This window comes from Mobula birostris, chromosome 28 (genome assembly GCF_030028105.1).
Source record: "Mobula birostris isolate sMobBir1 chromosome 28, sMobBir1.hap1, whole genome shotgun sequence".
Classification (NCBI taxonomy): Eukaryota; Metazoa; Chordata; class Chondrichthyes; order Myliobatiformes; family Myliobatidae; genus Mobula; species Mobula birostris.
Window position 1 is genome coordinate 2,862,678 of NC_092397.1, and position 72,089 is coordinate 2,934,766.

The following is a 72,089-nucleotide window of genomic DNA, read 5'->3' on the forward strand; positions in this document are numbered from 1 at the left end:
TATGCGGGATGGTTTTCTGAACCAACATGTTGAGGAACCAACTAGAGAGCAGGCCATTCTAGACTGGGTATTGAGCAATGAGGAAGGGTTAGTTAGCAACCTTGTCATGCGAGGAATTATAGACCGGTTAGCCTGAAATCGGTGGTGGGGAAAATGCTAGAGTCAGTTATCAAAGATGTGATAACAGCACATTTGGAAAGCGGTGAAATCATCCGACAAAGTCAGCATGGGATTTGTGAAAGGAAAATCATGTCTGATGAATCTTAGAGAATTTTTTGAGGGTGTAACTAGTAGAGTGGATAGGGGAGAACTAGTGGATGTGGTATATTTGGAATGACACTGGAAATGTTACCAAACGATGCACAGGTCTCCATGCACCACAGACAGTGTAGTGACGTCACGTACGTAACGAACAGAAGTGAAAGAAAAATAGAAAAACACTGATTAAAGTGAAAAATGAAGATCTTCTCCTTATCGTGTCCATGGACAGTCTATACGTGGCCCAGCCAGAATGGACACACTTTTGCGCCTTGTTGTTGTTGAATTCGGCAAGATCTCCAACAGTACAGGGATCCTCTAGCAATGGGCATTGCAGGAGATGTTGCATAATTTGTGGCTCAGTTCCACATTCCCAAGTTGTCGGGCTGGTTGTATATCACCATTTGCTCAGTGACACCTTGGAACAAACTACACCAGTCCTAAGTCTGTTAAGGCACTTCCAGGTTGCCCAGTTGCAATTAGCTCCTGGGGGAAGTCTTTCATTCAGTGGAATTTCCATAGTTGAGGGTCGTTTGAGACTGGCAAGCCGGTCTTTCCACAAGGCGATGTGGGCTTCAGATGGGGTTGATTGTAATGGAGCAACACTGTTCATGAAGCTCTTCCTTGACTTTAGGTGGCTGGGTGTAGGCGTGTGACCATGTGGAGGGTGCCCCTCATCTGATGTTTGACAGAGTCGTTCTTTCTTGCTGGCTACCATTGTTCTTATATCAGGGGGAGCTATACCCGCTGGATATATAGGCTGTTGGTGTTTGTTGGTTTTAAACAACCTGTGATAAGTTGGCAGCTTGCATTCAGAACGGCATCCATCTTCTCAGCATGAGTAGATCTTTCCCATGCAGGGCAGGCGTATTCGGCAGTGGAATAGCAAAGAGCAAGTGCACTGGCTGGCAATGTTTTCGAGCTTGCTGCCCATTTTGTGTTAGTGAGCTTATTCTGGCTGTTGTTTCGTGCATTCACTTTTGCCTTTGTCTTATTGATGTGATTCTTGAAAGTGAGGCATCTGTCAAGAGTCACTTGAAGTAGATAGATAGAAGATCTCGATTGTGTATTGAAAGAGTGGATGTGTTGGCCTGAATATTTGCTGCCTAATGGTAGACTGATCATGAAGCAAGCAAAGATCTGTCATAGCGGACTGAAAATTGAAGGTAATTGTTTCAAGTATTCAGCATTCAACAGTTTGAGGGACTGGGACTGTGTTGGCAACAAGCTCTTCGTAGTAAAACAGCTTTTCTATTCAACAACCTGTCCAACTTTTCAACATGTCCTCCCTTCAGAAGTCAGCTGTAAAACTCTTCAGCTGTTCAAGTGCTGTGAACAGAACTATGGAAATTCAAATATTCCTTCTTGAACGTCATAAGTTCTTGGAAAGACTTCAGGTGAAAAATGCATGTGATGTGACTATCCTTTCATATTATAGTTCTGTTAAAAGGCCTTCAGCCTGAAATTGAAGCAGCACACACAAAGCGCTGGAGGAACTCAGCAGGCCAGGCAGCATTGATGGAAATGAGTATAGTTGACTTTTTGGGCCCTTCATCATGAATAGAGGGAAAAAAATATGAGGTGTGTCCCTGTTGACTCAATATTTATCTATCAGTTATATTTTTTGGAGGCACAATGCGGAACTGGCCTTTCCTTCCCACCGAGCCGCACCGCTCAGCAACCCACCTGTTTAACAAGACAATTTACAATGACCAGCTCACCTGCTGTCCGGTACATCTTTGGACTGTGGTCATGGGGAAAACGTATACAAACTCCTTACAGACAGCGCTGGAATTGAATTCGGAACTCTGGAACACCCCGGGCTGTAATAGCATTGTGGCTACCATGACTCCTCATTGTACAGCTTGGTGCAACAACTGTTCTGCCCGTGACCGTGAGAAACTGCACACAGTCGTGGGCGCAGCTCAGCGCATCACGGAAACCAGCCTCCCCTGCATGGACTCTGTCTACACTTCTCACTGTCTCAGTAAAGCAGCCGGCAAAATCAAAGACACCACCCACCCCGGACATTGTCTCTTCTCCCCCCTCCCATCCGGCAGAAGATACAAAAACCTGAAAGCTCATACCACCAGTCCCAAGGACAGCTTCTACCCCGCTGTGATAAGAGTATTGAACCCTGAGATGATAAGATCAACTCTTGGCCTCACAATCTACCTTGTTAGATATACAAAACTCTGAGGGGTATAGATAGGGTGAATGCAAGCAGGCTTTTTCCACTGAGGTTGGGTGGGACTACAACTAGAAGTCATGGGTTAAGGGTGAAAGGTGAAAAGTTTAAGGGGAATAAGAGGGGAAACTTCTTTTGATGGCCGTGAAAGTGTGGAATGAGCTGGCAGTCCAAGTGATGCTTGCAAGCTTGATGTCAATGTTTAACAGAAGTTTCGATAGGTATGTGGATGGTAGGGGTACGGAGAGCTATGGTCCCAGCACAAGTCAATGGGAGTAGGCAGTTTGAATGGCTCAGCATGGACTAGATGGGCCAAAGGATCTGTTTCTGTGCTGTACTTTTCCATGAATCTATGACATTGCACCTTATTGTCTGCCTGCTGTGCACTTTCTCTGTAACGCTCTATTCTGCATTCTGTTACTGTTTTACCTGCTCTCCAATGTTTGTCCATCGTCAACGTTGATGAGGACCTCGACACCATTATGATGGTGTCGAGACTAGTGCGTGATTTGGATTTAAGTGAGGGAGAGTTGTGCACCGTTAGCCTCACACCCTCTTCCCAATTCCCATCTGGATCCAGTGGCAAGACAGAGTAGAGACGGCTGGAGATGGGACTAGGCGCAGTGGATGACCAGGACGTCTTCTGTGTCTAGTCCTGCTCTATACAGACCGAGAACCCCTTGTCCAAAATTCTAAAACCCAAAAGCCTCTGCAATCGGGGCATTCTTTTTAGCACTGACGTGATGTCACAAATGGAAAATTCCACACGGCACTGGGAAAGTTCCCAGGCAATGAGCAGGTCTCTGCGCACCGCAGACCTCACAAATGTAATGAACAGAAGTTCATGAAAAATAGCAGAGCAGAGCATGGGCTGACCACTACCTCTCGCTAGCTGCTGAGGGTTCCACATTGCAGGGATTGACTGGCAAGACTCGAGGTTTTGGGGACTTTGAGGTGAATGGTACATGTGTTACTGGATTCTGGTGACTTTTTTTGCTATTTTGGAGCAGTTTGACCAGGGTGATTGGTGAGGACTGGGGAGCTTCGGTGAAGCCTGGCTCTGTGGCCTACAGTCGGCTAGCGACACAGCACTGAACTGAACTAAACTGAATCCTCCTGGACCCCCGGTTTGATATTCTGTGTGTTGTTCGCTTGCTTTTTGCTGTTTGCGCCTTCTGTTCTTTTTCTGGTGTGATGAGTGTTTGATGTTTTTCATGGTGTTTCTTTGTTTTGTGACTGCCTGCAGGAGGATGTATCTCAAGGGTTATATTCTGTATATATACTTTGATAGTAGATGTACTTTGAACTTTTCTACCTCAGTGTACTGTGTAATGATTTCATCTGTCTGAACAGTATGCAAGACAACCTTTTCACCGTATCTTTGTACATGTGACAATAACCAACCAACTCCAATTCCATTTCCAAAGGTGTATTCAGCCTGAGGTGGGTTTAACACCCTGTTTCTGCAGTGATATTTATGCCTCTTGGAGCTGAATTTCTTCTTTCTTGGACCTCTTGATTTTATTTGCTCTTTGTTTTGCCCTGGAAAAAACAAAACACCTGTTCTTCAGTGATCAGAAACTGTATGTTCGTCACTTCATCACCTTCTCTAACACAGTGACCGTTCTTCACGTGAGAGCCCTGAGAAAGGATACCAAAGCCCCTTTCTCTCCAGACACCCAAAGAGTCATTTCATTTCTACCTCTGAGCCATTTTTGAATCCACCTTAGCAGCTCTCCTTGGATTTCATGGGACCTCACCTTCCAGGCCAGCCGACCATGCTGGACCTTTGACCACTGTTTTAGAATGTGTGGCAGTCTGTTCCCTTGTTTCAACATGAACCCCAAACCAATGCCTCAAGAAGGTGGCATCCATCATGAAGGAACCTCACCATCTGGAACATGCCCTAGACACTAGAATACTACAGCACAGTACAGGCCCTTCGGCCCTCGATATTGTGCCGACCCATATATTCCTTAAAAAGAAGTATTAAACCCACACTACTTCGAAACCCTCTATTTTTCTTTCATCCATGTGCCTGTCCAAGAGGCTCTTAAATACCCCTAATGTTTCAGCTTCCACCACCATCCCTGGCAAGTCATTCCAGGCACCCACAGCCCTCTGTGTAAAAAAACTTACCCCTGATGTCTCCCCTAAACTTCCCTCCCTTAACTTTGTACATGTGCCCTCTGGTGTTTGCTATTTGTGCCCTGGGCAACAGGTACTGGCTATCCACCCTATCTATGCCCCTCATAATCTTGTAGACCTCTATCAAGTTCCCTCTCATCCTTCTACGCTCCAAAGAGAAAAGTCCCAGCTCTGCTAACCTTGCCTCATAAGACTTATTTTCCAATCTAGGCAAAATCCTGGTAGATCTCCTCTGCACCCTCTCCATAGCTTCCACATTCTTCCTATAATGAGGTGACCAGAACTGAACACAATACTGTAAGTGTGGTCTCACCAGAGATTTGTAGAGTTGCAACATGACCTCTCTACTCTTGAACTCAATCCCCCTATTAATGAAGCCTGGCATCCCATAGGCCTTCTTAACTATCCTATCAACCTGTGCACCGACCTTGAGGGATGTATGAACTTGAACCCCAAAGTCCTTCTGTTCATCCACACTCTTAAATAATCGGCCATTAACCCTGTACTCAACCTTCTGGTTTGTCCTTCCAAAATGCATCACCTCACACTTAACTGGATTGAACTCCATCTGCCACTTTCCTGCCCAACTCTGTATCCTGTCTATATCCTCTTGTAACCTTTGACAACCTACAGCTCCATTCACAACTCCCCCAATCAGTGTGTCATCCGCAAACTTACTCACACATCCTTCCGCCTCTTCATCCTGCCCTCTTCTCATTACTACCATCAGAGATGAGGTACAGGAGCCTGAAGCAACACACTCACGATTTGGGAATAGCTTCCTCTCCACTGCGATCAGTTTTCTGAAGGGTCCATGAACACTACATCACTACTTTCTGAAAGGCCCATGAACACTATCTCACTGCTTTCTGAAGGGTCCATGAACACTATCTCACTACTTTTTGTGGGTCCATGAACACTATCTCACTATTTCTGAAGGGTCAATGAACACTATCTCACTATTTTCTGAAAGGCCCATGAACACCATCTCACTCTTTCCTGAAGGGCCCATGAACACTATCTCACTACTTTCTGAAGTCCCATGAACACTATTTCTCCTTTTTCTGAAGGGCCCATGAACACTATCTCACTACTTTCTGAAGGGCCCATGAACACTATCTAACTACTTTCTGAAGGGTCTCTGAACACTATCTCACCACTTTATGAAGGGCCCATGAACACTATCTCACTACTTTCTGAAGGGCCCATGAACACTATCTAACTACTTTCTGAAGGGCCCATGAACACTATCTCACTACTTTCTGAAGGGCCCATGAACACTATCTCACTACTTTCTGAAGTGCCCATGAACACTATCTCACTACTTTCTGAAGGGTCTCTGAACACTATCTCACTACTTTCTGAAGGGCCCATGAACACTATCTCGCTGCTTTCTGAAGGGCCCATGAACACTATCTCACTACTTTCTGAAGGGTCTCTGAACACTATCTAACTACTTTCTGAAGGGTCTCTGAACACTATCTCACTACTTTCTGAAGGGCCCATGAACACTATCTCACTGCTTTCTGAAGGGCCCATGAACACTATCTCACTGCTTTCTGAAGGGTCTCTGAACACTATCTCACTATTTTCTGAAGGGTCCATGGCCACTATCTCACTGCTTTCTGAAGGGCCCATGAACACTATCTCACTGCTGTCTGAAGGGCCCATGAACACTATCTCACTACTTTCTGAAGGGTCACTGAACACTATCTCACTACTTTCTGAAGGGTCCATGAACACTATCTCACTACTCTCTGAAGGGCCCATGAACACTATCTAACTACTTTCTGAAGGGCCCATGAACACTATCTCACTACTTTCTGAAGGGCCCATGAACACTATCTCACTACTTTCTGAAGTGCCCATGAACACTATCTCACTACTTTCTGAAGGGTCTCTGAACACTATCTCACTACTTTCTGAAGGGCCCATGAACACTATCTCACTGCTTTCTGAAGGGCCCATGAACAATATCTCACTGCTTTCTGAAGGGCCCATGAACACTATCTCACTACTTTCTGAAGGGTCTCTGAACACTATCTAACTACTTTCTGAAGGGCCCATGAACACTATCTCACTGCTTTCTGAAGGGCCCATGAACACTATCTCACTACTTTCTGAAGGGCCCATGAACACTATCTCACTACTTTCTGAAGGGCCCATGAACACTATCTCACTACTTTCTGAAGGGCCCATGAACACTATCTCACTACTTTCTGAAGGGCCCATGAACACTATCTCACTACTTTCTGAAGGGCCCATGAACACTATCTCACTGCTTTCTGAAGGGCCCATGAACACTATCTCACTGCTTTCTGAAGGGTCTCTGAACACTATCTCACTATTTTCTGAAGGGTCCATGGCCACTATCTCACTGCTTTCTGAAGGGCCCATGAACACTATCTCACTACTTTCTGAAGGGTCCATGAACACTATCGCACTGCTTTCTGAATGGACTATGAACACTATCTCACTATTTTGGTCTCTTTCTACACTACTAATTTTTCACTATTTCTTATTGTAACTTCTAATTTTTAAAAATGTAATTTATAGGAATTGCTATGCCTTACTGTACTGCTGCTGCAAAACATCAAATTTCACCACATACAGTATTGTGTGCAAGTCTTAGGCACATACAGTTTATACATAGCTAGGGTGCCTAAGAATTCTGCACAACACTGTATCGGTCAACATGGAACGGGGCAGTGGGTTTGTAAGTTTGGCGGGAGCAAAGGATGTTGGGAGTGGTGAGGGTGGTGTGCCATGGGAGGTGTGTGGGATGGGGCAGGGAAGGAGAGGAGTGGCGCTGGTGCAGACATGCCCAGCCCTGAGACACCAAGGTCATTTGATTCCAAACAATTGGTCATTGCAGAATGTCTCTCTGGTGCTTCCCCTCTTCCCCTTTTCCGAACCATGATTCCCCTCTCTCTGCCCCCTTCCCACTCTCAGTCCACAATAGAGACCGATATTAGAATCAGGTTTATCATCACTCACATATGTCATGAAATCTTTTTTTTTGTGGCAGCAGTACAGTGCAATAGATAAAAGTACCACAGTAATGTGCAAAGGTCTTAGATACTCTATCTCTATATAGATGTGCCGAAGAGTTTTTGCACAGTACTGCATATCAGTGGTAATAAGTGTGATTCTGACTCTGCTATCATGATGATACGTTCCCAATACCAACCTGCGTTCCACTTCCTGAATGGTGTCCGGTAAAGGAACATTCCGTGTCTCCAGCAGGGTAAAGACTGTGATCCCAGACACTATTGCCATTCCACCATATATGGTCATTGCCAAGAATGGTACATAGTCATCGATCAGCCTTATGATGGGCGAAATGATAGATCCTACCCGTGCCGTTATGAGCACTAATCCCAGTCCTGTCTGCCTGCAAGGGTGAGACAAAATAAATTTACCAGCAGATGTTTAAAAGTTGAACTGTATGGCAGGGAAATGGACCATTTAGCCCTACTCATTCATGCTAACCCTCCCATATTAATCCAGTGATCAACTTTATTTACCATATACACTCAGTGGTCCCTTTATTCTGTATATCTACACACCCGATGCTGGAAAGCAGCACCCACCATCAAAAATCCTCACCACCCAGGACATGCTCTTCATCAGGTAGAAGGTACAAGAACCTCAGGACTTGCACCACCAGGTTCAAGAACAATTTCTATTCTTCAACCATCAGGCTCTTGAACAAAAGGGATAACTATATTCACTTGCCCATCCATTGAGATGTTCCCACAACCAATTGCCTCACTTTATCTCATTATCTCATGTTCTCATTACTTATTGCTATTTATTTATATTTGCAGTTGCAGTTTGTTGTCTTCTGTACTCTGGTTGATCTTGCATTGATTCCGTTAGTGTAACTACTCTATTATGTATTCATTGAGTATGCCCACAGGAAAATTTATCTCAGGGTTGCATTGGGTGACATATATGTACTCTGATAATAACATTTACTTCGAGCTTTGATCTTTGATGATGGGTTGCAGCACAAGACAACTGCCTGACCAGCAGAGTTCCTCTAGCATTTTGCCTGAGTAGCTCCGGATTTCCAGCATCTGCAGAAATCCTTGCGTTTAGTATTATTACCTCTCAACCTTCAGGCTCTTGAACTGATGTGGATAACTTCATTCACACCAACACTGATTTGATTCCACAACCTGTGGACTCACTTCAAAAGTTTCTACCACTCGTTTTCTCGATATCTATTGCTTATTTATTTACTCGGGTTGCGGGGTGGAGATATGTCTGTACGAAAGGAGATGAAAGATGCTCCCTCCCTACGCTGGCCTGCAGGTCATTCTTGGGCACGGTTAGCCCCCGATCAGGGTCATGTGAAGCCATGGAAACAGGTAGTGGATGATGTATGAGCAGCCGGTGCAGATCACAAGTCCTGGTTATGCGACCACTGATGCCAGGCAGACAATCTCTGAACAGTATTGATAATGGCTGGGATCACCTGTCTTGTAAAGACATCGCCCAGAAGAAGGCAATGGCAAACCAGTTCTGTAGAATTTGCCATGAACATAATTGGTGGTGTGAAGACTGTGATCACCCATGTCGTACAACACGGCAAAGATTGTTGTTTGTTGTACCTCGGCTGTTTGTCCATCTCTTGTGTGCAGTTTTTCATTGAGTCTATTGTGTTTCTTTGCACCTATTTACTGTGAATGCCAGCAGGAAAATGAATCTCAGGGTTATATATGGCGAAATAAATGTACTTTGAGAATAAATTTTCTTTGAACCTTATCTGCCACTCTTCCTATTGTATTAAACATGCTGAGGAAGGTTCAGAGAACAGCGGGGACACCACACACCCCTCTGAGTTATGTCGCTGGGTCTCATTTATAGAATGTAACATCCTCCCACCACATTTCATTGGTTCTTTCAAACTATGTCGTGTTTAAACTTGGAAAAAATTAGAAGTGTTGTTTATGATCCCTCTATTAAATTGGAAAAGACTTGGAGGTCATTCATTCAACATTTTCATATGATGTAATTTGATCTTTTCCAAACTTATTCTATTTCTTTGTAATATATGTTGAGAGGAATGGAGTCGACAACACTAATGGTTCCTTTTTTTTAGGATGTTACATAACAGCCCATGTCTTTTTTTTCTTCTTAGTTTAGTTGATTAACACTGTTTAGGTTAGTTTTTTTTGGGGGGATATATATTTTTTTTCCTTTTTCATGATTTTGTTTTGTTTTATATTGTTCACCTGTATCCTGTATGATTGGGAGATCTAACACTCGTGTGTCAACTGGGCTTATATTTAACTCTGTTAATTACAACAATGTATTTCCAATAACTTTGTATCAGTATTATAGTATGTTCATTATTATGAAACTAATAAAAAGATTGAAAAAGAAAAAGAAAGAACGTAACGGGTACCCACCTGATGACTGTTGGATAGAGTTCAGTGGTGTGGAGGAACAAACAGGCGTATGCTGCCGAGACACTGCCCGTACCGACTGCAGCAAGTAGACTGCGTAAAGTCTGCATCTCTGTAACAGAGGCCGCACTGTAGACATTACTCTTATTAAAAAAAGGAAGCTTCAAGAGCGTTAGTCCATTGTACGTGGCCTATCAGCGGCGTCAAGAGTGTTTTACCAACAGGAATTTCTCGCAGGTCGGTGGCAGTTAATTAAAAAGGAAGCTTTGAGAGTGTTAGTCCATTGTACATGGCCTGTCAGTGGCCAGGAGCAGAGCACCAATCGTGACTTAAATAGCAGGGAAGGTTCAGGCATAAAAGGGAGACACTGCCTAGTGGAGTGGTCATCAAAGGAGTAATCTGAGGCAGAGTGCAGGGCTTTGGCTCATTTGGGCTTCAACGATAAAGGATCGAGGTGAGGTAAGTCACCTGTGAGGAAGTATGTGTATGAGGCTGGTGTTCTGTACTGGGTGTCAGATGTGGGAAATCCAGGAGTCTCCCAGCCTCCCGGACGGCAACATTTACGCTGGGTGCATCGAGCTGCAACTCCTTAGAGACCGTGTTAGGGAACTGGAGATGCAGCTCAATAACCTTCGTCTGTTCAGGGAGAGTGAGGAGGTGATAGAGAGAAGCTAGAGGCAGGTGGTCACACCGGGGCCTCGGCAGACAGATAAGGAGGTAACAGTCAGGAGGGGGAAGGGCAGGAGTCAGATACTGGAGAGTACTCTGTGGCTGTCCCCCTGAACAATAAGTACTCCTGTTTGAGTACTGTCGGGCGTGAAGGCCTACCTGGGGGAAGCAACAGTGGCTGTGCCTCTGGCACAGATTCTGGCCCTGTGGCTCAGAAGGGTAGGGAAAGGAGGAAGGCAGCAGTAATAGATAACTCTATAGTTAGAGGGTCAGACAGGCGATTCTGTGGACACAGGAAAGACACACAGATGGCAGTTTGTCTCCCAGGGACCAGGCCCCGGGATGTTTCTGATTGCGTGCACGATATCCTAAAGTGGGAAAGTTAACAGCCGGAGGTCACGGTACACATTGGTACCAATGACATAGGTAGGATAAGGAGGAGGTCCTGAAAACAGACGAGAAGGAGTTAGGAAGGAAGTTGAGAAGGAGGACCCTAAAGGTAGTAATCTCGGGCGACACTGCCAGCGACAGTGAGTAGAGGAATAGAGTGAGGTAGAGGATAAATGTGTGGATGAGAGATTGGAGCAGGGGCAGGGATTCAGATATCTGGATCATTGGGACCTCTTTTGGGCAGGTGTGACCTGTACAAAAAGGACGGGTTACACTTAAATCTGAGGGGGACCAATATCCTGGCAGGGAGGTTTGCTAAGGCTATTGGGGAGAGTTTAAACTAGAATACCTGGAGGATGGGAACTGAACTGAAGAGACAGAGGAAGGGGCAGTTGGCTCACAAATTGAGAAAGTTTGGAGACAGTGCAAGAGGAAGGATAGGCATGTGATAGAGAAGGGATATGCTCAGACCGATGGTTTGAGGTGTGTCTTTTAATGCAAGAAGCATCATGAACAAAGCAGGTGAGCTTAGAGTATGGATCAGTACTTGCAGCTATGATGTTGTGGCCATTACAGAGACTTGGATGGCTCAGGGGCAGGAATGGTTACTGAGAGTGCCAGGCTTTAGATGTTTCAGAAAGGACAGGGAGGGAGGCAGTAGAGGTGGGGCGTGGTACTGCTGATCAGAGATAGTGTCACAGCTACAGAAAAGGAGGAAGTCATGGGAGGGATGCCTCACTACAGGAAGGATGTGGAAACTATAGAAAGGGTGCAGAGGAGATTTACAATGATGTTGCCTGGTTTGGGGAGTATTCCTTATGAGAATAGGTTGAGTGAACTCGGCCTTTTCTCCTTGGAGTGACAGAGGATGAGAGGTGACCTGATAGAGGTGCATAAGATGATGAGGAGCATTGATTGTGTGGATGGTCAGAGGCTTTTTCCCAGGGCTGAGATGGCTAACATGAGAGGGCACAGTTTTAAGATGCTTGGAAGTAGGTACAGAGGAGATGACAGTTGTAAGTTTTTTACGCAGAGCGTGGTGAGTGCGTGGAATGGGCTGCCGGCGATAGTCGTGGAGGCGGATACGACAGGGTCTTTCAAGAGAGTCCTGGATAGGTACATGGAGCTTAGAAAAATTAAGAGTAACCCTAGGTAATTTCTAAAGTAAGGACATGTTTGGGACAGCTTTATGGGCCGAAGGACCTATCTTGTGCTGTAGGTTTTCTGTTTCTCTCTCTGGGCTTTCATTGAGTGGTCTCATGTCTCACACTGAGTCATAAGACCATAGGACATAGGAGCAGAATCAGGCTATTCAGCCCATCAAGTCTGCTTTACCATTCCATCATGGCTGATTTATTATCCCTCCCAATCCAATACTCTTGCCTTCTCCCCATAAGCTTTGACACCCTGACTAATCAAGAACCCATCAACTAAGTACACCCCAGTGACTTGAGCTCCACAGCCATGGGCAAGCGGAAAGTGGGGGGGGGGGAGGGAAAGATGTGCTTACCCCCCCCCCCCGGCTTTCCACAGGGATCGCTCCCTACGTGACTCCCTTGTCCATTCGTCCCCCCCCATCCCTCCCCACTTTGATGTGTGTGACTTGACTTCGACATTCACTGCCCTCTGGCTTAAGATATTCCTCCTCAACTCTGTCCTAAATGGACGTCTCTCTACTCTGAAGCTGTGCCCTCTGGTCCTACTTAGCAGTACAGTGTGCAATAGGCCCTTCTGGCTCCTCAATGCACTGATTTTAACCCTAGTCTAATCACGGGACAATTTACAATGACCAATTAACCTCCTAACTGGTACGGTTTTGGAATGTGGGAGGAAACTGGAGCACCCGGAGGAATCCCAGGAAGGAACCTACAATCTTTCTTTCAGAGGACGCTGGAATTGAACTCTGACAATCTGAGCTGTGATAGCTTCGCGCTAACCGCAACACTCATATCGGACAAGTAAAAACAAGTTGTAAATTTTATTCCTTACCTGTGGGGATGAAGGTATTTATTAATATAATGCTCCCGGCTAGGATGAGGGTGATGCTTTCTGTGAGGCATCGGCCAGGATATCTCATGAGGATGTAAGTGAAGAAGGTTGCGAGGATATCAATTACTCCAAAGATAACCTGGATCAGGTAGATGTTCATCTCAAACCGTTGCAGGTCAATTGCCAAGCCGTAGTATGAGAAGTTAGTTGAAAACCTGCCGAGAAAAGTTCGATTCCAAGCTTAATTATCCTGGACAACAAGTTTTCCGGAAGTGTTGCTTCCTTAGAATTTTTTTGTTTATGGTAGACTGCTTGAAACTGAGTGCAAATATACTTTCAGACTACTTGTATCACATAGGAATTTGGAGAAACAAGAAACTAACTTTTATTGAACATAATGCTTTGAAATAGATAATGGTGCTGACACCTCACAATAGTTCAACTAGACTAAAAATGTTTTGTTGATGATTTTCATTTGTACTCAGTGTCTGAGGCTTCTCGCTTATGTGTCCAGCAATATTCAGCCAGCATTTCCGGTTGCCCTGATACCGTTTCTCCATGACCGCAATGTCCTGATGAAACCTTTCACCGTGCTCGTCACTGACAGCGCCAAGATTTGCAGGGAAGAAGTCTAAATGGGAATGCAGAAAATGAATCTTTGGTGACATGTTGCACTTCATGGTTTTGTATGCTTGAAGCATGTTGTCAACCAGCTGCATGTAGTTTGGTACTCTGTAGTTGCTGAGAAAAATTTCAACAACATCCTTGAATGCCTCCCGTGTGATCTTCTTTGGTCCCACCAGAAGTCCTTCGAATTGCCTGTCATTGATGAGCTGTTTGATTTGTGGACCAACAAGAATGCCTTCCTTCATCTTGGCATGGTTATTCTGACTTGAATTGTGAATTCAAATAACCAATGTAGGCGATTTTTAAAAAATGGTGTGTGATAGGGAACTTTCATGGCGATTTTCATTATCAGCAGCCCATAATCAATAAGGTACACCCGGAAGTATTCAGGAAGCAAAATGTTTGTTGCTGGTGTTACCATTCAACCATACACAAAGACACTGACAAATTTTTAGAGATGTATCTTGGACAGCGTCCTAACTGGATGTATCACCCTCTGGGAACTACCGCAAAGGATTGAAGTATGCTGCAGAGAGTTGTAAACTCAGCCCCATGATGGGCAGCAGCCTCCGTAATATCCAAGACTTCTTCAAGGAGCAATGCCTCAATGATGGCCATCATTAAGGACCCCATCACCCAGGATATGCCCTCTTCTCATTGCTACCATCAGGGAGGAGGTACAGGAGCCTGAAGACACACACTCAGTGATTCAAGAACACCTCTGCCATCAAATTTCTGAATAGACATTGAACCCATGAACACTACCTCACTACTTTGTTATTTCTATTCCTGCATTACTTATTTAACTTAACTAATATATATATATTCTTAATAGTAATTCACCTTTTTTTCTCTATTATGATTCATTGCATTGTGCTGCTGCCTCAAAGACAACGAATGTCACGGAATATGCCGGTGATGTTAAACCTGACTCTGATTCACATGCATATGGAAACATCAAAGTATACCACTGAGCGAAATGCAGCGACTGGCGTAACATGCTGGGGGCAGCCCGCAAGTGTCACTGTGCTCCCGGCATCAATATAGCACGCCTGCAACTCACTAGCCCTAACCTGTACATCTTTGGAACGTGGCAGAAAACTGGACACTTCATGAAGTTTCAGTAACTCGCAGCTTACCAGACAAACATGGTACAGCAGGATATCTTGCGCATTCCAGGAGTCCGGAACAGATCAAGCATGCTGTAGGAACCTTTGCTGTTTGACAGGTCTTCTTCCATAGTTGATAGGAGAAGCTGCAAGTTACAGTGAATTCATACATCTGAGCTTCACAGGCCTTTTACTGACATGTTCCTAATAACACCCAGGAGCAAAAATCAAAGTGCAGGAGGATCTCCTGCATTTAAGGTTTTAAGGTGCTTGGAGTAGGTGCAAGGGGGATGTCAGGGGTAAATTTCTCACACAGGGAGTGGTGGGTGCATGGAATGTACTGCTAGCAGTGGTAGAGGTGGATGCAATAGGGTCTTTTAAGAGACTCTTAGGTACATAGAGCTTAGAAAAATAGAGAGCTGTGCGGTCGAGAAATTCTAGGCAATTTCTAGAGTAGGTTACGTGGTCAGCACCACATTGTGGGCTGAGGGGCCTGTAATGTGCTCTAGATTTCTTTGTTTTTATGTTTCTATGTAATGCAGCAGTTCAGGGCAGCCTCTGTGGGCAGGGAGGGTGTTGGTTGGGGAGTAGACAGTCAACACCTGGAGATTTTAAGATTTAAGATTAGCTTTAAATATCACTTGTACATTACCGAGATACCGAAGTGTTGGACTATGAACTGTAGTTCATGATGGGCTCTTGATTGAGATCTCCTTGGGGGAGGCTTTTGCTATTGCTTGCAATGTGGGGGGGAGGTGATGCTTTTGTTGTTGCAGGTGGTGTGGGGAAGAGGGTAGGGAGGGTCAATGCTTCTGCCACTGCTTGTGCATAGGAGGGGGGAGGTGGGGGCAGTTGGGTTCTGATGTTTCTATCATTCATTCTGTGGAGTTTCTTGTTTCGTGGATGTCTGTGAAGAGTAAGAATTTCAGGTGAATATTCAGTTACAGTGTCGAAAGATTAGTTTTATCCATTATGGGTAAAGCCCTTCCCACCACTGAGCACATCTACACAGGGCACTGTCTCAGGAAAGCAGCATCCATCATCAGGGACTCCCACCAACCAGGCCGTGCTCTGTTCATGGTGTTGCGATCAGGAGCCTCAGGGCCCACACCACCAGGTTCAGGAACAGTTATCACCCCTCGATCATCAGGCTTCTGAACCAACATGGATTACTTCATTCACCCCAATACTGAACTGTTCCTACAACCTGTGGACTCACTTTCAAGGACTCTTCATATCATGTTCAGGGTATTTGTTGGTTGTTACAAAAGATAATTGGTTATTGTATTCTGAGCAAATTGAACAGTATTTTGAAGCAAATGAAATAGCCAATGAATCAGTGTTGCTGAGTAAGTGAGTGGAAGAGCATACAGTTTGTTTAGAAGTTTAAACTGCTGCAACCAAATCAGACAAAATGTGCTTTGACGATATCGTGAAAGAAATGCAGGAACATTTAGAACTAAAACCATTGTTGATTGCAGAACACTTTAGGTTTCATAAGTGGAATCAAAAGGAAGGAGAGTCCATTTCAGTGTATGTGACTGAATTGATTGAGCAGTCAGTTCAGTGATGGACTTCATAATGTACTAAGAGATTGTTTAGTCTGTGGAATCTTACAAGAAAGCATTCAAAAATGGCTCCTAACTGAAGCAGAACTCACAGTTGAAATTGCTGTATCAATGGAAACAGTGGACAGAAATGAAATTGAGTTGGAACAGAAATTTGCCTGGTCGAACGGATTGTGTTACCGTTGTGGTAGGGGCTCACATACACCAGACCAATGCAGGTTTAAAGGCGAGGCTTGCAGAAAATGCAACAAACTAGGACATATGCAAAGAGCATGTTGGTCAGCCAAGAGAAGAGAAACAGATAAAAAGTCGAGTCATGCTGATGATGAAAAATCTGATAATGATGAGATTATGTATTGCATTGAACTGCTGCTGCTAAGTTAACAACTTTCATGACACATGCCGGTGATAATAAACCTGATTCTGAGTGACACAAGATTGGGTAGCCTTGAGATTTACATGTGAAAACTAACAATGGACACACGATATGGCTTACACCAGAAGTAAACGTCAAATTATTTCAAATGGAATTGGACACTGGCTTAGCTGTTTCAGTCATTCCACAAAAACGAGGTTGAATGGCTTTTCAAAGATACTGATTTGAAACCTGCAGATATCTGACTAAGAACTTATACTGGAGAAAAGATAACTCCTGTAGGAATGACATTCATCACAGTGAAATACAACAACCAACAGGCCATATTGGGCTTGTAGGTGGTAAAAACAGGAGGGTCGTCATGTGGGGACATGATTGACTAAGACAACTACAACTTGATTGGGGATCCATCCACCGTTTGCATACCACATCCTCTGAAATAGAATCAACAGAAAGTGAATTAAGGATGGTACTGGATGATATCACGGCAGTGTTCAAAGATGGCATTGGGAAACTCAAACATATCAAGGGTAAACTAGTGTTAACTGAAAATGCCAGGCTCGAGTTTTACAAAGCTAGCCCTTTCTCCATTATATGCCGTGTTGCATGATGTGGCGATCATGGTCTTTCCATGGCCATAATTGTTCTCAGTGGTTATTTTTTACAGAAATGGTTTGCCATTGCCTTCTTCTGGGCAGTATCTTTACAAGACGGATGACCCAGGCCATTGCCTGACTTCTGATATGCACCAGCTGCTCATACGACCATCTACCACCTGCTCCCATGGCTTCACATGACCCTGATTGAGGGGCTAAGCAGATGCTGCATCTTGCCCAAGAGTGACTTGTAGGCTAGCGGAGGGAAGGAACACCTTACACCTCCTTTGGTGAAGATATATCTCCACCCCGCCACCCAAGTTCCTTATATCATCTGTGATAACATAGCCAGTGAGCTAAATCACATGGAGGCTAGAGGGACTTACATTTGAGTGTTTGTTTTCAAACTCCTGTCCCTCCTCCTTGAGAAGAAGTTAATTATTGGGGGATGGGCATCCTTAATGATGAATGCCACCTTTTTTGAGACTTTGATTTTGGAGATGTCTTCGATGGTGGAGATGTCCATGATGGAGTTGGTTGAGTTTACAACTCTCTGCAGTGGCACGTCCAAACCAGATGATGATGTCATCGTGGCTATCTCTCGAGGTCAAGGATGATGGTCTTCATTCCATTGATCTATTTATGGGCTCTCAAGTGGCTTATGAGTCCAATCTTGGCTTTGAAAGTTCTTCTGCATTTAGGACAGGTAGTTCCAGATGGCAGATCGGGCTTTGGCTGTTGCTGCCTGTCTTTCCATTTTCTTCTCTTTTCTTCTAATTATGCACATCTGTTGGCTTCGAAAGTGGCTGTTCCTTCTCGGATGATGGCTTGCCAGAGTTTTCTGTCCTTGGCATTGGTTTCCTAATTGTTGATGTTGATGTTACATTTCTTCATGTTGGCTTTTAAGATGTCTTTGAATCTCTTCTGTTGTCCGCCTCTCTTACATTTGCCTTCTTTAAGCTGGGAGTAGAAGATTTGTTCCAGCAGACGTTTGTCTTTCATCCGAACAACATGACTGCTCCATCTTAGTTGATTCTTGATGATGTAGGCTTCAATGCTTGTTGTTTTTGCTTCATTTAGCACACTGACGTTGGTTCTTCTATCTTCCCAGCAGATATTTAAGATGTTTCGAAGACAGCGTTGATGGAACTTTTCAAGTGCCTTCAAATATCGTCGGTATGTTGTCCAGGTTCCTGATGCATACAGGAGCGTTGGGATCACCATTGCTTTGTACACTAACATTTTGGTGTCTGTTGGGATGTCACGATCATTAAAGACTCTTGTTTGGAGACGTCCAAAAGCTGTTCCAATGCATTTAAGACAATGTTGGATCTTGTCTTTAAGGTCGACATTGGAGGAGAGGTGACTTCCAAGATACGGAAAGTGGTCCACGTTTTCCAGGGTTGTTTTGCCAAGTTGAATTGATGGTTCTATCCATTTTGTCTCAGTTGGTGACGGTTGATAGATGATCTGAGTCTTCTTGGAATTGATGGTAAGTCCAAGTTTTGTGTATGCACGGTTGAAGGCAGTCAGAATCTGTTGTAGATGGGTTTCTGAAAGAGCTGCAACACTGTTGTCATCTGTGTATTGGCACTCAATGAGGGAACTCGTGGATGTCTTGTTTTTGGACTTGAGATGGGCAAGATTGAAAAGTCTGCCATCTGTTCTGTAGACAATTTTGGTTCCTGGGGGTAGGTCGTCCTTGATGATGTGGATGATTGTTGCAATGAAGGTGGTGAACAAAGTTGGGGCAGTCACACATCCTTGTTTTGTTCCTGATCTAACTTGAAAAGGCTCACAGTTACTGTTGCTGACCATGACTGTGGCAAGCATGCCATCGTGGAGGAGTCTCAGGATTCGAATGTACTTTTCAGGGCATCCATAGGTGGATAGGACATCCCATAGGAGTTCCCTTGATACCAAGTCAAAGGCTTTGGTGAGGTCAGTGAATGCCATGTACAAAGGTTGAAGTTGTTCACGACATTTTTCTTGTAGTTGTCGCATTGTGAAGATAATGTCGATTGCTCCATGTGATGGCCTAAAACCGGCTTGTGTCTCCGGAAGGATCTTCTCGGCTAAAAGCTTGGGCCGGTTGTTCATGACGTGGGTGAGGATCTTTCCTGCTGTTGCTAACAGGGAAATTCCACGATAGTTTCTGCATTCGGATCGATCACCTTTCCTTTTGTAGATGGTAACGATTGCTGAGTCTCTAAGGTTTTCTGGTACGTCTTCATTTATCCAGATCTTGATGAGAAGTTGATGCAGTTGATAATGAAGCAGATTATTCCCAATTTTGTAGACCTCGGCTGGTATTCCATTGAGTCCAACGGCATTGTTGTTTTTCAAGGTTTTGATGGCTTCCTTGACTCCTTCAAGTATTAGTATTTTGCTTGGGGAGTCGTCAATAGGCTGTTTTGGAATGTCGTTAATCACATTCCTGTCAAATGAGACTGTTTGATTTAGAAGGTCTTCAAAATGCTCCCTCCATCTAGAATTGATGTCAGCATTGCTCTTCAGGTTGGTTGAACCATCTTTGCTTTAGAGAGGGGCTTGACCGTGAGTGGATGGGCCAAAAATAGCTTTAGTTGTGTTGAAAAAGCCTCGAGTGTCGTTGGCGTCTGCTGGTTGTTGGATTTCCTGAGCTTTCTTCCTCCACCACTGGTTTTCCAGGTTTTGTGTGCTCTTCTGGACTGCAGCCTTGCATTCCTGATAGTGTTTCCTCTTGGTAGCTGATTGTTAGTCATTTTGTAAGGTGATGAAAGCTTTTCTCTTTTCGTTGATGAGTTATTAGAGTAGTTTGTCATTGTCATCAAACCAATCCTGATGTTTTCTCGTCTTAAACCCAATTGTTTCTTTGCAGGGGGTGACGAAAGTGTTCTTTAATTGATTCCAGTGTTCTTCTACAGATGGTGGGATTTGTTGAGGCAGCTGTTCTTGAAGATTTTGTTGGAACTTCTGTAGATGGTTGATGTCTTGAAGGATGTCAATGTTTAATTTCTTAATAGTGTTCTGATTTTGGTGTTTCCTTTTTGGCTGAAACTTCATTCTCATGGCGGACAAGATGAGTCGATGGTCTGTCCAGCACTCATCAGCACCAGTAACAGCTCTTGTTGCTCCCGAGATTGTATGATGAGGTAGTCAGTGAGGTGCCAGTGTTTGGAGCATGGATGCTGCCAGGAGATCTTGTGTCTGTTTTTCTGGTGAAATAGGGCGTTTGCAATCACCAGGTTGTGTTCAGCACATTTGGTTCCATTGGTGTTGACGTTGCCAACTCCTTCCTTGCTTATTATTCTAATCCAGACCTATGATCTTTCCCGACTCTAGCTTTGAAGTCTCCCAAGAGAATGACCTTGTCGTTGTTGGGAACAGAGGAAAGGACGTCATCAAGCTGGGCGTAGAAGTTCGCCTTTACTTCATCTTCAGCGTCCAGAGTTAGAGCATAGGCGCTGATGATGGTGACGTGTTGGTTCTTGACGAGCTGGATTCGCAGAGTCATGAAACGCTCGTTGATTCCCAGTGTCAGCTTCTGTTTCGGATGGCAAAACCTATTCCATGGATCCTCGTTGTAAAGGATCAAGTCTTTTCCAGAAAAAGGTGTATTGACCTTGCTCTTCCTTTAGTTGCCCTTCTCCAGCTCTGTGGGTCTCACTCAGAGCAACAATGTCAAAATTGAATTTTTGGAGCTCCTGGGCATCAAAGGCAGTTCTCCTCTCTGGTTGGTCTGCGTTTGGGTTATCCATCAGAGGTCGTATATTTCAGGTTCCAAATTTCATAGTTTCACTTCTCGATGTTTTTCGACCGCATGATGGTGATCCCTCTGGATGCGGCTTTTCAGACAGGATGGGGTGAAGCAGACTACTTTTAGGGCACCTTTTCTAGCCCCCTCCCAGTTCAAGGTGAGCAGAGTGGATCCTAAATAGGGCTACTCAGACATGGCAGATCACGTCTACGGGTGCACCTACCTCGGCGGTGATCTTTTCCCCTTCTGCCTCCTTGCCGTTTAGTTTTGCCACTTTCCGCAGCTGTTTGATGGCAGTGTTGGTCTTGTTGTTCATGAGAAGCCATCGAGCAGACTCGGGGATCCACCTGCAGGGAGAAGCACGATAATTCATCGATTCAGATTCAGATCCAGATCCATTCACTGAGATGAGATTAGCTTTATCAGTCACAGTCTTCGGTTCTGGTCGCCCCACTACAGGAAGCATTGTTGGAATTGGTTGTTTATTTAAAAAATACTTTTTAGTTGAATTAATGCAAGGCTAAAATTGTAGTTTTAATCGTACTTTCTTTCTTGCTGACATGATTTGTATTTTTAATGATCTGTATCTTTAACAAACTCATGTATGTGGTGATTCTTTCCCATCTGCCGGTGAGAACGCAGTATAACAGTTACAGAATGGTTTGCCTCCTTTTCGTTTTTAGTGGGCTAAGTGTTAGCACATTACCTATGTGTTATAACTGTGTAGCCTTTTGATTGGGTTTTCTTATCGAAGGAATTTCTGTTATCTGAACTATAGAGGTCATCGATGTTTCAAAAGTGCCATCCTTATTAACACTTTTGTCGTGTGTCTCATCTGCTTTATATCGCTGTTCTTTTTTTGTGTAGTATCTGTTCCTTCGTGTAAACTTTAAAATAAACAATGGTGAAGAATCAAAATTTCTCTCTCATTGAACTGGGGATCGAAAATTATCAAGAACAGGGTGCAGATGACGCTACAAAGAGATTTTTACTTCTCACTTATATAAAGGATGTAATTGATAAAGTCAAGTCAATTCAATTCAATAAGGTTCACCAGGATGCTGCCTGGATTAGAGAGCATGTGCTATAAAGGGAGGCTGTTTTCTCTGGAGGCTGAGGGAAAATCTGACAGAAGTTTATAAGATTTTGAGAGGCATAGATAGAGTAGACGGATAGTATATTTTTCCCAGGGTTGAAATGTCTAATACCAGAGAGCATGCAGTTAAGGTGAGAGGGGGTAATTTCAAAGGCAAGTGTTTTACACAGAGAATGGTGGGTGCCAGGAATGTGCTGCCTGGGTTGGTGGTAGAGGCAGGAACATTAGAGACTTTTAAGAGACAATTGTGAGGAAAATGGAAGGATGTGGACATTGTGTAGGCAGAAGGAATTAGTTCTGTTGGCCATTTGATTATTAATTTAATTGACAGTCAATTATTAATTTATTTGACTGTATATTGTAGGCCAAAGGGCCTGTTCCTGTGCTGCTCTATGTACAACAAAACATCACAATATACAGTTAAATGCTTGAATGACCAGCACAGTCCGAGGATGTGCTGGGGGCAGCCTGCAAGTGTCGCCATGCCTCTGGCGCCAACACAGCGTCTCCAGAACTTACTGACCCTGACCCAAATGACTTTGGACTGTGGGAAGAAACCGGAGCACCTGGAGGAAACCCACACAGTCACAGGGAGAATGTACAAACTCCTTACAGGCAGCGGGGTATCAAACCCTGATTTTTGGAGCTGGAAGGCATTGCACCACCTGCTACGCTACTGGGGCATCCCGAGGTATTACACAGCATGGAAACAGGCCTTTTGGCCCAGCCAACCTTGCCAACCCAAGATTTCCATCCAAGCTGGTCTGATTTGTCACACATTCCACTAATCTAAACCTTTACTGTCCATGTGAAAGTTCAAAATTGTTCAAAGTAAATTTATTATCAAGGTACATAGACGTCACCATATACAACTCAGCAATTCATTTTCTTGCAGGCATTCACATGAAGTGCAAAGAAACACAATTAAAGACTGCACCCAACAGGATGTTCAAACAGCCAGCGTGCAAAGGACAACAAATCCTGCAAGTGCAAACCTGAGATAAAAGAAATGATAAATATATACGCAACAAATCTCAAGATCATGAGTTGTAGAGTCTTTAAAAGCAAGTCCATGGGTTGTCCGTAGTTTGTGGGAACAGTTCGGCGATGGGGCAAGTGAAACTGAGTAATGTTATCCCTGATGGTTGAGGGGTAGTAACTGTTTCTGAACCTGGTGGTGTCGTACTGAAGGCCCCTGTACCTCCTTCCTGGTGGTAGCAGTGAGAAAAGAGCATGAATGTACCTGTCCAAATGTTTTTTAAACGTTGTTAATGTACCTGGCCCAACCACTTCCCCTGCAAGTTTGTTCCACCCTCTGGGTGAAGTAAGTTGCTCCCCATTTTCCAATGAAATACCGCCTAGGGGTAATTCCTTCACCCAGAGGGTAGATTTTCAACCAGGAACTGAGGGTTATCTTCTTCACCTGAGGGTGATTTCTCAATTGAGTAAAGGAGTCAGTGTGCAGGGCTCTTGATATCCTACATGGTGATGTTGGGCCATGGGGATACAAGAACATGGTTTCCTTAAAGTGGAGTCATTAGTGTACAACTGAGGGATGTAGCGAAACAGGTACATGGTTCCCTGAGCGTGGTAGACAGAGTGGTGAATAAGGTTTTTGGCACACTTACCTTCATCAGTCAAGGCAGTCAGTGCAGGAGTTGTGACATTATGTTGCAGTTCTTGGTTAGAACTCACCTGCAATTCAGGTAAGTGTGAGGTGTTGCATTTTGGGACGTCAAATCAGGGTCAGACTTTCACAGTGAACTGCAGAGTCCTGGGGACTGTTGTAGAACAGGGTGACATGGAGGACAGGCAAATGGTCCTCTGAAAGTGGTGTCACATGTAGACAGGGTGGTGAAGAAGCCGTTTAGCATGCTGGCCTTCATTAGCAATCCAGCTGTTGGGGCATTACATTGCAGTTGTACAAGACTTTGGTGTCACAACCAGGAGTCGTTTTTAAAAAAGAAAGATAAGTTTTTAAGTTAGTGTGTGGACTGTATTTTCTCAGTGTCCCGTGGATGTGCAGTGTTCCTTGTACTGTTTACCTTTTCTGTCTAATTGTTTATCTTTGGGCTAGCTCTGGGTTTTCAATTAATTTTGCAATTGTCTCATTTGTTGAACTTCTTTGTATTTGTCACTTTTATTCACTTTGGGATCATTTAACTAGTGCAGTATTTTCAGGGTTTTGTTTTGTAGCTGTCGTCTTTGGAGACTATTGTTTCATCTGGACAGCTACTGTATGGTCCTGAGCTCCTATGTGCTCCAGGGTGTATTTCCGGAGGTTATTCCAACCCCTCTTTACTGGGTCATTGTGCTTCCTTGTCTAGTGAAAGTCTTCTGTGTAACGTAAGTAATTTCACTTTGTCAGGATTCTGTATGGTTTGCCTGATGATCTTGTTAATTTCTGTAATAAATCTTTAGTTCTGTTTGAATTGCGGAAGTTCCTGTGATTCCGGCACCTGAGTTTGCTAGTGACCCTTACAGTTGGCAAGGCCACATTCTGAGTATGATGTTCAGTTCTGGTCACCTTTCCTATGTGGAAAGGTGGTATTGAGCTGGAAAAAGTTTCGATGTACATGTGACAAATCAGTCTAATCTGTGGAATTCATTGCCACAGATGGCTGTGGAGGCCAACTCATTGGGTATATTTAAAGCAGAGGTTGATAGGTCCTTGGTTAGCAGGGACGTCAAAACTTATAGAGAAAAGATTGAGGTTGAAAGGGATAATAAATCAGTCATGATGGAATGGCAAAGCAAGCTCGATGGGCTGAGTGGCCTGATTCTGCTCCAGTGTTTTATGCGCTTATGAATTTCTGATGTCTGAGTGGGTGGCGGAGTGGAGATATGTCTCTACCAAAGGACGTGTAAGGCTCTTCTTCCCTCCGCTAGCCTGCAGGTCACTCTTGGGCAAGGTGTAGCACCTGCTTAGCCCCCCTCCCTCCCCCCAGCAGTCAGGGTCATGGGAAGGTATGGCAGCAGGTGGTGGATGGTCGTATGAGCAGCCGGTGCATTTCACACGTCCTGGTAATGCGACCACACAACAGGCAGACAGCATCTGAAGAGTATTGATAATGGCTGGGGTCAGCCATCTTGTAAAGACACTGCCCAGAAGAGGTCAATGACAAAGCATTTCTGTAGGAAAAAAGTTGCAAAGAACAATCAGGGCGAGACCACGATTGCCCACGTCATACGACACAGAAGATAATGAACAAGCGAGTGGCCGAAGCCAGGATCGAACTGCGCGGTGTCTGGGAGAGGAGGTCTGTTACCATGAGTAGAGGAAGGTGACAACGAACGGGATGGAAACGGCCAACTGAAGCCAGCGCCAATCTTGGATCCAGAAGGCCATGCTGGCCAGTACTATCGAGCCCAGCGAATACGTGTAATTCATGGCCGTGATAACCAATTTGCTGATCCACTTTGGGATCCATTCAATGACTGCAGGAGAAAAGAAACAGCAATCAGAACTCCCAAAGAACTCCGGCATTGAACTTTCAACCGGATGTTCATGGAACACAACAGCACAGAAACAGGCCCTTCATCCCTTCTAGTCCCTGCCAAGTTAGTATTCTGCCTAGTCCCATCGACCTGATCCAACTTTCCTCTCAGCCCCGATCTCCTACCTTCTCCGTGCATCTCTTCATGCCCTGACCAGTCAAGATTCTATCAACCTCTGCCTTAAATATACATAAAGACTTGGCCTCCACAGCTGGGGCAATGAATTGCACAGATTCACCACTCTCCAGTTAAAGAAATTCCTCCTCTTTGCAGTTCTAAAAGGATGCCTCTCCATTCTGACGCTGTGTCTTCTGGTCTTGGACTCTCCCACCATAGGAAATGTCCTCTCTACATCTACTCCATGAGGTCACCCCTTATCCTTCTGAATTCCAGCAAATACAGGCCCAGAGCCATCATACGCTTTTCATATGACACGCCATTCAATCCTGAAACCATTTTTGTGAATATCCTTTGAACCCTCTCCAGTTTCAGCACATCCTTTCTCAGATAAGAGGCCGAAAACTGCACACAATACTCCAAGTGAGGCCTCACCAGTGATTTATATAGTCTCAACATTACATCATTGATGTAATATTTTGTAATGTGATGCAATGATTTGCGTTAATAGGCTGCACCGTCTGGGGATGTACCAGGGACAGCCTGCAAGTATCGCCATGCTTCTGGTGCCAACTTAGCATGTCCACGACTTACTGACCTTAACCTATTGGAGGAATGATAAATCAGCCACAGTAGAATGCCGGGCAGACTCGATGGTTATTATATTATGATTATGAGGACACGCAGTCCCCTTTTATTGTCGTTTAGTAATGCATACATTAAGAAATGATAAAAATGTTTTTCCAGAATGGTATCACGAAAACACATGACAAACTGACTTAAAAACTAACAAAAACCACATAATTATAACATATAGTTACAACAGTGCAAAGCAATACCATAATTTGATAGGAACAGACCACGGCACGGTAAAAGTCTCAAAGTCACTTGAAAGTCCCATCATCTCACGCAGACGGTGAACCTCCACCGCCGCCAACTTGCCGATGCAGCATCCCGGAAGCATCCTTTCTTTCTTTCTCTTTTTTTTAAAATCTTTTTATTGAATAATTATACAAAAAGGTAAGCCATATAGGCACTAATACACTATTAGAATATAATAAAATTACAGGAGATATTAATACAGAAAAAAAAAGTGATACAAACAATGTAATTTAAACATAACATACTAAGGTAACATAATAGTATACTAATTATATATGTATATATATCAATAGAGAAAAGGAACCCCCCCCCCAAAAAAAAACCCACCATGCAACTAACTAAAAGCAAAGCAAAGCAATGGGCTAACTTGGAACCAAGTAGAGTTAAAGAACTTAAAATCACGTCCTCAAACCCGACCTCATTAAAAACAGTAAAAAAAAACAAGGGTATATAAATATGGAGCAAAAAAGAGAAGAAAAAAAATTACATTAATTGAAAATATTGAATAAAAGATCTCCAGATCTGCTCAAATTTAAGTGAGGAATCATAAAGATTGCTTCTAATTTTCTCCAAATTCAAGCATAATATCATCTGAGAAAACCAAAAAAGGTGGTTGGAGCATTAAGCTCTTTCCAATGTTGTAAGATACATCTTTTCGCCATTAAAGTAAGAAATGCAATCATTCTACGGGCTGAAGGAGAAAGATTACTGGAAATTTTAGGTAGTCCAAAGATAGCAGTAATAGGGTGAGGAGAGATATCTATATTCAATACCTTTGAGATAATATTAAAAATGTCTCTCCAAAAAGTTTCCAGAGTAGGACAAGACCAAAACATATGAGTTAAAGAGGCTATCTGCCCCGGACATCTATCACAAAAAGGATTAATATGAGAATAAAAGCGAGCTAATTTATCTTTGGACATATGTGCTCTATGAACAACTTTAAATTGAATTAGGGAATGTTTAGCACAGATAGAGGAAGTATTGACTAATTGTAAAATCTGCCCCCAGTCATCCACGGAAATGATAGACCCCAATTCCTGTTCCCAATCTACCCTAATCTTATCAAATGGAGCTTTCCTAAGTTTCATAATAATATTATAAATCATAGCCGATGCACCTTTCTGACATGGATTAAGGTTAATTATAGTATCTAAAATGTATGTAGGAGGAAGCATCGGAAAAGAAGAAAGTATAGTACTTAGGAAATTTCTAACTTGTAGCTATCTAAAAAAATGTATTCTTGATAAATTATATTTATTAGATAATTGTTCAAAAGACATAAGGGAACCATCTAAAAATAAATCCAAAAACCGTGAAATACCCTTAGTCTTCCAAATTTGAAAAGCACGATCCGTAAAAGAGGGAGGAAAAAATATGTTACCTAAAATAGGAACCGCTAGCCCAAATTGGTTAAGATCAAAAAATTTTCTGAATTGAAACCAAATACGTAAGGTATATTTAACTACCAGGTTAGCTACCTGTTTGAGGCGTTTCAAATCAAAAGGAAGAGAGGAACCTAAAATAGAGCCAAGTGTATAACCCTGAACAGATTGTAATTCCAATGCTACCCTTTTAGGAATGGTTAGTATATCCTGGTCAAGTAACCAAAATTTCATATGTCGAATATTAATTGCCCAATAATAGAATCTAAAGTTAGGTAATGCTAAACCTCCATCTCTCTTAGCTTTCTGTAAATGTATTTTACCCAGTCTCGGGTTTTTATTTTGCCAAATAAATGAAGAAATTTTTGAGTCAACTTTATCAAAAAAAGATTTTGGAACAAAAATCGGTAATGCCTGAAATATATATAGAAATTTTGGCAGAAAAAACATTTTAACTGCATTAATATGACCAATCAAAGTTAAATATAAAGGGAACCATTTAGATGAAAGTTGAATAATATAGTCAATTAAGGGTAAAAAGTTAATCTTAAATAAATCTTTGTATTTACAAGTAATTTTAATACCAAGATATGAAAAATAATTATTAATCAATGTAAATGGAAAGTTATGATATAAGGGAAGTTGTTTATTAATCGGGAAAAGTTCACTCTTACTAAGATTTAATTTATAACCTGAAAAAAGACCAAATTGTGCTAATAACTCTAAAACAGCAGGGATGGATTTTTGAGGATTAGAAATATATAAAAGTAAGTCATCAGCATAGAGTGATATTTTATGGGACTTTAAGCCCCGAGTTATCCCAGTAATATTTGGAGATTCTCGAATGGCAATTGCAAGAGGTTCTAATGCAATATCAAATAATAAAGGACTAAGAGGACAACCTTGTCGAGTACCTCGAAAAAGAGGGAAAAAGGGTGAGCTTAGAGAGTTAGTACGGACCGAGGCCACAGGAGAATGATATAACAGTTTGATCCAGGATATAAATTTCAAGCTAAAATTAAACATTTCAAGCACCTTAAATAAGTAAGGCCATTCTACTCTATCAAAAGCTTTCTCAGCCTCCAGAGAGATAACACACTCAGGAACATTTTGTGAGGGGGTATAAACAATATTTAACAGTGTGCGAATGTTATAAAAAGAGTAACGACCTTTAATAAAACCCGTTTGGTCTTCCGAAATAATAAAAGGAAGTACTTTTTCTAATCTGTTTGCTAATAACTTAGAAAAAACTTTAGAATAAACATTTAATAAAGATATTGGTCTATAAGATGCACATTGAGCAGGATCTTTATCCTTCTTTAATATTAGAGAGATTGACGCTCTGTTGAAAGATTCGGGAAGTTTACCAAGTTTTAATGAAGCCTCGAAAACCCTACAGAACCAAGGGATTAATGAAGGTGCAAAACATTTATAAAATTCTACGGTAAACCCATCAGGGCCAGGAGCTTTCCCCAAGTTCATAGAGGAACTAACATTCTTAATCTCATCAGTGGTAATGGGAGTATCTAGCATAAAAGACATATCCTGTGAAATCTCAGGGAAGTCTAGGTTATCTAAAAAATCATTCATATATTTAGAGTCTCGAGGAGACTCTGATTGATATAAAGAAGAATAAAAATCAAAGAAGGTTTGATTAATCCCCGCATGATCAAGTATCAGTTGGTCATTTTGATTATAAATCTGATTAATTTGAGATTTAGCATAATTAGACTTTAATTGGTTAGCCAACGGTTTGCCAATTTTGTCACTGTGTACATAAAATTCACTTCTTGTTTTCTTTAATTGGTTTACAATCGAGGACGAAAGTAATAAACTGTGTTCCATTTGAAGTTCAGTTCTTTGTTTATATAACTCCTCAGAGGGAGCTGTAACATATTTCTTAGCAATTTCCCTAATCTTGTCCACAATTACCAACTCCTCCTACTTCAGCTTCTTCCTCAAAGCAGCAGAATACGAGATAATCTGACCACGAATATAAGCTTTAAAAGTATCCCAAAGAATGTTCACAGAAATATCTTCTGTACAGTTGATTGTAAAAAAAAGATCAATCTGTTCATTCATAAAGTTAACAAAGTCCGAGTCCTGAAGCAACAGCGAATTAAAACGCCATTGTCTATTATTTTGTGTATTGGCCTGAATTTTAATAGAAAGCTTAAGTGGAACATGATCCGAAATGGTTATAGAGTCATAATCACATTTAATCACTGAAGAAATAAGATGAGAGTCAATAAAGAAATAATCAATTCTTGAATAGGAATGGTGCACATGTGAAAAAAAAGAAAAATCTTTTTCCTGAAGATGCAAAAAATGCCAAATGTCCGTCGACCCAGAATCAGAGAGGAATGAATTAATCAAAGTTACAGATTTATTAGGTAAGGTCCGTAGAGGAGCCGAACGGTCCAAAGCTGGAGACAAACAGGTATTAAGATCTCTGCCCCAGATCAATGAAAACTCATTCAAATTTGGGAACTGATTGAACAATGATTTATAAAATTCCGGACAGTCCATATTGGGAGCATAAACATTAACCAAAACTACCTTTTTATTAAATAGTAGACCACTAACCAGTAGAAATCTACCATTCGGATCAGAGATAATATCATGTTGTATAAAAGTAACTGAGGAGTCTATAAAAATAGAGCCGCCTCGAATCTTAGCGTTGGAGTTCGAATGAAATTGTTGTTCCTTCCAGAATTTAAAAAAACGTAGTCTGTCCCCCCTCCGCACATGGGTCTCTTGTAAAAATGAAATTTGTGCTTTAAGTCTCCGGAACACTTTAAAAACTTTTTTCCTTTTAATAGGATGGTTAAGACCATTAGTATTCCAGGAGACAAAATTAATAATAGACTCCATAAACCCTAAAGTCAACCCGCAACAAGGAGGATTGACGATAGGCTCGACCCACGAACCCGGAAAGGGAACAGAACAAATAAGAGATGCCAGGAAGGAGAACGCAACCAATACTTCAATAGTGTACATAGCCCAAGAAGAAAAAAACTAAAACGTGAAGCCCCTCCCACCACCCCCCACCCCATGACCTCAAGGCGAAATCTAACACAGACCAGCCAGAAAGAAGCAAGCACTAAAACTACCCCCATGACTTCCGGTATACGCTCCCTAAAAAAAAGTGTAAATATAAAAAAGATCAGCTAGTTATAAAACAGTAAAAGAATAAAAAAGTAAATCAACTAAAACAAACACTTAATATAACAGAGAAAAAGCCAGAAAATATAAAAAAACCACAACAAACCCCAGAGCCTATGAATAAACAAAAAAAGAAATGAAATTATTAACATAAACTAGTTATGAAAACCTACAAAAAGAAGTAGATTTAAAAACTACAAAATTTAAGGCCTCAAAGGAAATACGTAGAATGACGGTGAAGGAATAACCACCCAGAATCCCCTGGGAAAAAGAAAGGAATGATGCAGATAGAAAGAAAGTTTAGCAACCATATTAATTAATCAAAAATAAACTTCTCTGCCCATATAAGGCAAAAAAAAATTAAGGCCGACAAATTCACAACCTCCGATCAAACGGAGATAGTTAAAAATTACAATTAAGATGTTGAAGGTGAAAATTGATCCAGATAACTCTGGGCATCCGATGGAGATTCAAAAAAACGGAGGGCTCCATCCAACGTACGAATCCTTAGACGTGCTGGGTAAAGCAGCGCTGGTTTTAAATCCATCTTGTAGAGTTCCGACATCACAGATCTTTAACGAATCCGTTGATCCCGAATTGGTTTACTGAAATCCTCCACGAATCGGAACTTAAGATCCAAAAAAATCAATGTAACCTTTAGATCGAACGAAACGAAACAGTTTCTCCTTGTCTTGAAAGTAATGAAAACGTAAGATGACATGTCGAGGTTTATCTGACTTAGACGAGTATGATGGAACTCTGTGAACACGGTCCAATAACGGTGGTTGGTCAGGAAATACAGTAGGAAATGCATCTTTTAAAAGTTGAGAAAAATACTTCATAGGGTTATCAGATTCCACAGCTTCACGCACCCCAATCATTCGAAGATTCTGCCGTCGCATTCTGGATTCTAAGTCAGAGTTTTTAAAGGTCAGAAAGTCAAGTTTCTTCTTCATTACATTAATTGTTTCTTCGATTTTCTCCATCTTAAGTTCATTTTGTTGCATGGATTTTTGAAGATCAGATACAGCCGACTGATGTTCCGTAATAGATGTTTGTATCTTATAGATTGAATTGGCAATTTTCTGGAAATTAATTGAAATTTCCGCACGAATCAGCTCCATAATAGAGGTTGAAATTTCCCTTTGAATTAGATCCGATATAGCTTTCAAAGTCACCGGTGGTTCAGTCGGAGGAAAATCGGTACCTTTCGGTCTAACCGGAGGTTTGCCGTCCTTCCCATTTTTTCCATTCTTAGACATAGCAGACCTTAAAAGCATCCGATTATCAAAGAGCCCAATTTATTTCAAAATATTGTAAAAGTCGATGCCTTAATGGTTAATTAAAATATAGCTGATCATAAGAAGAAAAACTCAGAGGTAATGGAGCGAGTCAAGAACACGACTTCACTCCATGAGCTCTACTGGAAGTCCCCAGCATCCCGGAAGCATCCGACCACAGTCCGATTCCAAGTCCATCCGAAAACTCCGAGCCTCCGACCACCTCTTTGACACCAAGCACAATCTCTGCCGAGTGTTTCGACCCCGGTCCCAGCAACAGGCGATACGCAAAGCCGAGGATTTGGGGCCTTCATCTCCGGAGATTCTCGATCGCACAGTAGCAGCAGCAGTGAAGCAGGCATTTCAGAAGTTATTCCAGGTGTTCCTCTGCGCTTCTCATGGCCGTCCCCATCAAATCCAGATTGTGCACGGCACCCCTAGTTACACATATCAATATTCATTTGGAACGGCCGCGTGCGCTGCGTGGCGCTACCATCTTCTCCTCCCTCCTTCCGAATGATTGGGTCTTATGCTACATCCTTGGAATGTGAGAGGAAACCAGAGTGCCCAAAGAAACCCTACATGATCCCGGAGAGAACGCACAAAGCCCTTACAGACAGCGGCAGGAAATTCAACCGGGGTCACTGCTGCTGTCAAGCGTAGTGCTTGTTCAGCTCATGGTTCATTGCAGCAGTTAATTGGGCTGCTCCTTTTTCCTGTCATGGCCATGTGTGTGAGGGCTGGAAGGGGATTGTGAGTAAGAAAATGGCAGCCCTTGTGTCCTGAACGTGAGCGCAGCAAGTAAAGTTATTTAAACAAATAAAACTCGTCTTTGTGGTTGAGGTGTCATCAGTGGTAGCAGAGGATGGTTCCAATTATAGGATCCTGGCGACTTTCGATGACAGCAAGCCAAACGAAAGCTGGAAAAAATGAAATTGAAATGTGGACTCGTGATACGGAGCTCGAGAAGGAGAAGCAGGCCCGTGCAGTAGAGCTGTCGCTTTCGGGAACAGCGAGAGAGACCTGCATGGGAATTTCGGTGGAAGACTTGACGGCATGACTATGCAAATAAATGCATGTGATTCCTTTTTTTCTGAAGGAAGAAAAGGATTGGATTTATAAGGCATATTCAGACTTTGACAAAATTTCCAGAGACAGTTCTAGAAATTTGGCTGATTATATTACTGATTTTGAACAAAAGTACAGTTGCATGCGTAAATACAAAATGGAGCTTTCTGACCCATTAAAAGAGTTGGATACTGAGTGTTCAGACATAAAGGACAGACAGCTAGAGTTAACTGCATGTACAGAATTTATATTTTTGTATATGAGCAACACACACAAAATGCTGGAGGAACTTAGCAGGCCAGGCAGCATCCATGGAAAAAAAGTACAGTTTCAGGCTGAAACGTCGAATGTATTTTTTTCCATAGACTCTGTCTGGCCTGCTGAGTTCCTCCAGTGTTCTGTGTGTGTGGCTTGGATTTCCAGCGCCTGCAGATTTTCACTGGTTTGTGATTTGTATATATGAAATTGGCACTGAAGAGGGTTTTTTGGAAAAAAGGCCACTGAGATAACAGTTGGAATTAGTTTGAGTCAGGAAACTGCGTACTTCACTGAGCCGAAGCATGAGTATAGCAAGCATAGATCCCAGAGGGGCCAGACAAGGGCACCATTACCTGGTACAAATCCAATAAACAAGTACAGTAGGAGATCAAAATGTGCGGTATGTCAAAGCATTTACCACTGAATAAGAAACTAGATGTGGACTTGGAAAAAAAGCTTGTGTTTCCCCCAGACATTATGGCTACAACACTCCAGCCAGACATGGTCCTATGGTCCACAACAGCCAAGCTGGCATATGTTGTGGAATTGACAGTACCATGGGAAGATGGTGTTGAAGAAGCTTATGAGAGGAAAAAGACCAAGTACTCTGAACTGGCAACTGAAACTGCCCAGAATGGCTGGAAGACCAAGATTTTCCCTGTAGAAGTGGGATGCAGGGGACTCGTGGCTACATCTACGACCAGTCTATTGAAGAAGTTGGGGGTGAGGGGTCACTTCCTCCAACAAGCAATCAAGTCCTTGTCAGATGCAGCAGAAGAACGCAACAATTGGATTTGGATTAAAAGGAAAGACAACAACTGGGCTGCAAGATGACGACAGGAGGGTATAGAACTGAGAGGGGTGTATCTGGGACGCCAGGTAGCACCGTTGAGCCCTCTGGAGACATTGTGGGCTTATCAACGAAACGTCAAAGAAGGAGGGTGCCCACCTGATGACCCTGATGAAGTACCTACCCTCCCTCCTTGTCACCACTCCAAGCAAGCCCACTGCCAACATCGAGCGTGTCGACTTACCATAGGGATTGAAACGTCAAGTCCTAGTAGTTGTACTTATCTACTGTCCTTACAGAACCAAACAAATTAGGTGAACTGAAGAAACTAACAAATCTGAAAATGAAGAAGAGTGTCATATCCCATTTGTGAAGGAATCACTTACACATGCAGCGACATCTGAGGCAGAAATTTGGATGATAGCGTTATTACGATCTGTTGTTACTGATACAGCATGGACATGCACAGTGTGTGGAGAAAAATGGCTCGAGAGCTATGTAGGTAAACTAATCAGAATGAAGTGCATAAATTGGTGAACACAGATACACCCAGTTACAAAGCATTCAAATTTGGAGATGGAAAGATTGTACTTTCTACAAAAAGAGCAAAAATTCCTGTAAAAATAGGGCAGGCAAAATGTTACATTGAAGCAGAGGTGGTACCAGTGAACATTCCATTACTCGAGTAAAACTTCCCTAAAGAAAGCAGGAGCACTATTGGATATGGAGAATGACCAAGCAAAGCTGTTTCAACAGCTGTTTGAGCTCCCCAGCTGTGGACGCTACTGTGTGCACATTCCCGATAAAGACATTACTGAGAATCAATATGCGAATGAGGTACTAATTGTCACAGAGAACATGACCCCAGATGAGAAATGCAAGGTGTTGCTCAAACTTCACAAGCAGTTTGGACATGCTTTGACTGATAGACTTCAGGGACTGCTCAGAGGTTCAGGAAACAAAGATGCCGATTATTTTTCCATTCTAAAGCAGATAGTTGACAGCTGTGAGACATGCCAAAGGTTTGGAAACCCCAAGCCTACGGTTGGTCTGCCACTAGCATCTGAATACAATGGAACAGTAGCAGTAGACCTACATGAACTGGAGCAAGGGGTGTGGTATCTCCACATCATTGATGAATTCACACGTTTCAGTGCTGGTAGCATCGTAAATACAAAGAGACCCCCAGAGATAGTAAAAAACTTCATCCATTCCTGGATAAGTGTGCATGGCCCACCTCGGAAAGCATTCAATGATAACGGTGGTGAATTTTATAATGATGAATTCAGAGATACGGCAGAGAACTTTAACATTGAAACAAAGACAACAATGGTATACAGTCCTTGGAGTAATGGACTTCTGGAGCAACACAATCAAACACTTACCGAAATAACGCTGAAGGTAAACAAAAGCAATGGCTGTGATTGGAACACAGCGCTTGACTGGGCCCTTATGGTGAAGAATACCAAGCACAATGTACATGGCTGTAGCAATTGGTGTTTGGCCAGAATCCAAACCTTCCCTCTGTACCGGTTGATAGACCAGAGGGCACTACAAGGAGCGACTGAATTTTTAGATTAAATTTTTTTTAGATTATGAGGACCTCTTTTATTGTCATTTAGTAATGCATGCATTAAGAAATGATACAATATTCCTCCTGTATGATATCACAGAAACACAGGACAAACCAAGACTGAAAAACTAACAAAAAACACATAATTATAACATATCGTTACAGCAGTGCAAAGCAATACTGTAATTTGATAAAGAACAGACCATGGGCATGGTTAAAAAAAAGTCTCAAAGTCTCTTGAAAGCCCCATCATCTCACGCAGACGGTGAAAGAAAGAAAAACTCTCCCTGACTTGAGTTTCCAGCGCCGCAAACTTGCCGATGCAGCACCCTGGAAGCACCCGACCACAGCTGACTCTTCAGCCCGTCCGAAAACTTCGAGCCTCCGGCCAGCCCTCCGACACCGAACACCATCTCAGCCGAGCGCTTGACCCCGACCCCAGCAACAGGCATCAAGCAAAGCCGAGGATTCGGGGCCTTCCCCTCTGGAGATTCTCGATTGCACAGTAGCAGCGGCAGCGAATCAGGCATTTCAGAAGTTTCTCCAGATGTTCCTCCGTGCTTCTCACGCCCGTCTCCATCAAATCAGGATTGTGCACGGTACCTATTTAACAAATACCAATATCATTTCGGAGCGGCCGCTTGCGCTGCGTCGCGCCACCATCTTCCCCTCCCCTCGTGGGAGTTGGGAAACATTTCAGCACTGCATGCATCAAAGAAGGCTCTCACTGAAGCAGAGTGTTCAGAGAGAATTTGAAGAGCACTGAGGACACAGGTCTATCCTACAAATGAGAAATACGACACAGTAGACAAAGTGTATTACAAAAGAGCAGACTGTATGGAATGGAGAGGTCCTGGAGTTGTCATTGGTCAGGATGGAGTTGTGGTACTCGTGAGACGTGGAGGCACATGTGTGACAGAACAACATTCCAGACTACGTAAAGCACAAACTGAAACTGAAGACCATCAGAGCTCCATGAAGAATGACACAAAGAATGAAAAGCACTTACTGAACAGGAATGGAGAAAGTAAACTTGTTAAAACAAAAGAAAATCTTGCTTTTGTTGTTGATATGTTGTTGGCCAGAAAGAACTACTGTTGACAAATCAGTGAATTTGAATGAACCAAGGATGGGGAAGCAGGCAGACCAATTGTCTTTGTTCTCACCATGTGGTTGAAGGAGATGGAGGCTGCCATTTTGTGAAGACACTCTGTTCTCCATTTTGTGAGCTTAACACAGAAGACACAATGATGCTTAAGGTAATCTGCTGGACTACAGATCATTTCCAAATAAGAAGTTATTTGTGAAGTGAACTGTAGTTGGATATAACATGCAGGGTTTTGACAGTTGGAGCCTTTATCTCAGACATCCCACCTCCCCCGGAAGTTCCGGGAATCTCCCGCATATTAATAGTGGCTCCCTGATGCCCGCAAATTATATACAATATCACGGAAATCAATTTTTTTGCGAGAGAGCGAGCGCGAGTGAGAGCCACCACGAGAGAGAGAGCGCGCGAGAGAAAGAGCGAGAAAGCAAGCACGAGAGAGCGAGCGCGAGTGAGAGCGACCATGAGAGCGCGAGAGAGCGAGAACGAGAAAGCAAGCACGAGAGAGCGAGCGCGAGTGAGAGCGACCATGAGAGCGCGAGAGAGCGAGAACGAGAAAGCAAGCACGAGTGAGAGAGAGCGAGAGAGAGCGTGCGCGAAAGAGACAGAGAGCGCGCGCGAGACAGAGCGAGAAAGCAAGCGCGAGAGAGAGAGCGCGAGAGCGAGAACGCGAGTGTGAGAGAGCGAGCGCGAATGAGAGCGACCACGAGCCAGAGCAAGGGCAAGAGCGAGAGTTCCAAAAAAAGTCAGTGGCAGAGTATTACAAAAAAAATATAAACCGTACGTCACCCCAGACTACAGTAAAGTGTACCCCTGCCTAACAGGGGTCAAAAATAATGACAGTGTTGCTCGCTGCACTGTTTGCAACAGTGACTTTTCTATTGCCCATGGGGGGTTAAGACTGTAAGAGACGTGTTGAGGTGAGTTTAACAGGTGTCATTCGTTCATTAGCATAGCTAACGTTATTTAATCCAGCTGGCTGGCTGCTAAGGAGCTACTCTATTGTAGACATCCCACCTCTTCCGAAAGTCTCCTGCAGATTGATGGTGCTACCTCCCTGAAATGAGTTTTTGCAGGGTGGGATGTCTGCTGTATCTGCCCTGTGCAATTCAAGCTGGTTGCTGACTGAGAACAGAAAGCTATAAATTACTGATTGTCACCTGCTGGGAAGAGGGCAGTAATGGATGCTGGCCTGGAGCAGAGCCAATAAAAAGGTGTTAAAGGTGAGACACATGACCTACAGCCAATGACACTGGAATGCAATATTTGAATTGGTAAGGATTGAATATAAATGAGGGGAAGGAGGATAACTTGAGGTGATGGTTGGGTTGGGTTGGGTTGGGTTGAGTTGAGTTGAGTTGAGTTGAGATGAGATGAGACTGGAAAATGGTGGAGAGGGAGAACATCAAGGAAAGAGCCAAGCTGTTGCAGGAAGTTTTTGGTGAGAGTGGAAGTGAACTAGAGATGGAGGTCGGCGGGAAAGTGAAACGGAATGGAAAGAGGAAGAAAAGAAAGCAGAGGTATGGGATATCAGACTCTGAGGAATCAGCGGATGATCAAAGCAGGACAGCAAAACAATGGAAAGAAGATGAGATTAAAGCAATTATAAAACTAAGCAAGGACGGAGCGTCTTTTGGTGATTGGAACCCGATTCGCTTGACGAAGATGCTGAATAAAATTCTAGGCGAGATTAAAGGAGCAAAGATTTTACGAAATGGATCGCTATTAGTGATTTGTTGGGATAGTTCTCAGCAAGGCAAAGTGATAAGATTATGTAAAATAGACGGCAAAGAAGTACGATTCTCAATACCCAACAATAGAAAGTGGACTAGAGGAGTTATTACGGGGATATCAACAAAAGTTACTATGGATGAGATTAAACAGAACATAAAAAGAGCAAAAATTATTGAGGCCAAATGTTTGAAAGTTACAAGAAACAGGAAAATGTGTGATAGTTTATCGGTAATGATTAACTTTGATGAAGAGAGATTGTCGACTAATGTTTACTTTGGGTATATGTGTTATGTGGTTAGAATATATATACCACCACCTTTAAGATGCTATAAATGTCAGAAATTTGGGCACATTGCGGCAGTCTGCAGAGGAAAACAAAAGATGTGGGAGATGCGCTGGAATACATGAATATGGGAAATGTGAAGCGGGCGCTGGGCTGAAATGCTGCAATTGTGGCGAGGAACACAGCGCAGCTTATCGAGGGTGCGTTTATAGCAAGAAGGCAGCTGAGATACAATATGTGAAAGTAACTCAAGGAATCAGTTGTGCAGAGGCAGTGAAAGAAGTTGAAAAAAAGGCTGTCAAGCAGACAAATACAGGGAATAATAAACTTGTGAATTGTGAGAGCTGTAATATGAAAAATAAGGATACACTATTAATGAGTAGAAAGAAGTTCGTGCTTTTTATGGTGGATGCAATTAATTGTTCAGCGCAAACAAGCAAAAGAACTGAGAAAATTACAATTATCGTCAAGTCTGCAGAAAAGTATCTTGGTATTAAAGGAATTAGGTGGGAAGAAGTCAAAAGAAACGCTGAATGGAGGATCCAACAGTTCACAGGCAGGGGAGATGGAATCTTAATTCCAGTATACTTATCGCAAATGGTCAAGAATTTAAATGTTTCAGAACTTAAGGAAAATCCTCAGATTTTATGGTTGAAGCCCAGGGTAAATGTGCAGAACTACAACAGCAAATAGAAGTACCCGACAAGAACAATGATGAGTTGGAAAGAGATTGGAAAGTGGAGGAAATTATTACAAGGATACAAAAGGAAAAGGAATTTGTTGCAAAGTGAATTATCTACATTCAGATTATAAAATGAAAATATGGAAGCGAATGAAGAAGAACTCCGAGGTCTCAGTAAACAACTGCAGGCTACGATCCAAGAAAAGGAAAACCTGAAAAAGCAGACAGACTTGGAAAAACAAGAGGTTTAAAAGTATAACATGCGATAATTACTATTCTTTAACAAGATGATTTTAGTCTTACAAGTGATGTAGATGAAATCAATATAATTAAGGTAATGTAACTACGCGAAAACGTGACATAATTAGGGAAGAATAGTAGTTTGCGGCATTATCTAATGAGCGCATTAAGCATTCACGAGGAATTGCAACTACAGAGTGAAGCTAATAGAGAACTGCAGGCTGAACTAGATTGTCTAAAGTAGAGAACTCCAGGACATATTTGGCTGGAACACCACAAGTCTAGCAGGTGGCGGTAATGCACTGAAAACTGGTTGCCAGTCGCCATTAAACAAAGAAGAAGAAGAAGAAGAACTTGAGGTGATCCCAGTGTGTGCACTCCAAGTTGAAGCAAATGAAATGCCATTGGGGCTGCGGCGTAAACAGCTGGAGGCCAATTACTGGATTAATTTAAGGGGGCATGGTGATAGCCATCCTACAAAAAGGGTGTTGCAGACATGCTGGGAGAAGGAGAGGACACAAAAAGAAAGTTTTGGCTGGACAGAAGAGCAAACAGCAAAAGATATGGGTGTATATGATAAAAGAGTTTTGTCCAAGTGTGGTGTGGTCTGTCAGACCTTTCTGGGTATTAGAAAATCCCTCTGTAGATTTGGAATTGCTTAAGATTAAATCAGTAATAAAACAGCTGATATACCCAGCGAATATCATAGTTATGGGGAATGTAAGTATAAAGATATATGGATTTTTACGGATGGATCAAAGGATCCAGAAACAGGTGCAACAGGGCCTGCAATTGTTGTGCCAATTTATCAAGTGGAAATTAGCAAGAGAACACCTGATTGCTTGAGTGTATATGCAGTTGAAATGTTTGCCATATTGTTAGCACTAGAATGGAGTGAGCAGGTTGATTGTAATAATTTTGTGATATGTAGCGATTCTGTCTCGGCCCTTGCAAGCATTAGGGCGGGTACAGCTAGAGGTCACCATGAAATCCTGTTTGCAAATTCAAGACTGACTAGACAAGGCAAAAATATCGCATTCATATGGGTTCCAGCACATGCGGGTATTATGGGAAATGAGACAGCAGATAAGCTGGCAAAAGCAGCAGTCAAAAAGGATCTCTAGAGGTCAATATTAAACTATCAAAATCAGAGGGGAAGAGCATAGTGTGGAGAAGGATAAGTCAACAGTGGCAGCAGCATTGGGATCGAGCAATAAAAGGAAGACATTTACATTCAATTCAGAACAGAGTAGATATGGGCAGAAGTAGGGGAGTAAAGCGGAAGGAGCAAGTAATTACAGTATAAGTAGATTGAGAACTGGGCACAGCAACCTTAATGGCACTCTGGCCATCATAAACAGGCATCCAACAGGTTTTTGCGATCTATGTCAGGAGACTGAAACAGTAGAGCATATCCTTATTTCATGCCGGAAATTTGCACAGGAGGGGCAACAAATGTTACAACAATTACGCAAAATAGGACTGGTAGAGAAGAGTGTTAAGGGTTTATTGGAATGTGGGGAGAGTGATCAGGAGAGGAAATGGTTGTTCAGTTCTTTAAGGGCGATGGGACTGGAAAGACGGCTTTAAAGTGATGGACAATGAGGGACAATAAATCCTGAAGATGGCAGTAATGCAACAGTGTGGATACCAACTGCCATAAAAACTCAAGGAAGAAGAAGAAGAAGAAGAAGAACTTGAGGTGATAGGTGAGGCCAGGTGATAAAGGGATGGAGAGGAAGGAATCTGATGTCAGGCTGCACTTGGAAAATTGTTAACAGTTTTGGGCCTCGTATCTCAGAAAGGATGTGTTGTCGTTGGAGAGAGTCTAGAGGAGGTTCACAAGGATCATTCCAGGATTGAAGGGGTTAACATATGAGGTTTGGTCGCTTTGGGCCTGTACTCACTGGAATTTAGAAGCATACGGGGGTGGGGGGGACGAACTAGATAGTGTGGACATGTAGAGAATGTTTCCTATGGTGGGGGTATCCAGAACTAGAGGGCACAGCCTCAAAACTGAGGGGCAACCTTTTAGAACACAGAAAAGGAGGATTTTTTTTCATCCAGCGGGTAGTGAATCTGTGGAATGCTCTGCCACAGATTGTGGTGGAGGCCAAGTCTGCGGGTACATTTAAGGTGGAAGCTGATCATTTCCAGATCAGTCAGGGCATCAAAGGATGTGGCGAGAAGGCAGGTGAATGAGGTTGAGTGGGATCCGGGATCAGCCATGATGGAATGGTGGAGCAGACTCAATGGGCTGAATGGCCTAATTCTGCTCCTATGTTGCATGGTCTTATGATAGGAGAGGACAGTGGACCATAGGAGAAAGGGAAGGAGGAGGGGATCTGGGGGGAGGTATTAGGCAGGCAAGAAGAGGTAAGAGGCCAGAATGGGGAATAGAAGGGAGGGGGAGGGAATTTTTTTACCAAAAGGAGAAATTGATAGTCATGCCATCAAATTGGAGGCTACCCAGATGAGATATAAGGTGTTGCTCCTCCACCCTGAGGGTAGCCTCATCTTGGCACAAGAGGAGGCCATGGATAATATGTTGGAAAGGGAATGTGAATCGGAATTAAAATGTTTGGCCACGGGGAGGTTCTGCTTTTGGCAGATCGAGAGGAAGTGCTCAATGAAGCGGTCCCCCAATTTACGACGGGTCTCACCACTGTAGAGGAGATAGCATTGGGAGCACCAGACACAATAGGCAACTCCAGCAGATTCGCAGGTGAAGTGTTGGTTCACCCGGAAGGACTGTTTGGGGCCCTGAACAGAGGTGAAGGAGGAAGTGAAAGGGCAGGTGTAGCCTCCCAATCAGATTCACCGTACTTGTCACATGTACTGTACATCAAACATCGAAACATTCTGGGAAACCCACAAGTGTCTCCATGCTTCTGGCACCAACAGAGCATGCCCACAACTCACTGACGCTAACCTGTACGTCTTTGGAATGTGGGAGGAAACCAGAGCACCCGGAGGAATCCCACACTATCACAGGGAGAATGAACAAATTCCTTACAGACAGCGGCGAGAATTGAACCCTGATCAGCGGTTGCTGGCCTTAGACAGACATTCATCCCTCTCTTTATCGACACACCACGGAAAGCATCCTGTCCGGCTTGGTACAGCTCTGCCCGCGACCGCGAGAAACCGCGGAGAGTTGTGGATGCAGCTCAGCACATCACAGGGACCAGCCTCCCCTCCATGGACTCTGTCTATACCTCCTGCCGCCTCGGTAAGGTAGTCAGCATAATCAAAAACCCCACCCGCCTCAGACATTCTCTCTTCTTCCCTGTCCCATCGGGCAGGAAATACAAAACCCTGAAAGCACATCCCACCAGGCTCAAGAACAGAATCCATCCCTCTGTTATCAGACTATTAAACTGTTTCCAAGTATGATGAGGTGGTGGGGTGGAGATACGTCTTTACCAAAGGAGGTGTAAGCTGCTCCTTCTCTCCGCTAGCCTGCAGGTCACCCTTGGGCAAGATGTAGCACCTGCTTAGCTCCCGATCAGGGTCACGTGAAGCCATGGGATCAGGTGGTGGATGGTCGTATGAGCAGCCGGTGCACATTGCAAGCCCTGGTTATGTGACCACTGACACCAGGCAGACAATCTCTGAAGAGTATTGACAATGGCTGAGGTCACCCATCTGGTAAAGATACTGACCAGAAGGAGGCAATGGCAAACCACTTCTGTAGAAAAATTTACCAAGAGCAGTCATGGTCATGTGACCACAACCCCCGATGTCATACGGCAAGGCACATCATGAAGATGTCATCCGTCATGGCACACAATGATGATGAATAAGATGAATTGGATTCTTCACCTCACAATCTACCTTGTTATAATCTTGCACCTTATTGTCTGCCTGCACTACACTTCCTCTGTAATTGTGACACTCTATTATTCGTATACTGGCTTCTCCCCTCTTCCTTCTGATCACGGCCAGAAATGCCTGTTTATTCCATTTTACAGTCTTTGCCTGACCTGCTGAGTTCCTCCAACATTTTGTGTGTGTTGCTTAAGGACAGTTTCTACCCTGCTGTTATTAGACTATTGACAGATCTCTTGTAAAATAACCTCCTTTAGACTCCTAAAGGATTGGTGAGCTTCATTGTGCTGTCTATGTGAGTGGATCAGAACAGGCTACACTGGACAACAAATTCTTTGGAAGTGTTGCTTCTTCAGAAAGTTGTTTTGTTTCGGATAGACTGTTTGAAGCTGAACACAAATATAATTTAAGACCACTTGTATCACATGGGAATTTGGAGAAACAAGAAGTTAACTATTAAATATAATGCATTGAATTGCAGAATGGTGCTGATGCTTTGCAGTAGTTGAACTGAGCTAAAAATGTTTTGTTGATGATTTTCGTTTGTACTCAGTGTCTGAGGCTTCTTGCTCTAGTGTCCAACAATATTCAGCCAGCATTCCAGTTGTCCTGATATGGTCTCTCCATGACCGCAATGTCCTGGTGAAACCTTTCACCATCCTCGTCCCGGACAGCACCAAGATTTGCAGGGAAGAACTCTAAATGGGATTGCAGAAAATGAATCTTTAGTGACATGTTGCACATCATGGTTTGGACGCTTGAAGCATCTTGTCAACCAGCTGCACGTAGTTTGGTGCTCGGCAGTTGCCAAGAAAAATTTCAACAACATTCTTGAAAGCCTTCCATGTGATTTTTTCCCGGTCCCACTAGAAGTTTTTCAAATTTCCCGTCATTGATGACCTGTTTGGTTTGTGGACCAAAAGAAATGCCTTCCTTTATCTTGGCATCAGTTATTCTTGGAAAAAATCTCTGTCTCAAACATCAAAATCCTTCATGGAAATTTTTACCTTCCTAAAACCTGTCCTGCCATGCAGCATCCGCCCTGCCTAGGAATGCATAAGCATGTCTGGACAAGATAGAAAACTTCAGCTTACATTATGGGCAACATTTTAATTGACTTGAGTCATGAATTGAAATAACAAATACAGGTGATTTTAAAAAAATGGTGCGTGATAGGGAAACTTCATGATGATTTTCATGATCAGTAGCCCAAAATCAATCAGATGCACTCAAAAATATTCAGGAAACAAAATCGTTGTTCAGTGTCGTTGGTGATGTTCACACCTAGGAGCTTGAGCTCTCAACCCTTTCAACCTCAACAGCGACGTAAAGGACTTTTAACATCGTAAACCAGCGAGTTGTTTGTTATGTCTCCCTGCTGGTTGGAAAATGGAGTCACCTGTTTCTTCCTTGTTAGGAGAGAGAGAGCCTACAGCATGTGGAATTATCGGGTGAACAATGTAGTCTCTGGGGTGACTGCAAGTCTGTGTCTTTGCTATTGCTTTGCTCACGCTTGAGTGCTGGTAGCAGGTGTGCTTTATTTTTGCCGGTGGGGAGAGGGGGGATCGTGGCTCACTACCGCTTACGTGCAGAAGGGAGGGGAGCTGCGGGGGGGTGGACTTTGGAGTTCTAACATTTAAGTATCATTCATTCTTGGGGCGCTCCTCTGTTTTCGTGGATGGTTGCGAAGAAAAAGCATTTCAGGATGTATATTGTATACATTTCTCTGACATTAAATGTACCTTTGAATAGCATTGATGTAGAAACGGGTGTTCCATATGCACCATTCCTCTTCCCAAAGTTAAGGATCAACGTTCTGCTGTTTCTTGTGGTCACGGGCAGAGCAGTTGCTGTACTAAGCACTAACATGACGCAAATAAATTCCAAAAGATTTACTTACTGAAGAAGTAAGTGTTACGTATGATGCCTGCCATCGCTGTGCCACAGAGAAATCTCCAGAAGCAGAAGAGGGTGAAGGACGGGGACAACATCCCACATGTCCCACAGACAGTCAGCTGGAAGCTCGTCCAAAGCAACACTGTCCGCCGTCCATACCTGCCAACAGAGAAAACAACATGAAGGTTGAAAGAGTACCTGAGTTATAAGGAAAGGTTAAATACGTTAGGACTTTATTCCTTAGAAAATAGAAGATTGAAAGGAGATTTGATAGAGGTATACAAAGTTATGAGGGGTATGGATCGGGTTAGTGCAAGCAGGCTTTGTGGGAATACAACCAGAGATCATGGGTTAAGGGTGAAAGGTGAAAGGTTTAAAGGGATCATGAGGGGAAACTTCTTCACTCAAAGGGTGGTGAGAGTGTGGAATGAGCTGCCAGCACAAGTGGTGGATGCGAGCTCGATTCCAACGTTTAAGAGAGGTTTGGATAGGTACATGGATGATAGGGGTATGGAGGGGTGTGGTCCCGGTGCAGGTCGATGGCAGTAGGCAGTTTAAATGGTTTGGCATGGACTAGATGGGCCACTTTCTGTGCTGCACTTTTCTACGACTGGTGACTCTTTATTTCATAGATATCAAAACTTCAAAACATGCAACGAAATGCGTTGTTTGCGTCAACAACTGGCACGGTTCGAGGATGGGTTGCGGGCATCTTAAGTGTTGCCATGTTTCTGGCACCAATATAGCATGCCTCCAGTTTACTAACCCTGACCCCTACATCTTTGGAATGCTTGGAGGAAACCCGCGTTGTCGCAGATAGAACATACAATTTCCTTACAGACAGCGGCAGGAACTGAAGTCTAACAACCAGTGCTCTGAAGCGTCACACTAACCTCTACAGTAAAGACTCACTGAATACTGCAGAGAACCCTTCCACCATTCTGATTGTAACTGAAAAGTTAATAAAGTGCAGATACTGAAAATGTATCAACAGAGAAAAAGAGATTTAAAGACCATAAGACATAGGAGTATAATTAGGCCATTCAGCCCATCAAGTCTGCTCCATCATTCCATCATGGCTGATGTACCAACCCTCTCAAACCCATCCTCCTGTCTTCTCCCCGTAACTTTTGATGCCCTGACTAATCAACAACCTTTACTTTAAATAGAGAGTTATAGAAAAGTACAGAAACAAACCCTTCATCTTATCTACTGAGCCATTTAGACTGCATACTCTCATCGACCTGCACTGGGACCATAGGCCTCCATATTCTTGCCATCCACGATACCTATCAAAACTTCTCTTAAATGTTGACATCGAGCTCGCATGCACCACTTGTGCAGGCAGCTCGTTCCACACTCTCACCACCCTCTGAGTGAAGAAGTTTCCCCTCATGTTCCCCTTAAACTTTTAACCTTTCACCTTTACGGCAAATGAAATACAATGTTGGAAAGTGTATGGTTATGCACTTTGGCAGAAGAAGTAAACGGGCAGGCTATTATTTAAATGGGGAAAGAATTCAGAGTTCTGAGATGCAACGGGACTTGGGAGTCCTGGTACAGGATACACTTAAGGTTAATCTCCAGGTTGGGTTGGTGGTAAAGAAGGTGAATGCAATGTTGGCACTCATTTCTAGAGGAATAGAGTATAGGAGCAGGGATGTGATGTTGAGGCTCTATAAGGCGCTGGTGAGACCTCACTTGGAGTACTGTGGGCAGTTTCGGTCTCCTTATTTAAGAAAGGATGTGCTGACGTTGGGGAGGGTACAGAGAAGATTCACTAGAATAATTCTGGGAATGAGAGGGTTAACATATGAGGAACGTTTGTCCACTCTTGGACTGTATTCCTTGGAGTTTAGAAGAATGAGGGGGGACCTCATAGAAACATTTCGAATGTTGAAAGGCATGGACAGAGTGGATGTGGCAAAGTTGTTTCCCATGGTGGGGGAGTCTAGTACGAGAGGGCATGACTTAAGGATTGAAGGGCACTCATTCAGAACAGAGATGCAAAGAAATTTTTTTAGTCAGAGGGTGGTGAATCTGTGGAATTTGTTGCCACGGGCAGCAGTGGAGGTCAAGTCATTGGGTGTATTTAAGGCAGAGATTGATGGGTATCTGAGTAGCCAGGGCATCAAAGATTATGGTGAGAAGGCGGGGGAGTGGGACTAAATGGGAGAATGGATCAGCTCAGGATAAAATGGCGGAGCAGACTCGATGGGCCGAATGGCCGACTTCTGCTCCTTTGTCTTATGGTCTGTGGTCTTTAACCCATGATCTCTGGCTGTAGTCCTATCCACTCTCAGTGGGAAAAGCCTGCTTGCATTTACCCTGTCTATACCCCTCAGAATTTTGAATACCTCTGTCAAATTTCCTCTACATTCCGAGGAATAAAGTCCTAACATGTTCAGTATTTCCTAAGAACTCAAGTTATCCAGACCTGGCAATATCATCTTATCCAATGACTTGGTCTCCACAGTCTAAAGCAATGAATTCCATGAGTTCACCACTCTGTGGTGTATTAGGCACAAGAGTGTCTGTACATTAAGTAACTCTGACAGGAAGTGATAAAGCAGTAGGGTGGGGGTTGTGGCGGGGTGGGTTAGTGGGTGGAGCTGCTTGGGGGGGGAATTGAATTGTTTCTGAGTCTGGTGCTCCTGGTGGAGTTGGAGCTACATCTCTACCATAGGAGATGTACGGCGCTCCTTCTCCTTCCCTCCACTAGCCTGCGGGTCACCCTCGGGCAAGGTGTGGCACCTGCTTAGCCTCCTCACTCCCCCCCATCAGCGTCACGAGAAACTATGGGATCAGGTGGTGGATGGTCATATGAGCAGCTGGTACATTTCACAGGTCCTGGTTATGTGACCACTGATGCCAGGCAGACAATCTCTGAAGAGTATTGATAATGTCTGGGGTCACCCAGTAAAGACACTGCCCAGAAGAAGGCGATGGCAAACCACTTCTGAAAAATTTGTCAAGAACAATCATGGTCATGGAAAGACTACGATCGCCCACGTCGTACGACATGGCACGTAATGATGATGTTGTTGGATGCTACATAGCCTCCCCGCTGAAATGAGAGGGACAAACGGTCCATGATGGGATCCTTCCAGCATCTTTCTGTGTATATGTCCTTGCTGGAGGGTACGCTGGTGCCAGTGATGTATGGGGCAATTTTGACTACCCATTGTGGAGACTTCCTGTCCGTCGCACACAGCTCCTGTACTGAGCGGTGGTGCAGCTTGTTAGGATGCTCTCTGCTGCTCACCTGCCATCCCTTAGCTCACAGATCCAGCCTGCAATCGAGTCTGGTGGTCCTGGCGCGGATGCTGTGTAGCAGACGCTCTGTGCCTTTGATGCTGCTGCAAGTAAGATTTTCATCGCATCTACGCACGCATGCACTGGAGTGTGTGACAATCAATTTGACTCAACTTGTCTGCCATCCTGCCCGTTACACAGGCCCCGATCAGCAGTCCCGTCATGTAAATGGACTGCACCATCTTCTTCAGAGACTTCCACTCGCACACGAGGTCCCACTGCCAAAAAAAAACAAGTGGTCGTCACTGAGGACACTCTGAGAAAGAGGCAAATTTAGAAGCGGAAACTCAAAAGATTCTGCAGATGCTGGAAATCCAGAGCAACACACCCAAAATGCTGGAGGAACTCAGGAAGTCAGATGAGATGCAGGATCAGAGTTAAAGCACTGGAACACAAAAATTTTGCATCCTCAATACTGCTGGTCGGATCTTTGGGATTTTGGGCTGCTGATCATGAAAGTCACCATGAAATTTCCCTATCACATAGCAAGTTGAGGGAAGAGGCTGTTCCTGAATCACTGAGTGTGTGTGCCTTCAGGCTTCTGCACCTCCTTCCTGATGGCAACAATGAGAAGAGGGTTGCCCTGGGCGGTGGTGCTCCTTCTAATGGATGCTGCCGCCTTCCTGAGACATCACTCCTTGAGGATATCTTAGATACTCTGGAGGCTGCTAGTGCCCAAGATGAGATGACTGATTTTACAACTTTCTGTAGCTTCTTTCGATTGTGTGCAGTAGCCCCCCCCCCGCCCCCTACTGGATGGTGATGTGACCAGTCAGAATGCTCTCCATGGTACACTTATAGAAGTTTTTGAGTGTTTTAGTTGACAAAGCAAATCTCTTCAAACTCCTAAACGCCTTGCCTTCTTTATAAACGCCTTGCCTTCTTTATAACTGCATCGATATGTTGGGGCCAGGTTAGATCCTCAGAGATATTGGCACCCAGAAACTTGAAATTGCTCACTCTCTCCTCTTCTGATTCCTATATGAGGATTGGTTCATGTTCCCTTGTCTTACCCTTCTTGAAGTCCACAATCAGCTCTTTCATCTTACTGACGTTGAGTACAAAGTTGTTGCTGCGACACCACTCAGCTAGCTGGTATATCTCACTCCTTTACATCCTCTCATCTCCCTCTGAGATTTTACTAACAATGGTTGTATCATCAGCAAATTTATAGATGGTATGTGAACTATACCACGGGTATAGAGAGAGTAGAGCAGTGGGCTTAGCACACAGCCCTGAGGTGCACCAGTGTTGATTGTCAGTGAGGAGGAGATGTTATCACCAGTCCACACAGACTAGAACATAGAACATGTTCTATGTGGTCTTCCGGTTAGGAAGTCAAGGATCCAGTTGCAGAGGGAAATACAGAGGCCCAAGTTCTGTAACTTATCAATCAGGACTGTGGGAATGATGGTGTTAAGCACTGAACTATAGTCAACAAACAGCATTCTGGAATAGATGTTTGTATCCTCCAGGTGATCTAAGACCATGTGAAGAGTGGTAAGATATCTGTAAAAATACTATATCAATAAAATTGAAAGAGTACAGTGAAAATTTACAAGGATGTTCTGAAGGTAGATAGGGTCATAACGAGAGCTTTCAGAAAACTGGCCTTCATAAATCAAAGCATTGCGTAGAGGAGATGGAATGTTATGTTGAAGTTAATGATGAGGCCTAATCTGGGGTATTATATGCAGTTCTGGTCACCTACCTACAGGAAAGATTATCAATAAGATTCAAAGATTACAGAGAAAATTTACAAGGATGTTGCTGGGAATTGAGGACTTGAGTTATAAGGAAAGACTAAGTAATTTAGGACTTTATTCCTTAGAACATAGAAGGAATTTGATAGACATATACAAAACTATGAGGGGTATAGATAGGGTAAATACAAGCAGGTTTTTTCCACTAAAGTTGGGTAAGACTACAACCACAGGTCATGGGTTAAGGGTGAAAGGTGACGTGTATAAGAGAAACTGGAGGGAGGATCTTCACTCAGAGTGTAGGACAAGCTGCAAGTGGAAGTGGTGGATACAAGTTCTAATGCAACCTTTAAGAGAAATTCAGATAGGTTTATGGATGGGAAGGGTATGGAGGGCTATGGTAGAGGTGCAGATCAATGTATCTAGGCAGAATAATCATTTGCATGGACTAGATGGGCTGAAGGACCTGTGTGTATGCTGTAGTGCTTTTTGACTCTATGACTCTACCTTTACATAGTCTAGACAGTGCAAGATTTAAAGATAAAAATTTACAGATCATCTTTATTTGTGAAATGTGCCATTCACATCAATGACCCAACACAGTCCAAGGATGTGCTGGAAACAGCTCGAAAGTGTCACCGTACTTCCTGCACCAGTGGAGCGTACCCTCAACGTACTAACCCTAACCCTAATGTGGGAGCTGTTTATGTAGATAATGTTTCAGAAATATTTGAGTAATATTGTGAATATATTGTTTGATTAAGCATTTCTTGATTTTTCTATAATCTATAACGGGTTATATGTGAAAGTACGTGCATGGTATACGTCATCATGCCACCACATCATCCTTGCGCACAAAAACGAAGTTTACACACATCTCTCAGACTCGATTAGATTTATGTCTTTAGACTGTGGGAGGAAACCAGAGCATCCGGAGGAAACCCACACAGTCACAAACTCCTTATAGACAGCGACAGGAATTGGCACTGTAATAGAGTTATGCTAACCACCAAAATACCATGCCATCCTCCCTTCTGCACTGCTTTCCAAACCCAGTACTGGACAGGGTTCAAAGGAGGTTCAGGAAAGTGATTCCAGGATTGAACCGCTTGGCACATAAAGAGTGTTTGACGGCTCTAGGCCTGTACTCACTGGAATCCAAAGAAGCTTATCGAATGATGAAAGCCTTGATTGGATGTGGAGAGGTAGTTTCCTAAGCTGGAAGAGTCTAAGACCAGAGGACACAGCTTCAGAATAGAGGGGCATCCTTTTAGAACAGAGATGAGGAGGAATTTCTTTACAGGGGGTGGTGAATCTGTAGAATTCATTGCTACAGGTGGCTCTGGAGGCTAAGTCATTGGGTATATTTAAGGCAGAAGTTGATAGATTCTCGACTGGTCAGGGCATGAAAGGATATGGGGAGAAGGCAGGAGACTGGGGCTGAGAGGGAAAATGGATCAGCCATGATGAAATGGCGGAGCAGACTCGATGGGCCAAATGGCCTAATTCTGCTCCTATACCATATATCTTTTCTACACTAATATCTGACAGGGTTGATCAAAGCAGGTGTGTGCCCAAGGTGGCATGCACAATAAATCTGTCAGCACACCTCATGCAGTGCTGTCCCTCGATTCTTTCTGTAATAATAATACGATGCACAATGGTTATCTTTACTGCCAAGTGACGCGGTGAATGAATTTTTACAACCAGACAGAAGTGAGATGGTTGCGAGAACACCAGGGTTGGATGATACATATTCAAATTCATTTCATTTAGGTTCAAAAATGTACTCAGAATACAGCCTGAAATTCATATGCTTCACAGACACCCAACAAACAAAAGACTCCATAGAATGAATGATAGAACATCGACACCCTGAGAAACACTCTCCCACCTTTACAAAAGCATCAGCCCCCCCCGTTCCTCCCCACTTGCACCGACAGAAGAACCAACCACCCCCACCACACCCCCACCATTCAAGCAACAGCAGAAGCCCCCAAAATGACCTTGATCCAGAGTCTGTGAAAACTGCAGGTCATAACCTAGCACTTTGGTATCTCAGACAGGCTCACTCTCTCCAGTGAGGAAGAAAGAGGTCGCTCTCCTACAATAGCGAGAGCACAGACCAGCAGCTGCTGTACCAATCTTACAATTTTCCATGTCACTTGTCCAAGCCCCCACCCCCTCTCTCCCGCCATCTCGAGGACTGACAGGCTCCCTCTGTCCATTGAAAGAGAGTGAGGGATCGCTGGAGTATAGGGGCCTTCTTCCTACAGTAGCTGGCGATGAGCAAACACACCACAGACCTGGTGTGTACACATCAGTACTTGGAAAGTAAATGGTAGACAGCCAGCTCTTCATGGGCACTAACCTCCCCAGCACCGGGAACACCTTCAAAAAGTGATGCTTCATAAAGCCAGCATCCACCACCACCCAGGGCATGGCCTCTTCTCATTGCTACCATTAGGGAGGAGGTACAGGAGCCACTCAACGATTCAGGAACAGTTTCTTATGCTCCGCCGTCAGATTTATGAACAGACAATACACACTACCCCACTAAGCAACACACACACAGAATGCTGGAGGAACTCAGCAGATCAGGCAACATCTATGGAAGTGAATAAACAGTCGACACTTCGGGCCGAGACCCTTCTTCCTGACTGGAAAGGAAGGGGGGAGGGATAGGAGGATAGCTGGAAGGTGAAAGGTGAAGCTAGGTGGTAAATGGCTGGAGATGAAGGAATCTGATAGGAGAAGAGAGTGGACCACAGGAGAAGAGGAAAGAGGAGGACACCCAAGGGAGAGGGGTGATAGACTGATGAGAAGAGATAAGAGGCCAGCGTGGGGAATTGAAAGAGGGAAATGGATATTCATTGCATCAGGTTGGCAGCTACGTAGATGGAATATAAGATCTTGCTCCCTCCACGCTGAGGGTGGCACCATCTAGGCACATGGACCGACGTGTCGTAATGGAAATGGGTATCCGAATTAAAATGCTTGGCCACCAGGAAATTTCGCTTTCGGTGGGGGGTGGAGCAGAGGTGCTCGACGAAGCGGTCCCCCGGTTTACATCAGGTCTCCCCAGTGTAGAGGATGCCTTACCGGGAACACTGGGCACAATAGACGACCCCAGCAGATTCGCAGGTGAAGTGTTGCCTCACCTGTTAGGGCTGTTTGGGGCCCTGAATGGAGGTGAATGGGCAGGTGTAGCATTTCCATTGCTTCCAGGCATACCTGCCGGGAGCATTATTTTGTTTTCCCTGCTATATTTTTGCACAACTTACTTAATTTAATGTTATATATATTGTAATTTATAGTTTTTATTCTGTATTGCATTGTACTGCTGCTGCAAAGACAACAAATTTCACAATGTGTGCTGGTGATATTAAACCTGATTCTGACTGTAGTAATATTACTATTTTGGAATGATGCTATTTTTCAGATGACTTTTTGAAATATTAGCTCCGCCATTGATGGTCTCAAGCCCGGCTGTGAACAAGGAAAGTTGGACAGGGAGCTAACAACCTCAGCCCGTAAAAGCCCAGAGCTACAGAAACACCGACAGCAGCTCTGAGGACCTCATCCCTGGGAGAGGAAGGGTCTTCGAAGATGGGCTGCATGACTTGAAAGACTGGCCCAGGACAGAGGGCTCTGGTGAGCAGCTTTCGGCAGCCAGTGCCTCGGTAGGAGTGATGGTAACTAAGTAAGTTTTAAAAACATTAATATTGATCAGTTATCAGATGGGTTTTCTAAAATGCTTTGTTATTTCTACCTATCTCTGTTCATGGACTGTTTGTCCCACTCCCATCAGGGAGGAGGCTACTCTGCATCCACGCCAGGACCACCAGACTCAAAAACAGTTTCTTTCCCCAAGCAGTGAGGCTGATCCACCCACTAACCCACCCCTCCACACCCCCAATCACCACTACTCTATCATTTCCTGTCAGTCACCTTACGTACAGACATTCCTGTGCATAGTGTCACTTTATGGCCCTGAAATCTATGTATGTCTGTAAGCTATCTTCTGTATTTATATTTATTGAGTTCTTGATCTTATTGTGTATTTTAATGAAACATCAGGTCTGGAGTAACAATCATTTTGTTCTCATGTACACTCGTGTACCAACAAATGACAATGAACAGTCTTCAGTCAAAGGTCAAAGTTCAAAGTGCATTTATTATAAAAGTATGTATACATTATACAATCTTGAGATCTGTCTCCTTACAGACAGCCACAAATAACAAACATAAAAGAAGGAAGGACAAACACCCAATGTGCAGAGACAGTGTGTGAGAGAGAGAGAGAGAGAAACAATTCATGCAAACAATAAAGTAAGCATTTCAAACTAAAGTGAGCCCTTAGCCACGAAGCCCGGAGCAGCTCCTCAGCCTCAGCCGCAGCCGCAGTTCAGCACATGGGAATAAAACGTCGCGGACATGAAGCCCGATTGGCCAGAGCAGGCCCGCAGTATCATCCTCAGTTCAGCAAAGGGCAGAGTAAGGATTGAGGAGCAATGAGCAGACCCCGGCCTTTTCAATCCATCTGGCCCGGCGTTTAAATTGTCCAAACTTTGGGTCATTCCTTGCTCTAAGCTGGCGTTTCGATATGCTCTGGTCTGGACCCCATCGCCACATTTCAGACCGTACCTGACCTTTCTTAAGTCGGCCTGGTGCTTGGATCGATCAAACCTCACTCTCGGTTAAGGTGGGCAGCCCCTGAACCTGCATCTCCTCCTTCACTCCAACATTCCTTCTCTCCGTTTCCCCTGACTTGGTCTCAAATGTACGTCCACTTTGCTTCGACTTCTCCTCGAATATGCTTTGACTTCGCTCCGACTTTGCCTTTTTGACCCTCCACTCAGCCTCGCCTTCGCTCACCTCTGCATTGTTTGCAGTGATCATTTACCAGAATACTTTTACAGTAAAAATGTTATTAATAAAGTATCTAGTTGTATTTTTTTGCTTTGAAAATGGCCAGTAAGTTGCCACTGACTCTCAGCAGTGTCGTCTTCAACCGGAGGTTAGATTTTCAATTAACCAATCTTGTTATGCTTTTATTAATAGTAGAATAATAGCAGAGTACAGGCCAGTAAGCAACAGAAATCCTTCAGGAAGTCCATAATTATTGATACTAGTTTATTACTCAGTGCATGCCCACAACGTACTAACCCAGAGCAACACACCCAAAATGCCGGGAGAACTCAGCAGGTCAGGCAGTGTTGATGGAAGAGGATAAACAGTCAATGTTTCAGGCCGAGACCCTTCATCAGGAGTGGAAAGGAAGGGGAGAAGAAACCAGTATAAAAAAGATGGTGGGGGGGGGTGTGGGGGAAGGAGAATAACTAGAAGGTGATGGGTGAAGCCAGGTAGGTGGGAAAGGTAAAGGACTGGAGAGGAAGGAATCTGATAGGAGAGGAGAGTGGACCGTAGGAGAAAGGGAAGGAGGAGGGGAACCGGGGGGAGGTGATAGGCAGGTGAGAAAGAGGTAAAAGGCCAGAGTGGGGAATAGAGAAAGAGAGGACGAGGAGGAGGGATTTTTTTTCTTACCGGAAGGAGCAATTGATATTCATGCCTTTAGGTTGGAGGCTACCCAGACGGAATATAAGGTGTTGCTCCTCCACCCTGAGGCCGTGGACCAACACGTTGGAACGAGTTTGGGAATTGGAATTAAAATATTTGGCCACCAGGAAGTCCCACTTGTGGCAGATGGAACGGAGGAGGCCGCTGAAACAGTCCTCAATTTACGACGGGTTTCAGAAATGTAGAGGAGGCCGTATTGAGTGCACCGGACACAATAGACAACCCCAGCAGGTTCATAGATGAAGAAGTGCTCACCCTACTTACCTAATCTGTACGTCTTTGGAAAGTGGGCAGAAACCAGAGCACCAGGAGGAAACCCTCATGGTCACAGAGAGAACGTACACACTCCTTACAGAAAGCGGCAGGAAGTGAACCTAGGTAGCTAGCACTACAAAGGGATACGTTACTGTCCCTCACACCTTGCACGTCATGATCACACATCACCGAGCAGGTCACCGAAGCCATGAATAAAACGGACGTTTCCAGCCATACCTCTGTCACAATCGTCGATGTGAACTGGGAGTGGTCGTACACTCACCCATCGGTGCACGCCTGTGTGTCAAGTTGGCTCCCGTTGCCCTGCGTCTCGTTGGTGCCCAGGAGATGCCACTGTGGAGAGGTGTACATGCGGCACTTGTCCGGCCTCCCTTCCTGGTCCATGGGCAGGAACACCCGGAGAAACTCCTCCCTCAGTGGCTCCTCTGTCACGTTGAGGTACCTCGAATCCTCACCTCCCAGCCGCACCCTGCACCGGTGTTTGGGGACAGCGGCCAGAAAGTTCTGGAGGAGGTTTTGGCAGGCCAAGAATAACACTGGGGCTGTCATCAGGAATATCTGGATGGCTTGGAACTTCCCTTGACTTCCAACGATCTCCAAGATACTGTCGAACCCCATGGTTGCTGATGACTTCTGGAGAGATGGTTAATGAAATGGGAGACTGTGTCTAATGAGGCTGGTCACTTACAGTGTGCCTTTGACCATCCTGAATGTCGCTGATTAACTACAGTCCAGTATAGGTGATGGATAAAGTCTCTTTGAAGTCTGAAGTCCAAACCATTGAGTAAATTCTTGGTCAAAGGTGTAACCAACAGTTACGTTGTTTATCCATTCGGAAGACGCCCGAATTATCTACCTGGAACTATTTGCCTCAAAGCATAGTTGATTTTTAAAAATTTATTCACTTTTGCCACTATTCTTTTTAGATATTAGATTCAAGTTTACTTATCAAAATTCAAAGTAAATTTTAGTAAAGTAAGTAAAGGCATCCCTTAGTCTTGCGAGACCATGGATCTGCGCCTGGAAAGTCTTCACTCTCCAGGGCGCAGGCCTGGGCAAGGTTGTATGGAAGACCGGCAGTTGCCCATGCTGCAAGTCTCCCCTCTCCACAACACCAATGTTGTCCAAGGGAAGGGCATTAGGACCCATACAGCTTGGCACCGGTGTCGTCGCAGAGCAATGTGTGGTTAAGTGCCTTGCTCAAGGACACAACACATTGCCTCGGCTGGGGCTCGAACTCACGACCTTCAGGTCGCTAGTCCAATGCCTTAACCACTTGGCCACGTAAAGTAAATTTTATACCATATACATCCCTGAGATACATTTTCTTGTGGGCATACTTAATTAATCTCTAGAATAACCATAATAGAATCACATCGGGCATTCAACTAGTGTGAAAAAACAAAACGAAAGAAATAATAATAAATAAGCAATAAATATCGAGAACATGAGATGAAGAGTCATTGAAAGTGAGTCCATCAGATGTGGGAACATTTGAATAACGGGGTAAGTGAAGTTGAGTGAAGTGATCCCCTTTAGTTCAAGAGCCTGATGTTTGAGGGGTAATAACTATTGCTGAACCTTGTGCTGTTATGAGGTTCCTGTACCTTCTTCCTGATGGCAGCAGTGAGAAGAGAGTGCTGGGGCTTCCTAGTGATGGACACTGTTTCCTGTGACAATGCTCTGCGTAGATGTGCTCAATGGTTGGGAGGGATTTGCCCGTGATAGACTGGGCCGTATCCACTACTTTTTGTAGGATTTTCCATTGAAAGGCATTGCTGTTTCAATAAGATTGAAAGAGCAGAGAAAATTTACAAGGATGTTGCCGGGACTTGAGGATCTGAATTACGGGGAAAGGTTGAACAGGGTAGGACTTTATTTCGTGGAGCATAGGAGAATGCAGGGAGCTTTGATCGAGGTATACAAAATTATGCAAGCAAGCCTTTTACACTGAAACCACATTTCACTGCATGTTTTGATATTCGTGACAAATGAACTAATCTCGGTTTAAAATCATATCTCGCATTTCTTCTGGAGGTTGTGTTTTGGAGCTGTGTGTCATCGTCCCTGTACATAAACATACTTGTGGATGTGACAATGAACTTGACTTTGACTTTGAGTGGAAGGGTGTAACATGAACATACAAGGTAAATGGTAAGGCACTGAGGAGTGCAGTGGAACAGAGGGATCTGGGAATTCAGATACAAAATTCCCTAAAAGTGGCATCACAGGTAGATAGGGTCGTAAAGAGAGCTTTTGGTACATTGGCCTTTATTAATCATAGTATTGAGTATAAGAGTTGTAATGTTATGCTGAGGTTGTATAAGGCATTGGTGAGGCTGAATCTGGAGTATCGTGTGCAGTTTTGGTCACCAAATTACAGGAAGGATATTAATAAGGTTGAAAGAGCGCAGAGAAGGTTTACAAGGATGTTGCCGGGACTTGAGAAACTGAGTTACAGAGAAAGGTTGAATAGGTTAGGACTTTATTGCCTGGAGTGTAGAAGAATGAGAGGAGATTTGATAGAGGGTTATAAGATTACGATGGGTATAGATAGAGTGAGTGCAAGCAGGCTTTTTCCACTGAGGCCAGGGGAGAAAAAAACCAGAGGACATGGGTTAAGGGTGAAGGGGGAAGAGTTTAAAGGGAACATTGGGGGGGCTTCTTCACACAGAGAGTGGTGGGAGTGTGGAATGAGCTGCTAGATGAAGTGGTAAAAGTGGGCTCACTTTTAACATTTAAGAAAAACTTGGACAGGTACATGGATGAGAGGTGTATGGAAGGATATGGTCTGAGTGCAGGTCAGTGGGACTAGGCAGAAAAATGGTTCGGCACAGCCAAGAAGGGCCAAAAGGCCTGTTTCTGTGCTGTAGTGTTCTATGGTTCTATGAGTGAGATTGAGAAGAGCCTCAGGGAGATAAGGGAGGGGATGGGACTGATGACATTGCCCCAAAGTTCAAAGTGCATTCATTATCAATGTATGTAAATCTTATACAACCCTGAGATTCACCTTCTTGCAGGCCTCCACAAAATAAAGAAACACAACAGAATCCACGAAAAGACTGTTAAATATCCGATGTGCGACTAAAAACAACGAATCTTGTAAACAATTTTTAAAAAGTAAGTGAATAGAACACAGAACAGGAACTGCAGTGTCCCCTGAAAGTGAGTGTACAGCCAGAACCAGTTCAGGGCTGAGGTGAGGGATGGTCATTGCAGGCTACAGCCACGGAGTCAGTTCAGTGCTGAGGTGAGGGGCGGACATTGTAGACTACAGCCAGAGTCAGTTCAGTGCTGAGGTGAGGGATGGTCATTGCAGGCTACAGCCATGGACTAGGTTCAGGGCTGAGGTGAACAGAGCTTCCCAGAGTAGTGAGCTGAACACCGGTCCGTCCTTCTCCGTCAGCTCCAATGCCTTAATCCTTTAAATAGGGGGCTAGCTCAGAGCTGAGGAGCAGAATGGCCTGACAGGGAGAAACACGGCTCCCTTCCTGTCTGAGAACGGTGCTCACGAGGACATTTATTTTGGAATTTTACTGAACCAACTGAGGTGTGACAACTGATTGAGGGATGCTGAGTCAGTGGAGAAGAGAGGATAATCTATCACCCTTCCAGTTCAACACTTTTCAGGTGATAACATTTTCTATTAAGGGAGAAGTTAACCCTGGTTAAAATTCACAAACAAACACAAATCCAAGTTAGGTATATATTTTTTCACTCTGCGCATTCCCCTCAAATTGTCCTGCGAGTGGAGGAGTGTCTGTGTCTGTGAGTGTGTGTGTGTGTGTGTGTGTGTGTGTGTTTGTGTCTATGCCTCTGTGAGTGTGTATGTGTCTCTGTGTCTGTGTGTGTCTGAGTGTGTGTGTATGTGAGTCTGTGTCTATGTGTCTGTGTGCATGTCTGTCTCTGTGTAAGTGTGTGTGTGTGTGTGTGTGTCTATGTCTCTGTGAGTGTGTGTGTGTGTGTAGGTGTCTCTGTGTCTGTGTGCGTGTCTGTTTGGCTCTGTGTAAGTGTGTGTGTGTGTGTGCGCGCGCGCGCATGCGCGCGGTCACATAGCACATAGGATCATAGGGAGGGAGAGAGGAACGGGGCTCGTTCTTTGTTCTGTGTTCGACTGGACATTGTAAACATGCCATGTTGTTGCCAGAATTTGTGGCGACACTTGGGGCTGCCCCCCCGCCCCGAACATTCCTTGGGCATGTTGGTTATTAACACAGATATGTTTCGATGTACACATGATCAATAAACTCAATTCTCGAATCACTTCTCAGTCCCTGGCAGTCACTCCTGTGTCTAGCATCACTTTATCGACACACATGTAACCAGATAAGTGCTGAATATCACTTTTCATTGTTAATGTGCACTTGTGTATTCACCTTGGTAATGCCGAAATAGCTGCCGAGCCTTTAAGGGAAAACAGTAATGTCGTTTTGTATGGGTGGAGGAGAACAAAGAGTTGCCATGTCTAGAAATGACCACATTTGAATACTTTACCCAGGTTTGGTGAGGAAAGATTTTCAGGAGTAACATTGATCGATGCTGGAATACCGAGATTGCGAAATTTCTTAATCGGCCTACCAGCATGAGCGAGGAGAACTCACTTCAAGGTCCAGTCTATGTGTGTTTGGAAGTTAAGCATGTGTGTGCCAGAGTGAGTACATCTCTTAGTTAAGATGAGAGGTATTTATTCATATTTTCAATGTTGTGTAAAAGGTACAGGCTTGATGGGATTCTAACATTGTTTGTATTGTTTCTTTTTAGATTTGCCACTACTGTATCAGTTTTGTATATTTTGTTTTAGTTACTTTCATTCTGCATACGGGACAAGGGTGTGGTCTGAAATTAAGGGGGAGTGGAACGTTGACTCAGACCATGAGAGGCCAGTGTCGGGCATTTTCATGCCTTACAAGGTACAAGTTGGAAGTCTGTGTCGGGCGCCATTCCTCGCACAGACACTAGAGCAATGTGTGGTTAAGTGCCTTGCTCAAGGACACAAACACGCTGCCACAGCTGAGGCTCGAACTAGTGACTTTCAGATCACTAGACGAACACCTTAACCACTCGGCCAAAGCTAAACTGGGATTGTAATAGCTGGAGCTGTTTTTTAAATTTGTTTTGTCGTTTTTATTTTGATACCCTCTTTCTGCAATAAAACATCTAAAACAGATAAAGGAATTTGACCCGAAAACGTATTTGTTGCCCTGCATGTGTATTTTTCTCCAGGCTACAGAATTTGGTACTGGATTTGGTTTGGAAACTGGATTTTAGTGATCTGATCAAGGACTTTGCTGTGAAGAAATCCAGAAGAACTAGGCTTTAATTTTGAAAGACAAGCATCTGACTTTGTAAATATCTAGGCTTGTGTGTCAGTGCTGTTCCTGTTTTTGTGGCAATAGGCTAATAGTTGACAGTTTACAAACTTAGAAAGTAATAAGTCGTCTTTACTCTGCAAGCCACACAGTACAGCAATAGGTTAGTATGTGCTAGATCTCATTTTTCAAAAAGATTGTTGGAGTATTGTCAAGTTTCCCAGTTTGCCATAGTGTCATCTCTCTTGGCCTTTTTGTCTCTCATTTCCATTTTATTTTCTCAGAACACATGGTTGAGAAAAGTACCTAGATAAAAATGCTTTGGCATTGTTTGAGAAATAAGGCCTATGGTATGTGCAGCAATAGCTAAATAAAGATTTAAGATTGGGTACATCATACTTCGTCTCCCTCATGACTTTACTAAGCCAGCTAAGCCTAGGTCAATTTTTGAGAGCTTTAGATGCTGTCCTTCAAACTAAGAATCTGCATTACTTTCTGTCCTTCCTCTTAAGGCCTGCAAGCTTATTGCCTACGTATTGTACTAATCCAATGTCTCGGTCCACAGCTTCGATATTTAGACCGGTACGACCTTTGCTCTTGTTCTTACCTGGTACAGCAGCATTTTATGGTGTCGGCAGGGCCTACCTGGGCCTCCAGCCCAGGAGCCCCGGCCCCACTAAATCCGGCCCTGGCCGTGGCAACTATAGATCAATTAACCAAGAGGTGCAATGTATACCTTGCAAGGGAAAGACACATCATTCCATTCACAGGGGATGTTGAGAAAGGTGGGAGGTCTGTTGATGACTATATTGAAGAAGTCGAAAGGGTGCTTCGTGCTAGAAATCAGTCTGACCAGGATCAGTATGATTTTGTTATGTCACTGCTCAGGGGTGCAGCTCCAGAAGAAGCACATATGCACAGTGATGCCGAGAAAGATCAGGCGGATGACTCGTTCACCAATTTCAGGAGTACACCCCAGCTGTTGCATAGCTTCTATAGTTGCAAGCTTCATGCGGGTGAAGAGTTTTCGCATGCTCTAGCCCAAGCTCTTAACTTGCTACTGAAGCGTTCTCCTGATGCTGTGGCTAATTTGCAAGAAACATCATGAACGCAGCCGGTGAGCTTAAGGCGTGGATCAGTACTTGGAGCTATGATGTTGTGGCCATTACAGAGATGTGGTTGGCTCAGGGGCAGGAATGCCAGGCTTTAAATGTTTCAGAAAGGACAGGGAAGGAGGCATAAGAGGTGGGGGCGTGGCATTGCTGATCAGAGATAGTGTCACGGCTGCAGAAAAGGAGGAAGTTATGGAGGGATTGTCTACTGAGTCTCTGTGGGTGGACGTTAGAAACAGGAAGGGATCAATAACTCTACTGGGTGTTTTTTATAGACCTCCCAATAGTAACAGGGACATCAAGGAGCAGATAGGGAGACATTCTGGAAAGACATAACAACAACAGGGCTGTCGTGGGAAATTTTCATTTCCCAAATATTGATTGGCATTTCCCTAGAGTGAGGGGTTTAGATGGGGTAGAGTTTGTTAGTTGTGTTCAGGAAGGTTTCCTGACACAATATGTAGATAAGCCTACAAGAGGAGAGGCTATACTTGATCTGGTATTGGGAAATGAACCTGGTCAGGTGTCAGGTCTCTCAGTGGGAGTGCATTTTGGAGATAGTGATCACAATTCTATCTCCTTTACCATATCATTGGAGAGGGATAGGAACAAGTTAGGAAAGTGTTTAATTGGAGTAACTGGAAATATGAAGCTATCAGCCAGGAACTTGGAAGCATAAATTGGGAGCAGATGTCCTGAAGGAAATGTATGGCAGAAATGTGGTAAATGTTCAGGGGATATTTGCATGGTGTTCTGCATAGGTACGTTACAGTGAGACAGGGAAAGAATGGTAGGGTACAGGAACCGTGGTGTACAAAGGCTGTTGTAAATCTAGTCAAGAAAAAAAGAAAAGCTTACGAAAGGTTCAAAAAATTAGGTAATGATAGAGATCTAGAAGATTATAGGGCTCGCAGGAAGGAGCTTAAGAATGAAATTAGGAGAGCTAGAAGGGGCCATGAGAAGACCTTGGCGAGCAAGATTAAGGAAAACCCCAAAGCATTCTACAAGTATGTGAAGAGCAAGAGGATAAGACGTGAGAGAATAGGACCAATCAAGTGTGACAGTGGAAAAGTATGTATGGAACTGGAGGAGATAGCAGAGATACTTATAGTATACTTTGCTTCGGTATTCACTACGGAAAAAGATCTTGGCGATTGTAAGGATGACTTACAGTGGATTGAAAAGTGCGAAACATAGAACACAGAAACCCTACAGCACAATACAGGCCCTTCGACCCACAAAGCTGTGCCGAATATGTCCTTACATTAGAAATTATATAGGGTTACCCATAGCCCTCTATTTTTCTAAGCTCCATGTACCTGTCCAGGAGTCTCTTAAAAGACCCTATCATATTCGCCTCCACCACCATCACCGGCAGCCCATTCCACGCACTCACCACTCTCTGCATAAAAAAACTTAACCCTGACATCTCCTCTGTACCTATTTCCAAGCACCTTAAAACTGTGCCTTCTCATGCCCTCTCATGCCCTCTCAGCCCTGGGAAAAAGCTTCTGATTATCCACATAATCAATGCCTCTCATCATCTTATTCACCTAAGCATATAGGTGTGAGCATATAGACATTAAAAAAGAGGATGTGCTGAAACTTTTGGAAAGCATCAAGTTGGATAAGTTATTGGGACCAGACAAGATGTACCCCAGGCTACTCTGGGCGGCGAGGGAGGAGATTGCTGAGCCTCTGCCAATGATCTTTGCATCATCAATGAGGACGGGAGAGGTTCCGGAGGATTGGAGGGCTGCGGGTGTTGTTCCCTTATTCAAGAAAGAGAGTAGGGATAGCCCAGGAAATTATAGACTAGTGAGTCTTACTTCAGTGGTTGGTAAGTTGATGGAAAAGATCCTGAGAGGCAGGATTTATGAACATTTGGAGAGGCATAATATGATTAGGAATAGTCAGCATGGCTTTGTGAAAGGCAGGTCGTGCTTTACGAGCCTGATTTAATTCTTTGAGGATGTAACTGAACACATTGATGAAGGTAGAGCAGTAGATATAGTGTATATGGATTTCAGCAAGGCATTTGATAAGGTACCCCAGGCAAGGCTTATTGAGAAATTAAAGAGGCATGAGCTCCAAGGGGTCCTTGCTTTGTGGTTCCAGAATTGGCTTGCCCACAGAAGGCAAAGAGTGGTTGTAGTTGGCTCATTTTCTGCATGATGCTCAGAATCCAGTGGTGTGCCTCAGGGATCTGTCCTGGGACCCCTTATCTTCGTGTCTTTTATAAACGACCTGGATGAGTAAGTGGAGGGATGGGTTAGTAAATCTGCTGATGACACAAAGATTGGGGGTGTTGTGGATAGTGTGGAAGGCTGTCAGAGGTTACAGCGGGACATCAATAGGATACAAAACTGGGCTGAGAAGTGGTAGATGGAGTTCAACCCAGATAAGTGTGAGGTGGTTCATTTTGGTAGGTCAAATATGATGGCAGGATATAGATTTAATGGTAAGACTCTTGATAGTGTGGAGGATCAGAAGGATCTTGGGGTCCGAGTCCATAGGACACTCAAAGCTGCTGCACAGATTGACTCTGTGGTTAAGAAGGCATATGGTGCATTGGCCTTCATCAACCGTGGGATTGAATTTTAGAGCTGAGAGGTAATGTTGCAGCTTTATAGGACCCTGGTCAGACCCCACTTGGAGTACTGCGCTCAGTTCTGCTCACCTCACTACAGGAAGGATGTGGAAACTTTAGAAACGGTGCAGAGGGGATTTACAAGGATGTTGCCTGGATTGGGGAGCATGCCTTATGAGAATAGGTTGAGAGAACTTGGCCTTTTCTCCTTGGAGCGGCGGAGGATGAGAGGTGACCTGATAGAGGAGCATAAGACGATGAGAGGCATTGACTGTGTGGATAGTCAGAGGCTTTTTTCCAGGGCTGAAATGGCTAACATGAGAGGGCACAGTTTTAAGGTGCTTGGAAGTAGATACAGAGGAGATGTCAGGGGTAAGTTTTTTATGCAGAGCGTTGTGAGTGCTGGTGACGATAGTGGAGCCAGATAGGATAGGGTCTTTTAAAAGACTCCTGGATAGGTACATGGAGCTTAGAGAAATACAGGGCTATGGGTAACCCTAGGTATTTTCTAAAGTAAGTACATGTTCGGCACAGCATTGTGGGCCAAAGGGCCTGTATTGTGCTGTGGATTTTCTATGTTTCCATGTTTCTAATAAAAGGGTGGCGCTCAGAGATCAATTTATAGAGGGCATCAGAGATCCTTCCCTTAGAAGGGAACTCCACAAATTCGTGTGGAACAACCCTGAGACAATGACAGAAGTGCGAGAGGAGGTTTGTCTGTGGTTTTCAGAAGAGTCCTCTGTACAACCAGAGGGGAGAGGACTCTGGATTTGATGTACGCTAACGTTAAGGATGCATACAGCTCCTCTCCCCTCCCCCCACAGGGAAGGTCAGATCACAACCTGGTGCATCTAAAACCCTGCTATGTGCCTCTGGTGAAGAGTAAACCTGCAACCTGGAGGAAAGTGAGGAAATGGTTGGAGGAGGCTTATGAGGCGCTCCAGGGTTGTTTTGAGGTGACAGACTGGCAGGCACTCTGTGAGCCACATGGAGAGGATATTGTGGGCTCACAGAGTGCATCACTGATTACATCAACATCTGTGTGGACTGTAATGTTCTGACGAGTACTATCCTTTGTTATTCAAATAACAAGCCATGGGTAACAAAGGACATTAAGGACATCCTGAACGCTAAAAAGAAGGCATTTAGAGATGGCAATAGGGAGGAACTGAGGGCAATACAGAGGGACCTGAAAGCCAGGATCAGGGAGGCTAAAGGCAGGTACAGGAGGAAGCTTGAGTGGAAACTCCAGCAGTACAACATGAGAGAGGTCTGGAGTGGGATGAGGACCATCACTGGGTTCCAGCAAACTAGCAACAGAGGAGCTGAAGGCAGTGTGGACACGGCCAACGAACTTAACCTGTTCTTTAACAGATTTGACATTGTGGCCCCTGTCCATCCCCACATGAGTCATCTGTTGTCGGCCCCCAACCAAGACATATTCCACTCTCCCCTCCTACCCCTCCTCACAGTCCCCCACCCTGCTCCCCTTCCCCACACGAAACCACCACGGTGGGCTTCACAGCTGAACAGGTGAGAAAACAGTTGAAACGTGTCCACCCAAGCAAGGCTGCAGGCCCGGATGGTGTCAGCACCAGGGTGCTCAAAGCCTGTGCCCCTCAGCTATGTGGAGTACTTCACCATTCTTCAACCTGAGCCTGAGTCTCCAGAGGGTTCCTGTGCTGTGGAAGGCATCCTGCCTCGTCCCTGTGCTGAAGATGCCGCGCCCCAGCGGCCTCAATGACTACAGACCGGTGGCATTGACCTCCCACATCATGAAGACCCTGGAGAGACTTGTTCTGGAGCTGCTCCGGCCTATGGTTAGACCACACTTAGATCCTCTCCAGTTCGCCTACCAGCCCCAACTAGGAGTTGAGGATGCCATCGTCTACCGGCTGAACCGTGTCTATGCCCACCTGGACAAGCCAGTGAGCGCTGTGAGGGTCATGTTTTTTGACTTCTCCAGTGCATTCAACACCATCCGCTCTGCTCTGCTGGGGGAGAAGCTGACAGCGATGCAGGTGGATGCTTTCCTGGTGTCATGGATTCTTGATTACCTGATTGGCAGACCACAGTACGTGTGCTTGCAACACTGTGTGTCCGACAGAGTGATCAGCAGCACTGGGGCTCCACAGGGGACTGTCTTGTCTCCCTTTCTCTTCACTATTTACACTTCGGACTTCAACTACTGCACAGAGTCTTGTCATCTTCAGAAGTTTTCTGATGACTCTGCCATAGTTGGATGCATCAACAAGGGAGATGAGGCTGAGTACAGGGCTACGGTAGGGAACTTTGTCATATGGTGTGAGCAGAATTATCTGCAGCTTAATGTGAAGAAGACTAAGGAGCTGGTGGTAGACCTGAGGAGAGCTAAGGTACTGGCGACCCCTTTTTCCATCCAGGGGGTCAGTGTGGACATGGTGGAGGGTTACAGATACCTGGGGATACGAATTGACAATAAACTGGACTGGTCAAGCTGTCTACAAGAAGGGTCAGAGCCGTCTCTATTTCCTGAGGAGACTGAGGTCCTTTAACATCTGCCGGACGATGCTGAGGATGTTCTACGAGTCTGTAATGGCCAGTGCTATCACGTTTGCTGTTGTGTGCTGGGACAGCAGGCTGAGGGTAGAAGACACCAACAGGATCAACAAACTCATTCGTAAGGCCAGTGATGTTGTGGGGATGGAACTGGACTCTCTCATGGTGGTGTCTGAAAAGAGGATGCTGTCCAAGTTGCATGCCATCTTGGACAATGTCTCCCATCCACTACATAATGTACTGGTTGGGCACAGGAGTACATTCAGCCAGAGACTCATTCCACCGAGATGCAACACAGAGTATCATAGGAAGTCATTCCTGCCTGTGGCCATCAAACTTTACAACTCCTCCCTTGGAGGGTTAGACACCCTGAGCCAATAAGCGGGTCCTGGACTTATTTCCTGGCATAATTTACATATTACTATTTAACTATTTATGGTTTTATTACTATTTATTATTTATGGTGCAATTGTACCAAAAAGCTGGAAATCAACTGTCTACAGGGTGTTAGAGGTGCTAGACAACACATACACGACTGTACTTTTGGAGGGAGGGCCTATCAAGAGGATGAACAGGGTAGACATGAGGCCCTGTGAGAACGTTCCTAACCCAGTTCCTCAAAGGAGACTGCAAACTCCTGTAATTCAGGATAGTCCTCCCCTGTGACATGAATCAGATTCTGAGGATTCAGAGAATGGCGTGATATTGGGAGAAGATGTGTCGGAACAGGATGTATAGAATCACGACCCCAGCCTTGTCAGCAGAACTTCTGGAACTCAGACTATAGCGCCTGTGACTGCTGATACAGGGTCAGATATTGGTAGTCTCCCTGTGGCAGCACACTGCAGGAGTAAAAGAGTAAATGTTGGACAGCACTCTAACCCACATCATGAACCAAATCAGTTGTAGATGTGGCCTCCATAAGCCCTGCAGCAGTGTCGCAGATACTGTCTAGTCTAAGATCAGTTCTATTCAGACAAGCAGTTAAAGAAGATGGGGAGAGAATTCAAAATGCAGAAATGCATTGGGATCCCTTGTGCAGGATACCCTAAAGTTAACCTCCAGATTGATGTTGAGCCTCTTGTGAGACCACACTTGGAGTATTGTGTGCACTTTTGGGCTCCTTATTTTAGAAAGGATGTGCTGGCATTACAGAGAGTTCAGAGAAGATTCACAAGAATGATTCCAGGAATGAAAGGGTTACCGTATGAGGAATGTCTGGCAGCTTTTGGACTGTATTCCTTGGAGTTCAGGAGAATGGGGGGGGGGGATCTCAATGAAACATTCTGAATGTTAAAAGGCCTGAACAGATTAGATATAGAATCATAGAACATTACAGCACAGAAACAAGCCTTTTGACCCTTCTTGGCTGTGCCAAACCATTTTTCTGCCTAGTCCCACTGACCTGCACCTGGACCATATCCCTCCATACACCTCTCATCCATGTACCTGTCCAAGTTTTTCTTAAATGATAAAAGTGAGCCCGCATATACCACTTCAGAGTACCACAGTAAATATACTTTAGACAAGGTTGGATAGATTTTTGCATAGTAGGGGAATGAAGGGTTATGGAGGAAAGGCAGGTAGGTGGAGATGACTCCATGGCCAGATCAGCCATGATCTTGTTGAATGGCAGAGCAGGCTCGACGGGCTAGATGGCCGATTCCTGCTCCTATTTCTTATGTTCTTATCTAATGGGAAGAGCAACCGGGTTAGGTTTTACACAGTGAACAGTAGGGCACTGGGAATTATGGTAGAGCAGAGGGATCTGGGAATACAGATCCATAATTCCTTGAAAGTAGCATCACAGATAGGGTTGTAGAGGAAACTTTTGGCACAGTGGCCTTTATAAATCAATGTATTGAGTACAGGAGGTGGCATGTTATATTGAGGTTGTATAAGATGTTGGTGAGGCCTTGTTTAGGAGCATTGTGTACAGTTCTGGAGGAGAGAAATCAATTAACTTGAAAGAGTATAGAGAAAACTTACAAGTATGTTGCCGGGGCTTGAGCACCTTGAGTTATAGGGAAAGGTTGAACAGGTTAGGGCTTTATTTCCTGGAGCGTAGAAGATTGAGGGAAGATTTGATAGAGGTGTGCAAAATTATGAGGGGTATAGACAGGGTAAATGCCAGCAAGCTTGTTCAACTGAGATTGGGTGGGACCACAACTGGAGATCATGGGTTAATGGTAAGTGGCGAAGTGTTTAAGGGGAACATGAGAGGGAAATTCTTCACTCAGAGGGTGGAACCAGCTGCCAGCAGAAGTGGTGATTGTGGGTTCGATTGCAACATTGAAGAGAAGTTTGGATAGGTGCACAGATAGGAGGGGAATGGAGGGCTATGGTCGGGATGTAGGTGGACAACCAGGCTAGCATGGAGTAGCTGAACCGAAGGGCCTATTTCTGGGTTGCAGCATTCCATTTCTGGTCAGCCCAGTAGAGGAAGGATGTTGAAGGTTTGGAGAGGGTGCAGAAGCAGGTCACCGGATGCTGCCCGGATCAGAGACCGTGAGCTGAGATGAGAGGTTGGTCAAACTTGGAATATTTTCTGTGCGGTGGCAGAGGCTGGGAGACGGTACATTTTTCCCAGGACTGAAATGTCTAATACCAGAGGGCATGCATTGAAGGAGAGAGGGAGATAGTTTAAAGGGGATGTGAGCAGCAAGTTTTTTTACACAGAGAGTGGTGGGTGTGTGGAATGTACTGCCAGGGGTGGGGGTAGAGTCAGATACAACAGAGGCGTATTAGAGGCTGTTAGGCACATGGATGGAGTCTTCTAATAAGATAGACCCTTAACACCATGCTCTTCCTCACCCCTCATTGATTTCCTCTGCACTTGTGCCACTATACTCTGCATTCTGTTGTCTCTTTACTTGCCTCCATAGATGCTGCCTGACCTGCTGAGTTTCTCTGTCATTTTGTATGTGTTTTGCTCTGGATTTCCAGCATCTGCAGAATCTCTTGCATTTATGATTCTGCATTCTGTTACTGTTCTTCCCCTCCGCCATCAGATTTCCATGAACACCGTGCTCGGTTTTGGAGGGCTGGTTGGAGGCTCAAAGTTTTCGGACGGACTCAGGGTTGGCTGCGGTCAGGTGCTCCAATGCATCGGCAAGTTTGGGGCACTTCCGTCTGTGTGAGATGGTGGGGCTATAGAGACTTGAGACTTTTTTTTTACCGTGCCCATGGTCTGCTCTTTATCAAATTACGGTATTGCTTTGCACTGTTGTAACTATATGTTATAATTATGTGGTTGTCAGTTAGTCTTGGTTTGTCCTGTGTTTCTGTGATATCTTTCTGGAGGAACATTGTATCATTTTTTAATGCATGCATTTCTAAATGACAATAAACGAGGACTGAGTGTCCTCATAATCTAATCTAACCACCTCACCATCATTTACCCTTCGGACTGTGGGAGGAAACCAGAGCACCAGGAGGAAACCCACGCGATTACGGAGAGAGCTTGCAAACTTACAGACAGCGTTGGAAATTGTCCCGGGTCACGTGTACTATAAAGCATTGTGCTAACCACTACGCGACTGTGTCACCCTACACAAACAGAAGAGATCCTGCAGATGCTGGAAATCCAGAGTAACACACACAAAATGCTGGAGGGACTCAGCATTTGGCGAGGAACAAAGAGTCAACATATTTGACCAAGTCCCTTTATCAGGACTGTCAGCCCAAAACATTGACTGTTCATTCCCCT

At 44.1% G+C, this 72,089-nt stretch overlaps 1 pseudogene; it reads right to left on the reverse strand.

Annotated features, from left to right (window-relative positions):
* Positions 1–3,887: 3,887 nt before the first annotated feature.
* On the reverse strand, positions 3,888–57,449 carry LOC140188904 (solute carrier family 22 member 6-A-like; annotated as a pseudogene).
* Between the last annotated feature and the right edge of the window lie 14,640 nt (positions 57,450–72,089).